The 64038-nt window shown below is 37.8% G+C and overlaps 2 protein-coding genes across 5 annotated transcripts; both read right to left on the reverse strand.

Moving 5' to 3' along the window:
* Positions 1 to 10864: 10864 nt before the first annotated feature.
* On the reverse strand, positions 10865 to 49665 carry ZDHHC21 (zinc finger DHHC-type palmitoyltransferase 21). Of its 4 annotated transcripts, XR_004081364.1 has the most exons (10): positions 49553 to 49665; positions 46314 to 46410; positions 39860 to 40063; positions 38996 to 39094; positions 36153 to 36264; positions 34496 to 34634; positions 26730 to 26846; positions 16014 to 16058; positions 12422 to 12465; positions 11803 to 11892 (listed from the first exon to the last, which is right to left on the reverse strand). XR_004081364.1 is itself a non-coding variant. In XM_005154986.4 (9 exons), the coding sequence occupies exons 3-9, from the start codon at positions 40011 to 40013 to the stop codon at positions 11760 to 11762; spliced, it is 798 nt and encodes a 265-aa protein (XP_005155043.1). In that variant the 5' UTR covers positions 40014 to 40063; positions 46314 to 46410; positions 49553 to 49665; the 3' UTR covers positions 10865 to 11759. The 4 variants fall into 4 exon arrangements, 3 of the variants coding, with proteins under 3 accessions (XP_005155043.1, XP_033928937.1, XP_030910181.1); XM_005154986.4 differs by lacking the exon at positions 16014 to 16058 and having other exon boundaries at positions 10865 to 11892; XM_034073046.1 differs by lacking the exons at positions 16014 to 16058; positions 49553 to 49665 and adding an exon at positions 47074 to 47092 and having other exon boundaries at positions 10865 to 11892.
* Positions 49666 to 56988: 7323 nt separating this feature from the next.
* On the reverse strand, positions 56989 to 59226 carry CER1 (cerberus 1, DAN family BMP antagonist). The gene is made up of 2 exons (XM_005155103.1): positions 58699 to 59226; positions 56989 to 57282 (listed from the first exon to the last, which is right to left on the reverse strand). Exons 1-2 carry the CDS (start codon positions 59224 to 59226, stop codon positions 56989 to 56991), a joined length of 822 nt encoding a protein of 273 aa, XP_005155160.1.
* Between the last annotated feature and the right edge of the window lie 4812 nt (positions 59227 to 64038).

A 64038-nucleotide genomic window follows, 5' to 3' on the forward strand; every position in this document is an offset into this window, starting at 1 on the left:
GTTTTGTACTCAAGTACTACACAGTATAGGCATTCATATTCAAAACCCTTTAAAATTATAACTGAAACTCCACTTAAGATAGGTTTACCAAATCATTTACTAGACCTAACAATGACAAGTAGCCATGCGGACTAATAGAACAGCCTTGTTAGCATTCTCCTAGGTGCAACCCTTCCTCTCTGCCTCCTCTTCAGCCATACATTTTTTACTGCATATCTTTTATGAGAAAGCAAATCTCTTTTCCATCCATTCCCATACTTTTTTTTCTCCTAAAATTTGATTAACCAAAACAATATGCTAAAACCCCAGTAATTTCTTCCTTTCCTCAGAATCAGCCACACATTGCTATAAGAAAATTTGCCATTGTTGAATTTCTCAAACAAAAGAAATGCAATTCTTGAGATAATAATTTCTACTAAGTACTATTCTGTATTATCTGCCTCTCAGCCTAAGTCAAGATCTACTTGGAACAGTAGTGGTTTTGTTCAGACTTCTCCAAAACTGTGAAATTGTTCACATACACCCATACATGTACACTAATTTCAATTGCAATGGGTAATTTTTCCTGTATCTTTTTCTAAGCATTTAGAATAGGACATCTAGAGAGTGACACATCTTAGCTGTAATACCTAACCCCTAGCTTTTCAATTGCCTTTGAGTTCATTTTTCAGAAAACAGTAGCTACATCTTTATGGGAACACTCTATGAAGTCTACAGATACCAATATGGCTTGCATGTACATTTTTCTGCTTTGTAAAGGCATGCAGGTGGGAAATCTGATCAATTGGACATGACTGTGGCTGAAGGTCAACAATGCCATCAATGTGACATTTCCTCCATTTAAGTATCTGCAGTTCTAATAGACTTGAAATGTTTAGCTTTTGTAAAGTCACCTCTCTCACTAATTTGCAGGAAGACTTGGGAAGAGTGGACTCTGTCCCAGCATGATGCACCCATTCATAACTCAGCAATTCCACAGGGAAGCTCCAAGAACAAAAGCATCTGAACTGATGATAGCAGAAAGGATAAAGAGGCTAATTTTCACATGCAGGTTTGCTAACAGTAGCACTCCTCCCTGCATCTCTCTTTACCACTTTGAGCCAGGAATATTTTAACACTGGAAAGAATTCAGAGTCACCTTGGGGCAACAATCCTTTTCATCTCATTCAGGAGAGCTATATCAAACTGGATGTGTATCTTCAGCCCTCCCATGTTTCTAAATGCCTGTCCACACTTTTATGTTTGTTACACGTCAGCTTGCACATCTTTTTGCCAGGTTTTAGGGAGGATTTATCAAGGCTTTTTCTGTAATGGTGCAGTTTTCTTACATACTACAGGGAACAGTAACAAGAGCTAACATCAAGGACAGAATGTTTCTGGTAATATGTTTTCTCCCGGTCGAAAATACGTTTCAGAATTCTTGTTTCAGGTGCCAAAATCAAACTGAGATGGACAAGACACTTCACATTTTAAAATCTCTCTTTGCCAATTCTTAAGGTTTAGGCAGGTTAATTTCAAGCAATTCTGCCACGATGGATTAAATATTTGTTACTTGCTTCCTCACCTGACACTGCTGATTGTGATTCTAATCTAGTCTTCGTATGAAGTAATAACATTCTGCCAGTTTTGGATGTCTCATCACATTTATGGTTATTCTTAATTTCAAATATAAACTGATTTCCACATACAAATAAATTTCTTACCTGAATATTACTGTATTATCTTGCTTTATGTTTGACTGATTAGAGGTAAAATGCTACTCCTTTGATCATTTCAAAGATTAGTGGATACTGATGCACTGTTTTCAACAGCTTTTTCCTTACAAATAACTGAGTGAATATGAATCATTTTTACCAAAAATGCTAGTACCTGAAAATGAATACGAACTTAATGACAAAATTAGCACTGTTTTTACCTATAAATAGTTTTAATATATGAACAGCTTCAATATATTTCATGGTGGCCTGCTGTTAACTTGACAAACCTATTCCATGGCACTAAATACTGGCTTTCATGCCCCATGCAATACCACCAGAGACAGACAGGAAGCATTAATGATAGTGAAGATAAAAGTTTACTGAAACAACAAAAGGATGGTTGCAGTGCTGTTGAAAAGAATTGATTTTGGCAATTTGAGGTCTGTGGGTTGCAAAAATGTACTTTTGCCAAAAGCAGAGATCTGTGTCTAACTTGAGATATCAAAAAATACAGAGCACAGTCACTTTGAGTAAGAAAATACAGTAAAATGGCATTGATTCAGAAATGTGAAAACCACTGTGCTGACAAATTCTTCAAAACCAAATATTTTTCTTGTAAAAAATGTCCAATTTATGTTCTCATTTTCTAACAAAGAAGCCTATCATTTATACTTTCCATCTAAAACTATCAGCACAAAATCAGATGTTCAATAGCATTCTTGTTTCATTGAATAGCTGTAAATAAGGTCCTGAAAAATTCTTTATTTAATTCCTTGACTGCATCTTCTCATACTCACTTATATATTGAGGTTCAGACATATCTTTACCCTGGAAAACTGCAAGTAAAGCTGTATTTATGCAGCAGATACTCAGGAAGAGACTATCCTGCTGAGATGCCAAAGCAGTTCTAAGTTCTCATTTAAAAGGTGTGCAATGCTAACATGGTCACATTCCTTATTCCTTATCTTTTTCTGTGAAGTTATGGAGGCTGTTGAATTGACCTACTGGAGTTCTCCATCTATGTGTTCAGTAGAACATGGCAAAACATGTTAAGATTTCATAGTCTGGATTTTATGTGAATCTTCCAGAAAAGCAGCTCTTTTAGAGGGGATTTTACAATCCTTCAGCTACCAACTCTTGCTTGTATTTTGGTATCTGCCAAGCCACTGCCTAACTGGAAGATGACAGAAATGTGAAGTATTTGAATCTCATTTTACAGTAAGCATTGGTTTCAAGTGACAAAACTAGAGAGTTTTTGAACTTGAAGTTCCTTCTTCCTTTCCCTTCCCTTCTCTTCCCCTACAGTTAAAAGGGAAGTATATTATTCATCATCTTGTTACAATACACTCAAAACCACCTCCTCTTCATGAAACAACTCATTGCTTTTCTAATGGAGTGGGATAAAGGAGAAAATTTATTTTCTCATTTTTCTAACTGCCTTTTGGCAGAATGAGGGCAGAAAGTAAAACTGTTTTATCATTAGCAGAAATATAGTGACCTGTCTTACCTGGAAATAATGTTAGAAAGTCAATTAAACAGTTCAACTTCTTGAATTCATGACTTCTGCCTCAGTGCAGAAGCATTATTACATAAAATACCAAGCTGGAAACGACATGAAAAAGCCTCATCAGACATAAACCTGTGGGACAATAAATCTCTTTTTCTTCTTTGTCACATAACAAAGTTACCTTAAACACTTGTGATTTTCAACATAATTCAAAAGCTTTGCATCTTATTTGTCAGAATATTTTGTGGAAATAAAAAAAAAAGTAAAAATTACCTCACCAAACCACTTAACATTATCCTTAGCATAACTGAGGCAGAGAACACTTGTAGTCGCACTCTGTCATACAGGCAGAAAGAGATGGATCCTGGATGCAATAATAACTTGCTACCTGGACCCTAGAAAAGGATGCTACAGCTGTGAATACTGGGGTTTTCACCTCCAGTATAAGACACCATGGGAGTCAGCACTTGGTGAATGGTAGTTGCAAGCACCCAAGATGTGCTGGACCTACTTTGAGCTGGGAGGAGTACCAAATACCCCCGGGAACTGCTCTAACTGCAATTCTCTGCTTAAAGATATGTACAGTAACCTGCTATGGCCATAATGTAGCAATGGCTGCTGCTGTATATGGCAAACCCTACCCATGCACCCCAGCTGTGTTTGGCTGCATCATTCAAAGGCTTCAGGAAAGGATCTCAGTGTCCTGCAGGCAGGAAGCAAATATGCTGCTCCCCAGGCAGAGACAGCCTGGGGCAGTGGGGATGCATTGCTCTGGACATCCTGAGAGCTGCTGTGACACAGGATGCAGTGGCATGCACAGCAGTGCTCAAGCAAGGGATTGCAGCTTTCACCTTTGGCACTGCACTTGTACCCAACCACTGCTTTGGACACAAGGTGTCTTCACCAAGGAACCAGAGGCCACACAGAGAACTGAAGGCAGATCTCCCGAGTCCCACACTTGCAGTCTAATCCAGTGTGACAGCATCCATTAGCTACCAAAAATTATCGAATCTCACCTTTGCAGGGCTGGAGTAACTGCACTGTGCGCACTTACACTACTTAGAAACAAAAGAGGAGCACATCATCCAAATGGCAGCCAAAAGACTGTGGAAGTAGGGCTTTTGGCTGCAGCTACAAGGAAGTTCCAAATTCATGAAACAAGAGTGAGAGTGTGAAGCATCCTAAGCAGGAAATAGTTTTATATTTGGAGATAAATTATTACTTTGGCTTGAAAGAGTTGTTATTCCTCAGCAGCAGCTGTCCAGTTCATTTTATGTTCAGCTCTGTGTGACTGAAATACAGCTTTTTGGCTTACTGCTTACAAAGCCTATTGCTGCATGTGTCAGATCCTTCGGCAAAGGGAATGTTTTTGAGAGGGGAAGTCTAACAAAAAAACATTGTGAAACTAGAGGACATACAAAGAATATGCTGTGATTGATACAAATTCTCTCCTGGTTTTTCTTTTAAATTAGCTTAGCTGTACTTTTTTCAGACTAACACATCCTCCATCCTTCCTCAAGCCTGTTTACTCAGCTGGATGTCCACAGGGTCCAATTTTCCCTCCAATTGCCCTTGCACATTCATGTAATTGCAGCTCATATGGGTAATTGGTCAGCCTACACCAGTGCTTGTATGCATTTGTTCATCTGCACTACCTGACAGCCTCTTAAAATTAATTTATAGACTCAAAAGTACTGTTGAATACTTTGTTTTGTTCAGTTTATAAAAGAACAAAACACATCAAGAAATATTCCAGGAGCTTTAGGCCTTAAAAATACTGCAGCCTACACATTATTCTAATGGGCAAGTGAGAATAGACTTCTGCTTCCACACACCAAAAAGAAGGCACACATTCACATAAGTCAGTTCTATCTAATCTGTAAATACTAAACTAAATAAATTTTATAGCAGAGATCAACCAGATTCAAAATTATTATGTGGGGAAAAGAGGCCCACTGAAATTTCAGACAAAAGAAACTGAAACTGTTGGCAACAGGCACTACAGCCCTGTCTTGGAAAACAAACAGAACACAGGATTTTACAGGTCAGTTTTACACTGTTGTGGAAGGATCAGTATGGAAATGATTTTTACTACAGTTATTACCAGAATCCGAATCCTAGGCTGAAACAGAAGACGCAAGTCCTGCGCCACAAACTGTCATCATGTAGTTTGTGCTCCTTTATTCATGAAGTGCCACAACTCAGCTATTTTAATAATTTCCTTTCAGGCATAAGCACTGGCTCTTTTCTTCAGCTGACTATTCTTGCAGTCTGTCTTCCCAGGTGTCTAAAATCTTTCTTTCACCCCTTGTAAAGCTGAGACTTTCGCTCATACCATACCCAGCAGTTTCTATTATATTCCTCTCTCCTATACTCTTCTATGGGTATTAATACTTCTGCACTTGTTTTTACATGTTTAAATCCAGTACATAATATGAAAGAGACAAAAGTGTGAAAACTCTCTGTATCAAAATCTGACATAAATTCACTGGTACACAAACCAGATGATTTGCTGATTCAGATCCATTTAACTCTCGCAAAAAGAGTTGCAAGAATGATTATGAATGATCTAATACATTGTATAAAAACATACAAGCCAAAGATTAAGAATAAAAAAAAAAATGGCAATTCATGTAACTTTTAGTTTAGGGTTATATCAGAAGCTCCTGCTCTAGTGTGGGTTACAGAGAACTGTGAAATCTATCTTGGCATAAATGTGCCTGGGTCTCCTGTGCTTGCACCCCTGAGCAGCTTGCTTTAGAAATCTGATTGTCCCTACCTTCCATAACAACAGCATAAAGAAAGAAAAAAAGAGGAGGGGTGGGAGAGTAGGAGGGTTAATTCATCATTATAACATAAATATGTGCATACACATAATTGAATTATATAGGCAAGAAATTTAACCAATACTGTAACTAGTGTTATTATACCAATAGATACACCTAACAGAGAAAGTTTTCAATGTTTCCATCAACACTTATTTGGTCTCTTAAACCCAACCAAGCTCGGATAATAATTTCCTTACTAACTATTCAGTGATTTTTCACAGGTCAGTTTTCAGAAACAATCATTTGGGATTACAGTTTAATCTAGACACAATAAAAAAAATACTGAGCAATGAGAATAATTTATATAAGAATTAGGAAAAAAAGAACAGGTTTGGAAAATACTAGCAAAGTATTTACACAACTTTAAACCAACGTAAACGAAATCCAGAGAAGAAAAAGAAACTTCAGTTTTCTTTTTTAATTTAAAAATAAGATTTCCAGAAAAATACAGAAGAAATCTCAATAGGAATTTAAAAAAAAAGAGAAAAAACAGAAGTATTACGTGACTAAAATAAAGAGAAACAAAAGACAATACATTGTTTTTCAGATATACATACTCTTGCACTTTTATATTTGATTAAGTAAGTTTCCCTGTTTTGATATTATTCATCCATTTACTTCATACGTTACCCATTCAGGCATAATCAGTGCTGGATCTTGTAATTTTCAACAAGTACAGTATAAACATTAAACAGCATTGTTTGAAAACAGTCAAGATAAATTAGCAAAGATCAATCACACGTGTGAAATACAAAATTCAGAATACTAGTTTACAAAACTCAGTATTATTTTGCTACCTGGCCCTTAGATTGAAACTGTTAAGGAGACAGAGTGATAATTTTCTATCTATACACTACACTGTGATCTACAGTGTATGAGTCTCAGGAATGTGCACAGAAATACCTATTCACCCAAAACCACACATAAATTACAATTTAAGTTTCATATTTTCTAACTTGAAAAGCACATGTTCAGCTGTAAATCTCAATTAGTTTTACAGTTATACAGATGATATCTAGATGGGCTTGTTGCAACAACTGACTTTCATCGCTCCACCGCAGCTTGGCAAGACACAAGATTCTTAGCCATTGAGGAAGTAGTAAAAAATCTTTTGATGAACAATGCTTTCTGAAGTATTCAGTCACGCAGTATGCTGCGGATGAACAGACACTGTATTTTAGAAGTATTAGTTCTTCCCAAATGTAATGCATAGTATCACTCACCATCACTCAGTTTTAAAGCTGAAACAACACACTATGCACCCACTACTCATCCAACTTAGCTAATAGCTAACGGAGAGCTACAACATGGCTAGCTGGTATGACTAACAGCAATTTATACTGAGGGCAGAAAGTGAAAATCCTTTCAGAGGGAAATGGTCTGACTGCAAAGGCACAGAGCCTGAAAAGTATATACACTGGGCTTGTGCTATGTATATGCAACCTAAGATTATTTTTCTTGGTCCTGCTGGACAGCGACAATGCTCAGTCAGGTCAGTTCACTAGACTCAAACCTTTAATTCAAAAGACTTTGAACTAAATGTCTTCGAAAGATTCAAAGGCTTTAATATCAGATATTAATCAGATACGAGATTTTGTGGTTAAACAAAAGCTAGTAATTTCTTGAAAGCAAAAACCAGAACAGTACCTTTTCCTTCTGACAGTTAACTTTCAGTTGGTTACAAGATTATGAATAGAAATGTATTTCTTATATACAATGTCAAAAAAAAACCCAACAATTTATTATGCTTGCCCACATAACACAACTGTAGAAATACAGGACTGAATGAGAAATACGATGTACTACCAATAAAGATTCACATTGTTTTACATAAGTCTTATTCTTGGGAAAGTACATGTACACTTAGTTTCTCTTTTAACAACAGTTTAGAAATACTAGTACAGTATTAGTGATGGCAATGTATGTGGAATATGCAACAATTTTTGTCTGAAAAGATCAAAATTCCAACACACAAAGGAAACACTTTCAAAGAATGCAATGATATTTGCAGCTGGGATATTGAGAAGAGCCAGTCAATAATATTCATCTTTGTGATATGGTTGCTCCAACAGAGCTACATTGGTCTCTTATTTGTGACCTCTTGAGTGCGTGATGAAGACAAAGGGTGGAGATAGCCAAGTTAAATAATACACCTAGGTGACAGCATCCTCGAATATATAACAGAAATACTGCAGTAAGTGATGTACTGCTGGCAGGAAGGCTAGACAAATAAGTTAAATAGTGCATTACAAAAAAAAGTGTTTCACGTTAAGAACTTCAGGTTGCCAGAAAATTCATCTTATTGACACACTTAATCTGAATGCAATGTTGACTTTAATAATAGTATTGTAGAAATCCTATCTTTGCCACCTACATTCCTTGCATTGGCACATAATGGTCAATGTACCATTTCCTGCACAAAACTGGACAACTGTAAGACGGACATTGAAAGACATCACATAAGGCACATATGTACACATATGAACACATATGTATTCATTTACTGCATAACTGCCACTCTTCACAATCTCACCTCATTTGGTAAACTCTGGTCATGAATCAGAACAATTCTTTTGGCTTCACCTTCATTTTCTCTGTGCTTCCATGGACATTCCACTCACATTAGCCAATTTTAGATTCAAACCAAGGAAAAAGCTGCCTAGTTCAAAATCTATCCTACCACTTGCTTCTTTGCCAGTTTCTTACTTGTGAATCCTCCTCAGGACTGAGAATGACTGCATATCTCAGGTAGTCTACCATCTGTTCAATGGAACCAGTCCTTGAAACCAACACATCAGAGGGTAGGTTGGTAAAAGTTATTTAATGCACAATCTTTTATTTTAGACATCAAGATTTTCCAGAGGAAATCTCAAATCTCTGGTATTATGAGGAGACAGTGAGGTAGCATTGTTTGGTCCTACCAGGAGCTACCCATTACTGCAAATAAATCAGTTATTTTCCAGTGTTTTCAGGTTATATTTCATTAGTGCTTTGAGATCTCTTTGTACTCCTCAGAAAATAAAATATCATGAAGTTCACAGCTAATATTAACTGTGCCCATTAAAGCATGCGTAGCTTTGATATTACATTAGGATGAAACATGAGTAACAATGACAAGCACTATTTAGTCCTAAGAATGCAATTTCCACCAAAAAAAAGAAAAGAAAAAATCATGAAAGAGAGCCAAAGGAAAATAAGTGAGATTTCAAAGTAAAGATTCAAAGGATTTCAAACTAGATCATAAAAGTCTACCTGATCATTTCCTGCTGGAATAATTCTTTCTGATAATCAGTTTCAGAAACATTAATAAACTAATAACATGGTAAAGTATTTTTTTTATATTTTTATTACTTTTACACTTTCAGAGGCCTGTTATTCAAAGATGTAGCTCACTGCCTCCTAAAAGTGAAGCCTCTTCAAAATCTCCCTTCTCTCCTGCACATACACAGAAATGGGGTAAAAAAATGAAGTAACTGCCTCAATTGCATTACATACTGATTCCCAATGTTAAGGATGAATAGCAGAATGAGTCAAAAAAAAAAACAAAACAAAAAAAAACCCAAGAAACACCAAAAAAACATTTACCCCAAAATCCAACAATCCAAAAACATTTGAGAAACTGTCAATTTGTGAAATCACCATTTTCATTTGAGAATCGGGCCGGGTTTTCATGTGCATGATTTAGCTAAAAGTATGGCTGACACTTCAGCCTCAAGGCTTTTCTTTCTATCACTCCACAGTAAGCTCCTTACCATTCAGAGATGCTTATTTGCGGTTATAACGGGTCGTTCCCGAGGGCGGCCAACAGAGGGAGCCGGGGGAGCGAAAGAGGACGCGCCGCCACGTAAATCGCGGACATCCGTGCTCCGTCCCGTTTGGTACCCCTATGCTCCACAGTGCCGGCAGATGACAAAACTGCTTTTATTTCCCTATGTGTTTCACGAAGACTGAACTAGTGAAATTCCCGGGGGAAAAAAACAACAACAACAAAACCAACCAAACAAAAAACAAACAAACAAAAAAACCCAACAAAAAACCCAATCAAACAAAAAAAAAAACAACCCAACACAAGAGAGAGAATACTGCCATTACTTTATAACGTGTATGCACATTCTTTTTTATTCCAAGCACTACTGCAGCCTTTTCACCCACTTTCCTCAAGCTTCAAGTGATTTTAAAGATGCACCTTTTAGAATTTTCAACAGGTCATTAAAATCTGTTAATTCAGTAAAGGGACACCCAACATTGGCAGTGGCTATGTTAGGACTTTCAAACGAGCTGATGTAAAAATCATTATGAATAATACTCATGACAAATCTAGCCCTTCTTTTTGAATGAACTGTTCATAAACAAGCTGTTCTCTCCAAACTCAACCTACCTGATTTTTTGTCTTTCATATCCTGTTGCATGACTGTCATTTAAGGTGGATCCTAGTCCTGTTAGACAACACAGTAAGCAGCATAACTGAACAAAAATTCACACCAAAGCTGTGAATTTCTCCAAAAATTCACAGAACTTTCAAAAATCATGTCATGCTGATACTTGTAGAGATCCAGAGAGACAGGACGAATTATGTAATTTTTCCAGATACAGCAAAGCTGATCCAGTACTTTGGCAATTGTCATTTTATGAGATGTAACCTTAAGGATGCTTTCTTCAGTTATCTACTTCTGCACTTAAAGGGCCCACAACAAGTTATCTACATTGACATAGTAACCTATTAAATCAGTTAATGTACCTCACTATTCATGTTAGTATCAAATATGTGATGTATAAATATTTTAAAATATTTTCACATATATTTCCAATATACAAACACTTAGACCAATTCCAGCTAATCATAACTAAATATAAAATTTATAACTTTATTGACAATATATCCTTTTTAATGGTACATCATGCAAACTAATTAAATGCACATTTTTAGAAAAGTAATCATTTGAGTATTTGCACCATACAACTTCTTTATTGAATTATTGCAAAGAAATCCTTGTGATATATGGAAAACATGCTTTCTATCTGCATACTTTACCCTGGAACATATCATTGCCTTTGATGACTTAAAGACATGAATATTTTTCACTATGATCATATCTATGCAGAAAGATAACTGTAACATGTTTGATTTCTCTATACAAACACATACATTGACATGTATTTTTATAAATCTCTCTGGGGTTTTGGAACAAATCTGCATCATTTTTAAATGTTACCTTTTATAGTGCAGTGACACAGGATTACTATTGCATGTCACAAATAAATGGCAGTGTCAATGAATTTTAAATACATGTAGCAGAAAAAAATACATAAATATTATCAAGACAGACCTACAGATAAAAATTCAAGGCCAAATAAGACACTTAGTGGGAAAGCTAACAATCAATGTAAACTTCAGTGTTTTCTACCGAAATAAAAAAAAAGCCAGTAGGAAACAAATAGAGTAAGACTGCATTCCAGTCATTTGGTTTTGGTATTAACCTCAAATACAAAACAAATCCCCTTGGAAAGCTAATTTGGAAGTAAATACACCTTACATGAAACATACAACTTGTATTAATCTCAGAACAGAATCAAGACCACTATTAAAATAAAGACTGGAGCACACTGTTGTGCCTACGATTGGTGGGTGGATTTTAATTGACTTGAAGACTGTCATAGTCCTATTATCATAAAACCTGTAATGCACTTCCAGCATGGAGGACCCATCTGTGCCCACCATCCATCTGTTTAGACGTGATTGGCAAAGTGGTAGGGAACGCGCAGTGGTTGCCTCTGCCTGAAAGGAATAAACCACAGGATCTTCCAGTGAGTGCCAAAAACTTCTGAGAAGGTCTGCTGCCATGGCTTTCGGGGCCTTGATCTACAGAAGACAGCATTATTAGTGAAAGACAGCACGCCCACAGTGCACTTCAGTCAGATAAAACAATGCAGGTTGGCTGGGGATCCAATACTGGACTCTGATGAATTGTGTCCCAGCATCATAAATGCAGCTTTTCTTTCATTACGGCACGCAGCTGGGACTTAACTTTGGAGAACAGAAACTATCTGTGTCGTCAATCAACCGAAGGCAACTTTTGAAGCAGAGGAGAACCTCTGAATCAATTAAATGTATGTCAAGCCACAGCAGAAAGTATCTTTTGATCTTTCCTGTTGAAAGAAAATATAGCTCCACTGGCTTTGGAATGGGACTAATGTGAGGCTACTTTGTGTACAACCAATATGGAAAGATTAGTGAACTGCTGCTAGAGATAGGAAGTACAGAGCACAACACCACACAAAAATAATCTTAACAAAGTCCCTTCAATTCCTTTTTTCTTTCACACAGTTAAAAACCCCAGCTACTCCTTCAGCTTTTCAGCAAATAAATGCAGAAATATTATAGCACTTACATGTCTTCACAACAGTTTGACATTTTTTCTATACTTGTAGTGTCCTGTTGAAGAAAACACAATAAAAAAGTATTTATTTGCAATTATTAACTGTTAAAATGTCATTCTGAAAGCAGCTAGGTTACATATTACTCACACACCAGATTAGTTTTAAACAGCTGTGAGATCATACATGCAAATTTACTCAGTCTGTTAAATGTTTTTCACAAACATGATGTGAAACTGTACTGTGTAGTTTTACTGTGACAGCACATAGCAACAGAATGTCAATAAAAATGTACAGCATTATTACATTCAAAATTAACTTAGATATTACAATTAATGGGACATTTAGATGTAATGTTGTAAGACAGACTCTTAACATACTTTTCACAAGCACTTATTCCAGACGTGGAGTAGTCCACTGAGATACCCACAGAAAAATTTAGTAAAATGCACCTGTTAACAGATGTGGCATTTTTGAAACGCAGGAGCTATGAGGAAGTTTTAAAATAGTGATTTTTTTATGAGTATTAAAATGCAAACAGCACCACTAGGAATATATAATCAGTTTCCACAGTCACTATAGGTAAACACCAAATATAAAAATTATTCTCCTAAAACGTAGCAAAAACTAAACAATATGCAGAGTAAATGCATCCCTGAAGCAAGCAGTAAATTAAATTCATAATTTACTGATTAATCAGTCACAAAGTTTTATAATTAAAAAAAAGCTTAGATCACCCCTAAATAAAGCTTTTAAAACTACCAACAATAGTAATTTTTCTCAGTTTTGCACTACATAATTAACAAAAAGCCAGCTATTTTTTTTTTGTTAAATTCCAGTATTATTAGGATTTTCAATGCACATTCAGAACTCATTCTGTTCCAAAATCCTTCATGAGGTCCAAAATACTATAACTGAAATATTTCTCATGGTTCCATCTCCTTTTACAGCAGCTTGACATTTCCCTTTACTGTTCACAGATTTAGGCATGCACATAATGCACCTGTCAGATTACACTAGTATCTGAATGAAACCAAGAACTAGTCTCCATTGTCCCAGCTATACAGAGACACAAGGGCTGTGGTTTAATTAGGCTGCAACTTCATCGTCATCTGGAAACACTACCTAGCAATAAAACCATACTGTGTTCCTCGATTGTTCCTGCCATCAGGGCATCCAATTCAGGGCAGGCACTGCTGGGATTCTGCCACCATCTTTCATAAAGCTTTGAAGAGGAAGGGTGAAATGTGGGTGGGAACAAAAGGAAGAAGCTTCACCAGATACAAATGGCCTCAACTTCCCTTGCCAACTTTTGTCTTTGTAAATCCGCTTCCCAGCTCTGATGAGTTTTAGAAGAGGATCCCTTACCATATGCTAAATGGCAAAAAATCTTAATTGTGCCCATCATCTAGCTAGCTGAATTCCAGATGCGCTATGGCAAACAAGAGAAGTTCCCTCTTCTCGCACATACCTGTGCATCGTGGTGACAATGCATAGGTTTTTCCCTGTTAAGAGTACAGAAGGCACGCTCACAGCAGACTACAGAAACTGTTCTAGCCATACGATTAGGCAGATTTGAACAACCGCTCCATAGTGAGAGAGGATAGGACTGGAGACAGAATAATGTAAATACTGTCTGTTTTTTTGATTCCCACAGATAAACTGCTTCTTTCCACTGCATGGGCTTGTCTAGCATATTCCCCCTCACCTGCCACCAGTGGCAGGGAAGCATTACAGGACACAAGCTATTCTCCTTCCTAGGGCAAGAGTGGGTTTACCTTGGCTAAGGGCACAGTCAAGGGATATTCTGCTTCCTTGGGCTGGCTGTTTTTCTAATTCCTGCCAGAATACCACCTTTTCTGACCACAGAAATCCATACACAGCTTTCTGAATAAAAAGGACTAAGTAAACACAGGTATTGCTTCCACAATGTTTCAGTGAGGCCGTAGTATCATCTTCATGAGATGCACCTTCTGTAACTGCAAAAATATCTCAGCTCTACAAACTATCATCTCTATCAACTCAAAGCTGTCTACCTGATAGTAGAAAATGAAAATAACTTTGGTATGTTTGAAAGCAACAATTGCTAAAGATGCTTGTACAACAGTAACATGCTAGTCCAGACTATAATTGATTTCTAGCTGTCAAAAGATTTATGCTATCATTTCACTAAAGGAACCTTAAAGTAGCTTTGGGTGCAGAAGTAACAGAATAAACAACACCTTAAATCTGTCTTCTTGCCATGCTTCTTCACACTGTTTTATTCATTAACATATCCATACAGCTCTTTAAATAATATATTTGAGATTTTTTGAAGAATTCCCAGATTGAGAATTGAGGATTGTAATTCTTTTTAATTGTTATCATGGCATGTTATCAAGACCTGGAAGATGCTCATGAGGGTTTGTCCCCCTCAAAATGTAACCCATTAAATTGACGATCTAAGTGAAAGCACCAAAACAGGAACTGCAGAACATGACTGCAGAAAAGACTGTCATGCTTCCATACCTTTAAAACACACGGGGGGTATAGAAGTTGGATAGAAAGTCAAAGGAAATCCTTCCTTCTTTCCTTCTCTCTCTCCTTCCCTCTTTCCCTTTCCCAACATCCACTTTAGAATACTTTAAAGGAACCGGGATCGAGCAGTAAACCCTTTGATTCTGGGATACTTTTTCAGAATTATAAAAACTTTATAGCCACATTTTAAAAGCTGGGAACTATGGCTGTGAACCAAATTCCCCTAACAGCTTCCCTCCGCCAACACGACTGCCAAACAGTTGGGGTCATTTGAAATGTACTTGCATTTGAGATTGAACTCATATGAAAGTGAAACTTCACAGCACCCCAGGAAACTTGGTAGCCCCTCTAGAGACAAGAAAGGAAGGAAAGGGAGAGGACCCCAGTTGAGTTTTGGCCCGTTGTTTAAGGCTTACTTCTGAGACAGACAATTTCTATTTCTTTCAGAGACTGGAGGATTAGAATAATCTTATCACTCTTCTGAATGGCAAGGTGTTCCTCTGGTCATTAACATATCTCACAATGGCTTTCAACCAGAATACCACCTCTCTTAATTATGCATTTGATGTATACCCTGGTTTTGTTACAACATCAGTGTTACAGCCTAAGAGGCTTTGGCTGTCTGCATCTACTATCATCTTGGATTACTATTATCACAAATAGAAATCTGCTAAGATTCCCTCCCTATTTCCTAATGCTGATGTTAAAATCTTCTGGAGACCCACCAATCATCCAAAAGTTTAAAATAAACTGCTATGAGCAAACATGGCATATCTATTGAGTCTGAGTAAATAATAAAATAAAATAAAATAAAATAAAATAAAATAAAATAAAATAAAATAAAATAAAATAAAATAAAATAAAATAAAATAAAATAAAATAAAATAAAATAAAATAAAATAAAATAAAATAATAAAATAAAATAAATAAAAATAAAATAAAATGAAATAAAATTCACAATTGCAAACGAGAAAAAAGTGACTAAGCCATAACTGATTGATTTCACATAATGGGTCATGTGGACCCCTGAAGTGATCATCCAGATTGGAAACAACTATTATTCCTACACCTAGTTATTCAGATACATACCTACTGATAAGCATCTTAAAGCAACCAGGAAAAACAAAATTGTACCTTCATGAGAAAAGCAAAAGAAATTGAAGGAATTAAACATAGCAATAATTAAAAACACATCACTTTAAAACAAGAGGAAAAGGGTAGAGGTTTCTGATTCTGCTGAGGGAATGAGGGGTGCCTTTTTGCTTTGAAAACACTGTATGGCTGAAAGAGCAGCTTGTTTAACGGACAACGGCTAAGATGAGGAATGGAAAGAACTATGTAAGAGCACTGACTGCATTCTGCAGGCCAACTTAAGATTCATTTGGAAACAAATGCACCTGCATTAGCTAAAAAGAGGAATATATTTTTCATTGCTATATTTTGAATTAGCATAGCCAACTGCTTGAAAAAACAGGCTTTTTATAAAGATCACATGCACTGTTTAACAAGCTCTGCCATAGGATGGTATTCATCATGAACTAACTTATCATGGAAGAAGCACATGGAAAAAATATTTTCCTCTTATTGATTCATGCTCTCCAAAGGAGAAGCTGCAATTTGTAATTCACAGGACTAACTCCTAAGCACACAGCCACAATCCTGGGTTTGATTTTTCTTCTGTGCTTGCTTAAAGTGACATGTAATCAGTACAGCTCTATTTAATACTTCCAATAGAAGAATGTAAGCATTGTGCCACACTTTCTTAATATAGCATTTTCAAATACTTAGTATATAAGAATCAGCAGGAAAATATGATAAAGTGGAAAGAGGAGAAAAACATACAAACAAAATACTCAAAACTTGCAAGCCTTCCTGGATTTGCAGCCATTGCTTCTATCCTAAAGTGCAAGACAACATTTCATCTAGCTGAATAGTAGGTTTTTTCATTCCTTCTACCTAACATCCTTTAACAGTGTGTATGTAAATGACAGGTAATCAACTGAAGAATATAAAAATACTGAAAATCTCACTTCATATTCCAGAGATTTTCCTTTTTGACATTAATTACTTTTGGATTTCCATTTTGTCATCTTTTAGCACTGTTTCCTTACATCTAGATAGCTCATATGATTAATTTTATCAATTACTATCATGTTCAGCCTGAAAATTACTAGTTCAGTTTTAACCTTAAATCCCTAAATCAGAGAATTGTGTGCAAAATGAAAAAGCTAAACTATATTATTTCTAGGAACACTTCTACACTCCTCTGTGCTCTGATGAATTTAGTTGAATAGATTTTCAATGCTTTGATCAGATACTAGAAAATGATTCAATAAAAAGGAAACCTCTGAGAGTAAATTAGAAACTCACCTACAAACAGATCTCTTTTCTTTGTTCTGTTTCAAATCCTTAGTGTGTCATGTGCAGATAGCTGTATGACAGCAAGGCATGTGACAAAAGATACTATTTTTCTTGATACTTACAAATATCTTAGCACAAAAATATTAAGGGGAAAAAATATTTAGGAAGTTGACCTTCCTCACTCAGAAGCCATTTTAATGGTCTGATGTCTAAATGAGACAAGCAACTTTTAAAGAAAATGTACTCAGCACTCAGAACACTCAAACGTTATTATAGTTACTTATTTTCAATTGGCTAAAGGTACTTCCTTTACTATTTAGAAAAATAACTAAATATACTAAATACTTATTGATAATAAATGTATAAAATAACTAGAATTGTAAAAGGACTTCCTCCTTGAGTGATGACCACAGGATATTTTTTGCATTATATTTTGGCTCTCTGCACAATATAAAATGTCTTTGATTGAATTTTCTAATGTATGTTTTTCCTTAATAATATTGTAAATAATTAATTTCAATAAAAGCATTCCCACTTTACCTAAAACAATGTAATGATTCAAAAAATGCAGATGAGATCTTTTGCCACTCAGTGTGCCTTACACTTGAATTTATCCTTAAATATTAAATAGCTCAGGAAAGAGGTTTTTGAAATTTACTAAAATTGTACTTTAACGGTAAATATGTGTTTAAGGCTGTCAGAATACATTTAATAAAATGTTAAACAAATTGCTAGTCTGATTGTGAAGAATAAGGCAAACAGACAAAAGACTTCACACAGTTAAAAAAATCCCATCCAAAGACCAGGGCATCACGAATTCCTGACAACTTAATGTACACGACTTCATGCAGTCTTCTAATAAAAGATCTACCTACAGGTGGATTACAGGTAGGGAAAGGAAACAGGGAAGGGATAAGAATAATGGGGAAGACACAGACAGGCAGCATTAACATGAACTTATTTTTTGTTACAGCTCTAATTTCAAACTACCAATTGGGTTTAAGGTTTACATACCTTTTGCTCTCCATCTACAATTACTTTATATCTTACACTTTATTATAGCCAGGTGAAGAATATGTTTGCCTGGGAAACTTAATTTCCCTACCAATCCCAATTTCTTCTGCGTTAAACTTAATTATGAGGATTAATAGTTCCTTGATTACATTTGTGCCATGTTTGAAAAAAAAACAAAACAGAAAAAAACCTTTAGTATTTCATTAATCAAAATAGCATTTAATAGATTATCTGATTAAAGATATGATTATGAATAAGTTTAATTATAAGATACTTAAGAGACAAAAAAGCATTTTAGCACAACTAGATCACTTGTGCACTCTCCATATTAAAACAGCAATGGATCAACACTATGAAATATTCAAAGAATTTAAAAGCCTTTGCAATTGCAGTTAAATTTTCCTTATTTTGCATTTCAATCTTTGTAAAAGTTTATCTGATTATACAAAGAATTTTAATTTTTTCACTGGCATTTTTATTCTTTGCACTTCATTTTTGCACTATACTATTAAACTAAATGATACTCCTAAAGAAAACTAATGGCTTGAAAATATTCTTTTGTAATAATTATATCTGAAAAATAATTTTTACAATTTCCATCTTTCAAAAATTTCCTTAAAAGGATCTTCTGTCATTTTGAGAAGAAGCTTTGATCAAAATGAATAATGTTCCTTAGTACATGCTCACTGTAAGTATCAGTCACACTAACTAAAATAGTTAATATATATGAATTAATAAGTTTAAAACATTCACTTGGAAATTGATCTGTTTACAAGTACGACAAAAAATAGCTAGTGAAATATATTTGGTACTTGAAGGTGAAAAGGAGAAACACTGCAACAATAATAAAACATAAGCACTCAACAAATACCAAAACTGTAAAGTGCTTCTACGAGGAAAAACTCTACGTGGTGGGCATTATACTGTGCACAAGACACACTGTTGAATTCCAGCTGTCAAACTATTTTCCCTTACATCCGCCCCAAAGCAAATAATGGGAAATTTCTCTCTACCACATCCACATAGTTGTGATGTATCAAGATATTGGCATATCACTGTACACCATTCAAACAGTTAATTAATAGGAAACCCTGGTAGCATTAATTAAATTAATAAAGTCATTGTCCACTTAGTTTATAATAATGCATCCACTATCTTGTACAAAGACCACATGGTATCTATTAAATTTATGAAAGCCCATCCATTACATAGTTCTGACCCAGAGGAACAAGTAAATTACAAAATAATTTTAACAAAAAGTTTTTCTTTGCGATACTAACCACAAAAATCACATAAAATCATATTAGATAGACATAGTAGTAAAACGAAAACAATTTCTTTAATTCCACATAAATACTTTGTTTGAACATATGGAAAAATGAAAACACAAACTGGTTAGTGTTTGAAATAAAAAACAATCAAAGGTAATCCTTTAAAATTAGGGTTCAGATTAGTCTCTGCAAAGGATGCTGTTTAACTGAAACATCTGGTAGTGTTATGTTGAGAGACGGGCCTTTTTAACTTTGGAAATGAGATTAGTAGATCAGTTATTTGTAAGTGTTCGAGTAATTTCTAATTATTTTATCTGGGTCACAGATAATCTGCTTTTACAGGGCTCCCACAATGACATCAGAGGATCACTGCTGAACTGATTATCCTGTTACCTTCCACCATCCATGAGAAGAGAGGATTTTCCTTTTGTACAGAGGAAGAGAAAGAAGTGGCTGATTGCTTCAGACAGGTGGCAGCCAACAAGATAAAGAATACAGATCTTGACAGGAAGAAAACTTCACATATGGAAAAGGTACCAGCCTTATAAAAGGTCAGCAAACTGAATGCTTCTTCGTAGTGTATGGTGCAATTTAAAACCTCACTATAGATGAACAAATATCAAAATAATCAGAAAAGACATTTTTTTAAAAAGTGTCCCATATAATTTATTACTTGTTCTACAATAATGCCTTGTAGATCAAATATAACTGATATCAGAATCTTACTGTATAAATAGAAAAATTGGCTTTTACCATCATTTAACTGTTGAAGTGATGTGAAAGACATATAGAAGTATTTTCTTAAAGCAAAAATGGAGCATGAGCAAGAATAACGAAAGTGTGAGGACTAGTCTTGAACTAACATACACACAAGCATCCGGACAGTTCCATCTTTTAAAAGGATCTTGAATTGCAGCTCTTTACCTCCTGCAATCATAAACCAGAAGCAACCTGTAGCTGATAAAATATACCTTGTTAAACCTGAATGAATAAATAGGCTAGTTATGCTTTGCTCTTTTTTTTTTTTTTTAAGGTAAATAAGCATCTGTTACATACAAAAATGAGAGAAGACTTCTTAAAAACATTATGTCAAGAAGATATCCAGAAACTTTCTTTCTCAAGACATATCATTTGACTAGCTCCAATTAAACTTTATTATTTGATATGAGGATAACTACAGAAAAAAACTAGAAATAAAACTGAATAAGACAAGTATGTCTAGGTACATAGACATGTCTACTTTCTTCTAGGTTCAGTGCACAATATTATTTTCTACATAAACTTTGCATTTGCCATTGCAATACAATATAATTAATAGCTATTTGCTGTTATTGTACAAGACAGTGGATGCCTTGGATATTTTTTTTTTGTTTAAAATTTAAAAACTTTCTGAAACACAATCTCAAGCAAAATTATAATTTATTTATAAATACTGAGTTTAATATTTATTACAAACCACCAAATAAAAACCCCATCTCTCTACCTTCATGGAGTTTTTCTATACTAGGGCCATCTTGTTGTCCTGTACTGTTTGATGCAAAACAGTACAGGATAATTGTGAGAATACAAGCAGCTAGGAGTAGTCTGAAGTAAAGCGCATCAATAATTTACAAAAAAAAAAAAAATATATATATATATATATTAGTAGGAGAACGTTCAGTTTTTGTCAGGTTCAGCTGACAAAAATATCTTTTGGGTGGGGATTTTTGGGTTGTTTTTTCTTTGGAGGGGGGTTGTTTGTTTGTTTTTTTTTTGTTTGGATTGTTGTTGCTTCCCTTGGTTTTGGGGTTTTGGGTTTTTTCACTTACTGATATATGCTAAGCTTGCTTTTATTTGTCGAGCATTGTCATTAGAAAATATCATGCTACCTGGGATTGTAAGAATACAGGTTAATTTCCATTTAAGGAATATAAAATTTAAATTTTTCCTACAAGCAGTGGCAGGGAGTAGAGGCCTGGTAAAACAAGCACCAAGAATGGAAGATAAGCGGGCCTTCAATATAAATACATTATCATTTTGAAAATTACATTAGACATTGCTTTCTTCATGGGTGAAACTGTTTTCTTCTACCCAGTTCTCTAGAAACATGAAACTTGTAGGAAGTTATGTTACTGTTACACTGAGGTTTTAGGAGTATCTTCTTAGGATCCTACAGTTCCTAAATTAGGATCTTAAATTTCTCCCTATTTCAGAGACTTATGAACCAGAAAGAACTGAAGTACTTCTGTTTCCAAAGTATTCAAATAAAAGTTCTCCAAGAGCAATCTCAGGTACATGCTGGAAGAAGTGTTAAAATTCAGGATGTCAGTGAGTCAAAACAGAGCTTGGGAAAGCAACTGCAGAAGGAGGATGAAAAGAGCTGTGTGCCCCTTTCTGCTAGAAGTGTATTTCACATATGCTAGTTTCAAGGGAGAAAGCACTAATCTCATATACAGAGGCTACCTCAGCTGCTCCCCTCTTCATTGGAACAATTCATGTCAAAAGTTCCTCTAAGGACAGTTTTTGCCAGCCAGCTGTTCTCTCATTGTAGGAAGTCACCTCCCTTGCTCTTTGGCTTCTTGCACCTCCAGATGAGCTATGAACAGCCTTATGCTAATGATACCCTAACAGCGATACCAAAGTAAGAGACGTGGTAAATGCATTCAATTACTACATGTTAGGCAACTTGTTCTCTTAATCACTTTCTCAAGCAGTAAGTACAGTCTTAAGAACATTCTCTGTGCAAGGGCCAAATTTGAGTACACGAGTCACAGAGTTTTCACTTTTACCAGAAATCACATTTTTTTACAAGGATCTTGGTATCTGTCAAACACACATGAAATAGGGTAACAGCAGATTACATGCACCTTTTTCTGAAAGAACTTATACAGTAGATACTGTTATAACCTATGCAAGTCATGCAATTCATAGGCACAGAAATCAGTCAACTCACAACACTGAATTTCTGAAACTGACAGCACACACAGCAGAATGTTTCACCTGTACTTCATAATGTGCTGCTCTGCTCTCCTGTTTTAGCTACTGCTCTGTTCCAGACAAGCATGCTGGAGTACAATCACTATATCCTTCCTATTGTATGTTCACTTGGGCAACATTTTTTGACTTTAGAAAAAAATTATGAAAGAAGATAAAATGCCAGTATTTCCCCTTAAAATCCTATAAACAACTTCTGCTCATTCTTATGTCTCATCAAACTATCACTCAGATCAATTATAGTAAAGAGCAACTCTGCTTATAAAATGCTGTACACTTAGGTCACTTAATGCAAATTAATTCTACACATTCGACTTTATCTATCTTGCTGCAGTAGAAAAAGGATAAACTTCCATAAATATGAAAAAACAGCACAAGTGCTGTGACTAGGGTAGGTATCACAATTCACAATGCATGCTACATTCCAATCATTTACATTTGAGCAGAGCCATTCAGATGTGGAAATCAACCATAAACAACAAAGTAGGAAGCTACCATTCCAGGTCCCAGTTACTTATTACTGGTGATGCTAAAAGAGGACAAACAAGTCTGTGATTTCTTTATCCCAAGTTGCTTCTGTAAGACTGACATTAAGTAGAGCACATTCTATATATGTACTGAAAGACCAAGAAGTGGGGATTTTTTCTTAACATGCATGTCCAATATTCCTGGAAAAAAAATCAGACTTAGCTTTGTATTACTTAGCTGGAAAGGAAACTATTGTCTTGGTATTCAGAAATTCAAATAATAACATCAAGCAGGTTTATCTTTCAGGCAATCGGGATGTTTTGCTACAAAAATGATCAAAGGTTCATAGGTCCTGACATTTATTTTTATTTCCAGAAATACGATATTGGCAGCATTTGAAATATAGGTAAATAATGTTAAATCCCTACAACCCTGAACTTACTGGACCCATTTAGCAACAGTATGTATCAGTGAAAGTTTAGATCACAGAGAAGCAATGCTATCTCTTATTATGCAAAAATCACTTTTATCCAGGAGCTGTGGAACTAATCTTGTCTTGATGTTAAACTGCAAACACGGGCATAGAGCATAAACTAGGAAACTGTTTATTATCTGTTTTCCTGTAAAAGCACAAGAGTTACTCTGCTTCAGCTTTTCTAAAGGCCTATGCTCCTGTCCACTACTCCTGCACACATCTCTGGGCAGCTCTGGCAATCACCGATACTGTTGCTCTCAAGAATAGCTATGGATCAGTCAATATAACATGAGTGTTTTAACTGCATATCTATGCCTTCAAGTGTTTTAAATTAACCTCAAGTCTGCAGAATTATACTTCAACAATCGCATTCTGCTGTTAAATGAATTTTTATCTGTATCTTTTAATAAGCTAGGTTTCATGTCACCATTAATTAATTATTTTAAATACAGCTCATTTCAGTTGCAATTTACTCAGTTTATGCAGGAAGGTTAAATGTTGAACAATAACTCCAGCATAGTACACAGTAGGAATATCACTGTCTCTTAGTGATCACGGTTCACTGCTTCCACAGGACTTGAATGTTTTCCACGCTGTGTGCTCAGCACTGTGGGTGGGTATACCCAGTTTCTTTGTTTCCCTATTCTATGCATCATAGGCATGTCTTTGGGGAGCCTGCAAAGAAACTACTTACTCATCTGCTGCCCTCTCCCCTGCCATTTCCATTGGCTAGCCAAAACTGTTAGTCAGTGCTTATGGAGGAAGCAAATCCCCGCACTACAACGCTGACAATCAAAATCATCTGTACAGAAAGATTTTCTGACATAACTTGCAGACTAAGCACAACCTCACCAAACAGATTTGGTTTTTTTTGATTGAAGTCTGACTAGTTGTTACCAAGTAGAACTCCTCAGAATGACTGCATTGTTTATTCTTGCCAATTCTACATTAATGAAGAAAGGACTGAAAAAGAAGATTATGCTGCTAATATGGAAATGCTTTGAGTGAGGGACGAACTAGATGACCTGTGTTCTTCAATGAGTCAATGCAACAGCATCCATGTGCTGTGAATGAGTTACAGTTTGGAGATCCCAGTAATGGATTTCTACTTCTCCATTAATCCCAAACTTAAAAACTTGTCCATAGGAGGCACAATAGCCCCTCTGCTACAGGTAGGGTGCAGTAGGATGCCCTAATGCAGAAGAGCTGTACTTTCCAGCATCTGCTTCTCACAGTCCATTCATATCCACAGTTATTGTGGTTTATTTGCAAAGTTGGACAAAGAGGACAAAACAGAATATACAGGCATACTGCAGCTCAGCAACCCACAGAATTATGATTTCACCACATAAAAAGAGGCTGGACTTGAAAACATAATTAGCCCACATCTATTCCAGGGTAGTAGCCAGCTTAGTAAGTGTATAGGATGCACTTCACAGTATATAATGCAACTGACATAGAACAAAAGGGCTTTATAGGATTTCATAAGAGTTTGCCGTGGTGGTAGCAGCCTGGCAGTGCTAAGGCTCAGAACAGTGAAAGAACATACTGCCTGCTGCAGAGACAGCACCACTTGTGTTGTGTCAGAACAGAAATGTCCCAAATTTCAGGTGTAGCTGACAGAACAGGATTCAGTCTGAGAGCTTTTATTTCATGTGTACTAAGAGCAGCTGAATAAATGCTGATGGCCACTAACAAAATTTAGTCCAACTTCTGGCAGCACACAGAACAGAATGGTAGACTTAGGGATTGTTCCTTGTTTTCTGCTGCATCATTTATGTGGTTTAGTGTAGTACTGATCCTATGGCTTTTTGTTCCTTCTCAAATACTCATTTAACAGAGACTAAAAAAATTCTGTATTTCAGCATCTGAACTCTAAGGCTCCCTGTGTTTCTGCCTCTTACACTACTGGGAGCGAGGGTGAGCAGAATTCAGATGTGCGCACCACTTCAGCTAGGTACCCAGCAAGGCATAGTATCAGATTAGAAAGAAGTTCTAGCTCTAGAGGACAAAAACACTAAGATTGTGTGCCAGCATTTAAACAGGGAGGTGAGAACCTGTCAGCAAGATCCTGGAACAGAAACTAGGCACACAGTGAAGGGGCACAAAGGCAAATCTGCAGACCTGGGGGATGACAGAAGTGCAGAAAGCAGTCTAGTAGAGCAGCTGGAAGATGGCAAAAGTAACACACAGCATAGCTACAGTCACACAAAGAGCAGAAGGCAGTAAGTTATGTAAAGGTAATACAATAAAGCCGAAGAGCAATGTTATTGTTTTATCTAACAGAAGGAAAAACTATGCAGTGATTTTTGTCTTTTATTCTATACAAAGGAATTACATTATACCATTAGGAGGTTTTCCATTATGCACCTACAAAGGTTAATACTGTGTAAACCCTCATAATCCCAAAATGAGACCTCTGGCAGATCTCAACCAGCTGTAGTGACAAAGATGCTGTCATCTTGTACGTTACTGTCTTTAAAAAAATATTTGCAAGCCAGATCATGCACTCTTTGAGACATATACAGATCCAGCTACCATACTCTCTCCATTCAACACTGCAGTACTTCAAACACTTCCATGGATTCTCAAGATAATTAAGGAATTCACTGTTAGTGACTAACTTCTAATGTACACAACAAGATACCACAGCAACAGACACTTGTTTCTTGTAGATATTTATGACTTTACCAAATCCATTTAACTGGAAAATTTTCCATGCAGAGGATTTTTTTTCTGTACCTTTAAATACAGAATATACATTTGGACTGTAAATTCTACTTGATTCCATTCCACAGTTTGGTGACTGAAGAGATACAAATGTAAGCATACTTATTGAAATACTTAACAGAAAGTCTGTGTTCTTAGAATGTATGATTTAACAGAGACCCTCACTGTCACAAAGTATAATCGACACCAAGGCACATGAAAGTTTAAAATAAAACTGAAAGTCAAAACCCACAAATACATACCTTGTAGACTGCAGAATTCCAGGACTATGTATGGTTTTGTTTTACTAATATAAATGAGGAAATTGCCTTGATAGGTGAACTTCATTAGCTACTTGTTAGATGGCTTCTTAAGACTCCCTTGGAAACAAGAGTTTTGACACACCACATACCAAATAGATGCCTCAGAGTACAAGTGGTTTTCTGCTCTTTTCTTAAAGGCAATATACTTTTCTGCTTTTTTACATTTTATTGAAAATAAAACTAATATATACTTCTAAAAATAGATACTTACAGTGAAAATACCCATAAGCTGAGTGTAAAAGAGTCCACTTATTCCACCTAACATTATTATACCCATGAAGGCAGATATTCTTAGGAGAGCAAGTTCGTGTCTAAATACAAAAACATCCTATAACAAGACAGAAAGAAGAGAGAGACTTTAGCACACAGAAATTAATTGAAGTCTTTGAACTGCGTGGAAATGCTAGATAAAAGCTGTTCCCAAAGTCTTACAACTAAAGGCAAATACTGGATTTTTTGAGCTACATTGCAAATTGATACATTTATGGGCTGAAATTATAAAAACCAATAATCTTTTTGGTTATCTTATTGTTGGGTAGGGCTTGCCAGATTTTCAAAAACCTCATGTGGGTATTTAAGGTTTGGGAATAGAGCACGCTCAAATGGGTTACTTCTGAATCTTTCATCTCAAACTGTGCCAGACTGCTACAAAAAAAGCTCCAAAATATAAGAACAGCATTTAGTTAAATACTCTGATTTATAAGATTCCTATCCCTTGGCTCCAACCCACAGCAAATCTAATTTTAACATCACATCTTTCAGAATAAAAATAACATTACTGGTTTGACTTTTAAAGATGATACCTACAAAATCTAAGTATTTGTATTGGATGAGTCTCACTGTACTGCTATTATCCAACATAAACTTATCTTCATATTTTAAATTTTTGCCTTCAGCGGATTATTTTAACTTTGGATATGGGTGCACAACTAAGTTGCCTCAAGGTATAGGAGAATACAAACTTATTGTATCACCTGCTCTGCTCTCACCCAGCAGAAAATATGAAAAGTGTAAGAAAGTTTTCTAGATCTTTTTCAAAGGTTAAAACACCTTATTTTTGTAATAGGAAAACATTTGCACATGGCAGTTACTGTAGGTGTACTGCAAGTTCACATCTTGTCTTACCCTTCAATAATGAGTTAACACACCCATTCTGTTATTTATAAGTTATGATTATGTTCTCAAGGCTCTTTTGAATGTACACATCTGTTTTCCCACTTAGAAAAGCCAAATCACAGCAGGCAACTATTAAAACTTTTCAAGTATACTTTAAATTACAACCACAACATAAAAGTGAACTGAAAGAGGGAAGAGAACATAAAAAAAAACCCAAACAAACACAATTGAAAAACACTGCTTTTGAACGTCTCTTCTTTAAGTTCAGTGTAATGGTTAAGGGTTTGGGAATACCGGGGTTTAATTAAACAGAAAATAGTTAAAGCAAATTATATTTAGTAAAAAGTCTGATTTTAGATTTAAATTATTTCCATGAACATTCAAAATATAAACCCAGGAAAAAGGTTTATGCAGAAAAAAAGTTTATGCTGTCTACTAAGGCTATGAAGAGAGTTGATGTTTAATGAACAAGAAGAAATCACTAGTTAACCAGATAAAACAAAAAGCAAATTCCATCATCTTTTGGGAACTGGTAAACCAGATCTTGTTAGAGTTGGCCTTTCTTCCTGCCTATAGAAAACATCTGCTTCATTTCAATTTCTTTTTAAACTCTTCTCACCCAGTTAACAAGTTAATTCAAAATTATATTAACTCAAAATAAAAGCATTCATACTAATTTTTGTTCCCCTTTCCACCACCAAGGTAAGACACAAGTTCTAGGTGTAAACCTAGATGTAAACCTAGGTGTAAAATTACAACCTAGGTGTAAAATTCTTTTCATATCACAGAATTAGCTAAGTTCAGAAAGACCCTTAAGATCATCAGGTCCAACCGTCACTTCAGCACTGCCAAGTCCACCACTAACTCATGTCACTAAGTCCCTCAACCACACGTTTTTGAACACGTCCAGGGATGGTGATTCCACCACTTCCCTGGTGTCGAAGTTTAAACCAAGTACCCCAACTCCCGGAGAGTTAGGAAGGAGAATCCAAAGAATGTAGCCCCCACGGATTGAGATAAGAACGGTTTAATTGCTAAGGCATAACACAAAACCCCTACTGCCATTTACTACTACAAATAATAATGATACAGCAAACAGCAAGTGAAAAGAATACAACACCCCACCAGCCACCGACCCATAACTCACTCCACCCTGCCCGGCTGAGCACCGCGTGCTCCCTCCTCCATTTTCCTCTAGAGCTCTACCCCTCCAGCCCTCTCTTTCCCAGTATGCATCCTGGGCATCACGTGCTATGGTATGGAATACCTCATTGCCTAGCCTGGGTCAGGTGTCCTGTCTCTCCTTCCTCCCGGACTCCCCTCCTCCACCTGGCTGGAAAAAACCTTGAACAAAAAACACCCTCAAAACATGCTCAAACCATGACACCTGGAAAGCCTGTTCCAATGCCTGACTATGCTTTTAGTGGAGAAATTGTTCCAATACCCAATCTAAATCTCTCCTGGTACAGATTGAGGCCATTACCTCTAGCCCTATCACCTGCTACTCAGGAGAACAGATCAGCCACCTCTTTGCTCCATCCTCCTTTCAGGTAGCTGTAGAGAGCAATAAGGTGCCCCCTGATTCTTCTCAAGGCTAAACAACTCCAGTTCTCTCAGCTGTTCCTCATCAGACCTGTGCTTCAGATCCTTCACCAGCTTCATTGCCCTTCTCTGGACCTGCTCCAGCACCTCAATATCTCTCTTGTAGTGAGAGACCCAGAACTGAACACAGGATTCATGGTGCAGCCTCACCAGTGCCAAGTACAGGGGGATGATCACTGCTCTGGCCCTGCTGGCCAGCCTGTTTCTGATATAGGCCAGGATGACGGTGGCCTTCTTGGCTGCCTGAGCACATGCTGGCTCATGTGCAGCAGCTGCCAGTCAGCACTTCCAGGCCCTTTTCTGCTGAGCAGCTTTCCAGCCACTCTTCCCTAAGCCTGAGGTGTTACATGAGATCTTGTGGCCCAACTGCACGTGTGGACACAGCACTCTGCCTTGTTGAACAAGGTTTATCTTCACTGTTTATCAAAAAAAGTTTTAACATAATCAAACTCATCAGAAAATGGTGAAATGTAAGAGAACAGTTCCAACAGCAAAGTCACATTTTGAATCTAGCATCACACTCCCCATTAGAAAAAAGTCTGTGGCACAGCTCTCGGCATCCCTCCAACACTCTAATTTAGAAGAGTTCCTTCTCTTAAGCATCACCTTCTTCAGCAAAAACATAACCACATAACCCAAAGCATGAGAAAGGAAAATTCTAGTGTAAAGAAGGGAGACTGCATTTTGCTCTTGGCCCTTCTAACCTACATTAAAACTAGAGGTACAGAAAAGGAAAAATGCTTCATACTGAAGTGAAGACCAAGGAATACTACTTTCTTTCTTTCTTCCTTCTTTCCTGCCTTCCTTCTCTCCTTCCTTTTTCCTTTCGTTCCCTCTTTCCCTTCTACTCTTCTTCCTCCCATCCTAAAAAGTGAAAGCATCTACTGGAAAAGACTGGGAGCTGCTGAAGAGGCAACATCACCAATGTTTTTCCAGCCATTACACAACCCAAGGGGAATAAAAGTCTCTGAGGCAATGATGACCTGGAAATCCATACTGGACCCTCACCTAGTAATCTGTACAGACAGAGCAGCATTTTTTCTACAGAAAAGCTAAGTATACACAGGAATAGAGTGTTTTGGTAATCAGATCTTAGTAACAGAGATCCTTTCACAATTCTGCATGGAAACAGAAATATGTGACTCCACAAAAATAGATAACAGTTAAAAAAAAAAAGGAAAAATAATTCACAGAACACAAGCTACATTCTAATAAGCCCTTTTGCAGAGATATTTATTATTAATAACAACTGATGTTTATGTAAAGCACTTTTTGATTCAGGACCATTTCAGTTCTACTAAATGAGTAATTTTGCAGTTTGATTCATGAATGATTTGGTTTGAAGTGAAAATGGGAATAATACTCTGACTCCAAAAACAATTGTCTACATACACTTCAATCCAAAGTGATAATCCTGAAGTCTTTTCAGACTAGAAAAGATTTTAAGAAAAGGTCACACAATCTTCATGTAAAAATGACACTATCAGTATATTTTTAACAAAATATTATCCTTTCAGTTGTTCCTATATTTTTCTGTACAGAACTTAATTTCTAAACCTAATTTAATATTCATATACTCTCCCTATAATTATACAAAAGGAGAGGAGGGTTAGGTTGTTTTTTCAGAACAGTGAGAAGGAAAATTTTGTTGTGCTTTTTTTTTTTTTTAAATTCTCACATCCTCCAGGTCATGTAATGGCCCTAACAGAGAAAAGGTTTCCTTTAGGTCCTCTTTACAATATAAATGGACTTTGGATAATACATAATTCCAGATTCTAATTAATATTACAGCTACCACATATATTGAAAGAAATAGTACTGTAAATAATCTCACAAAGGCTAATGAATATTTTCCAACACCATTTACTGGAATTGAGAAAGCTGGGTTCCAGACAGAGCAGGCTGATATTGCTACAATGCTTCCTCAATGATCTTTCCTCCCCCTGTACTAACAGAGCCTAGAACCCATTAAAAAACAGTCAATTTGGTAAAACTAAATCAGAACAAAGAGGTTTAGGTTTTCATAGGTCAGTAGTTTTTTGAAAAACTCTTGGTTTTTTTAAAAAATCTTTTGCTTAAAAGATTGAAAGCCTTCTATAAATCAGGTAAAATATACCGCCAGTGCATTTTTTTTGTTTCTACTCAACTAGCCGTGTCTTGAATCTTTGCCAGCACAGCCATAGTAGACAGCAACTACATATGTAGTCATGATAAGACTAGTATTCATTCTTGTCATCTCACTACCCACAACATTTAATGCTTCCTAAAAGATACAAACTTCCTGACCTTGATGTTTTTTACTGAAGATGCAAAATTAAGAATGTTCCAGTTTCAGCCTCTTAAAACCACTAAAGGTAACAGAGGAGCTCATATGCTGGTTTATTCATAGGAGGTATTTTTATTCTGCTAGGATCTCCCCATATACAATTTAATTACCATTTCACTCATTCCTAGCAGTAATTGTACTCCTCCTGCTGGACAAACAGAGGCAATAACCAAAAACCATCTTTCTGACAGTGTATCAATTAGAAGAGCCAAGAATACTATGAAGCAATTTTCTGCTATAAAACCTGAGCTGAAAGATTGTATCACTATTGAAAGGGCTTCCTCTATCAGCTTTAAAGCTACTATATTCAGAGCACTTACTAAAAATGTTTGGGGTTTTCTTACTTAACCCTTTTAAAATAAAACCACAAGTTTATAGTCAGAAGGAAATACTAGCATGCATACTATGATCTTATTTTCATAATGCATTAATCAGTACTGTAATTATTTCACAACAGCCTTAAAAGCAATTTTGACTCTACTGCTTCTGTGTTCTGTACTATTTTATATCCAAAGAAATAAAATTAAGTTGAAGGCACACTGCCAAAAACCTCACATGTATTTTTAATGATCAGGGATAAGCAAATTCCAGATGGCTGTTTAGAAAAAAATATGCAGTTTTTTGAATCTGTGCTAAACACTCACTCCGCTCAATTCAGAAAATGTAGCCTCTTGGTTACGTCCAAAATTTCAACCAAAAGCAGCACTTCCAGGAGAGGTAGAAGTATGTCAGCCTCTGGAATGCTATGGTACTTTCAGTATTAGTTGATATACAAAGACTAAAGAACCTTGCAGCATGCTTACTTAAAAGCCTACCTAATAGTAAGTAAATCTTTTCAGTGATCCTATTCATTTGATATCAAAATTATACAATTCTGACATGTTACTCTGTGACACGAAGTTATATGGCACTGTATCCTTAGAAACACTGTAAAAAAACCACAACTTAATGGGGCTCTGATGACATATTCCCAGCAGATATATTGACTAGACAACTAAATAAATTCAGAGCAGTATCACTGAGAGAGAAGTCTTGGCACTTGAAACCTGTGAACTCTGTGTACAGGAAGCCTTCAGAATACACAAAATGTAAGATCACTCTGTCCAGAAACACAGTAGGTTTACTTAGTTTATAAATCAAAAAAGAAGTTTACAAATTTACTAAAACTAGAAGCAAAGGCATTTACATTTAGTTACCTTTTAAAAACCTAAGAAATTTTACTTAGATGACAGATTTAGTGACTAATAGAGAAACTGCAATTTCGTATCCCTTTTAACTTGGATACAGCTGCAAAAAATCAAAATAGCTCCTTCAAATCTCACAATGCCTGTAAAACAATGTAAATATGAAAAGCCTATCTGCAACAAACTGGAATCATAGTGAAAAATGTGAGTACTCCATTTTAATTGACAAATTTTAAAGGTCTGTCTCAGTTTAGAGGGCAGTGCCTATGGAAAGATGCTCCAAGAAGATAGCAAATTCTTCTCTTTTCCTTATTTTTAGAGTACATTAAGCCATTTAAAGGCAAAGAAGGGAAATACACAGACATGAACAAAAAAAATAAATCCTTTAGAATAAAGATTATTTTAAGAGAGATTTGCAAAAATTCTCAACTTTGGTGCATTCCATGTAATAAGACGTTGGTCTCTATCAACTTGAATATAACACTTTTATGAATTCTGGATGGTCAAAGGAGTACAGTCTTTGACACGTCATCTTCACATATGCCTTCTTAGGAACATCAAATCCACTGCAGATAAGGAAGCAAAGAAGACTGGAAGGCTATGTATGCCCCATTCTTTTCCAGAAATTGAAAGTTGAAAATAAGTTTAATATCCTTATTTCATACCATTTGGAATACAAAATAACATAACAATCTGAAGTTGTTCAACAAAATGGAAAAAGGGGCTTACCTTACCCATAACCAAAAGCCAGTCTCCAGCAGCCTTGAAAGATGGGTGTGACATCACCAGCAGAGAATATGCTGGGGTGTCACATCAACATGGAATAAAAAAAAATCTGCAGCAATTCAGTACTTGGAAAAAATCTCAACAAATTTAGGGTACACTACCAATTTCTGTGATAGTTTTAGACTCTTCACTTAGGACATCTGGAATGTTATCTAATTTTTAGTATATTTTAAACTTTAGAATAAACTAGGTTTATTCTTTAGGGTGCTTGTTTTGTTACAGACCAATACCAATAAAAAGTCTATTTCAGATTCTGGGTAGAAGTTTTTACATTTCTTTATGAGCAAGATCTCATAATATTTGCTGTTCTAGCATTTTCATGCCTTCAACAATTTTAAAGCAAACATCCATAAGTCCATATTCTCCATGTGTTCAACTGCATTTTACTGATGACAAAATGTTGAAATATGATAATGCCACAGAGTTCAAATCAAAAAATAAACCCACAAACTCAATTCTCCCTTAACCCACATAACCTTTTGAAAGCAACACAAAATATTGCTTCAAAACCAATGTAATTTTTACTCCTTTCAGAATTATTGTATGTTTTTCTCATTTTTCTGGCAGTATTAATATTTTTAAATAGAGTCTTACAATAGGTATATGCTTTGCAAAAATTTACTTTGGAGGAAGTAAAAAGATATTTGAATAGACGTAAGGCAGTTATCTTGCTTCTCCCCATTATTCACTAATATATTCTAAAGGAACCTAACTGTTTCTGTCCTCCTTTCCTAGATTTCTGAGAAAACTAATGTTGTGTTTTTAACAAACAGAAACCTTATACCCTTTTGGAAAGATATCTTGTTACTTACTGTAAACCAGTTTGCTCATTTAGCATACATCTGGTTGAACTCTTCACTGTAAATGACTGAGCTAGCAGAAGCATGTGGTAACTATATACCAAAATAAATTACATTACAGCACAAGCTACTTACTCACTTTGTAAAGAAAACAGATTCTTACCCAATTTTCTTTTTTCAGAGGCAAAAAGTAGTAGTAATGGCAGAAATCAAGTATGAGCGTATATGAACTAAGGATCTGAGTGTAGAAACACAGCTGTAAAAACAGCCAATGATTGTCTTCACCAACACAATTATTAATCCTGCAGAGAAATGAAATGTATAAAGACAGAAATATAAAGCCTTTAACAGTAGAGTTATGATATTGTGAATAACAGAAGTTATAAGACAAATATAAGAACTACTGACTAATCACTCCAGTCTTAATAAAAATTTTAGAAATGGCAGTTACTATAAGGAATGCTTTCTTTACATTGCCACTTAAAGTGTAGGTTGTATTACTGAGATCACTGCTTAGAACAGAAGACATATTTCTCTGTATCTTCATACAGCAAAGATACTCCCACAATTCTAAGCAATACTCAAGTAACAAAATTGGGTTTTAAAAGTCTGCAAAATTTCACAGTAATATGTATTATCTTCAGCTACTCAACACACTTGACTGGTTGTGAACTCTACCGAGTCCAAAAACTGGAAATGCAGATGAATGGTCTGGAATAAATATCATCACAAGATACCTCAATGACAAATAAGCATGACTTGGGTAGGAACCTAAAACACAGAAGACAGAACAGGCATCTTTATTCAGAAACTCCTTCTGCAAACTCCAACATAAATGAGTAAAGAAATCACCAGGATTCTAGAAATAATGATATTCAAAATCTTTCAATTCTATATCTATCTGCTTCACAGAAGTTACATTGATGCAAAAACCATGGTCAGGGTGCAATTTCATACAAACATTCTTGGCACAGTACCAAGATAACAAAAGCACTATATTGGCACAGTTTTCTGAAGCAGTAATTGACAAAATGGGTAGTTTGAAAAATTACTAAATCGACATAGAAGGATCCTGATGTCAGTTGTGTCCCTGCAGTTTTTCATTCCTGTCCTATTGCAAACAGTATCTTAGAACTACTGACAGAAATGTTTAATTTTAAGCTACAATCAGTTTAAATAGAGAATTTTACCCAGATTAGTTCCTTTTGAGTGAAACTAGTTAGAGAACACTAAAATAAGCAATTTCACTACAAAATCAGAACAGCTATAACAAGTAGGGCATGGTACGAATCACTAACATTTTCTCCTCAGCCCTGCCATTTGGTAAACTAAAAATCAAAACCTGTCTGAAACCATCAGCATTTTTGTAATACAAAGAACATCCTCTCTTATCTTAAAATTGCAATCTTTTATTTCAATTCAAGAAACACATTGTTTAATGTCCTCCAAAAAGATATTTTTTCCACCATCAGAAACTGAATTGCAACTGCTGAAATACATCTGCAGTGTAGAAATTAATTATGCTGAGATCACTTTTAGCAGTACAAAATCCAGTTACTTAAAAAAAGTATGTTAATTTTTCAAAACTATATGTCATATAGCAATTTGACAATGATAAAATGTTACATGCAGTAGTCCCTACTTTCAGTTTTACTTGCAGATATATGAAAATCCCAAAGCTGTTCTTCCCTACTCTAAATGCCTAAATATGTAAGCACTACCAGGAAAGAAATATGGTAACTGTCATCGTCAAGACCATGAACTTTGAAATGATTCACTAAAACAACAGTAGAGTTTTAAAACAAACATCCTGGTCTTACCATGGACAGTGGTGATCCATTCTCCTCACACAATGTCCACAACGACTGCAATGGTGTGAACGCTTTGGTCTCATCATATGGCATTTGTTACATAATTCCCAATATTCTCGTTCTAGGTGAAAATGTAAAGACATTTTAGAGAGCTTTAGACTCAGTAAAGTACACTCATAATAAATCTGTAAGCTAGTGATTTAGAAAGAAAAATAAAATCTTACTATGATCTGAGAAGGGTAAGCAGCATATGAAAAACTTTTCTCCCACTGTCACCTTAATTAAACTGGAAAATATTATTGCCAATCTGTGTCAATCTTCCCAAAAATCTTCTCTCCTCCTATATGTTTCTAGGGAGTAATTATTACAGCACGAAAGCTGTCACTCAAACAATGAAGACTGTAATTCAATTATTTTCTTACATGCTCATTGTAAAAAAATGTATCTGCTAGGCAAAACCATCATAAAATCTCCCTGCCATTCCAAAACCTCCTGAGGAAATACTGCTACTCAAATTTGCTGAAGCCAGCTAATTAAAATAAAATGCAGAATGAACACTTGAGGAGCATCTTCCATTTCAAAACATTTTCAGACATATACCACGCAACATGCAGTTTTACACAAGGGAAACACAGAACAGAGGATAGACTTGTATTTAAAATTATACGCTATGTTTGGATGCCCAGTGTGAGATTCTGATCTCCAGAGATATTAAATAGCTGAGACTACCAGGAGCTGCTACAACTCAGCTTATTATTTATCTCAAAATGCACCACCCAAATTAGAGGAAGCCTTTGAAAATGACAATTCAAATGATATATTAGCAAGTTCATTTTTACAGGGGAAACAAATCACACCAACACTGTAACACTTCCATTCACAAAAGCATTTATTTTTTGTCTTTAGGAAAATAGGTGCATGACTGAGAATCTTAAAATACTTTGACTGGTTGTTTCTACTTAGATAGAACTTTTTTGATGCAGAGAAATATCTTGAATCCTGGAGGAGGTCAGAAAGGAATAAGCTTACTTTTTGGAGTAGGGTATTTGAAATTTTACATAAAGAAGCACTATCCTAATATAAAATAAATAAGTTAAATTTAGTACTTCTGAGTTACCTGAAGGCAGCTCTAATCTTATCTTTTTTGCAACAAAATAACATTTGGACACTGGAAGTAAAGAAGGCAAACATCTGAGATCATTAAACTAGTAATAATACCAGATGGAAACTGATTTACAATCTGTTCCCATAAAACCAGTGTCACAAAGATGTCACTCCCTAATAGGATATCTACCAGCAAAGTTCAAAAACACTAACTAATTTTTAATACAATTTATACCATGTAAAAATGTATCTTCCTGTCAACCTAGAGAATACCAGAGAACTGAAGTGCTACTTCAGAAAATATAAAATCCTTGATATAGCATACAAATCATCACATCAATGTCACAGTCAAGCCTAATAAGCATTCCATCTTCACAAGTATTTATAAAGCATCACTGCCATATGAAATGAATGGAGCACAAAAAGGCTGGAGGGCTATTCATCAGGATCCCTGAAAAGGGGAAGAAATATTTGCACAAAAGGAATTTGTACTGGTCCTGGTATCTTGCAGGTAAATGAACATTCAGTCATAAATATTGTCTGTAACTGTACTAAGTATCTTCATTCTCCAGCATGGGCTGCAGAACCCATTTTGTTCTTCCTGCAGCAAGAACTCTGACTGCAGAACCCAAGTCTGAGCCACCTTTGCTTTTAGTGGATCAAAGGATCATTTACCAAAAGCAGAAAGAACACTGACATGAGATTTTCTGCAATCAGTATTTTACATCTGAAGCTCAGAGAGATACACCCCTTCCAACTATCTGCTGCTTAGCTTGGACACCTTTTAGCATCAGTGCAAAGGGTAAACTGATCATATTTCCAAACACATTATCCTAGATTCTACTAGCATTAAGAAGAGAGAGTGAAATACAATGTGGCAAATGCCAGGAACAACAACAAAAAAAAAGACTGAAATATTCAACCCTCACTCCATTTCATTCATTTTAATAGACCTATTTGTTAGACCTACTATTTAATAGACCTACTCCATTCAAAACTACTACATAAAAGCTCTCTGCATTAGACAAGTACCTTTATAGCATTCAACAGTTCCTAAAAATATTGGCTTTCTCTGAGCAGAATTATTAAGGTTTCAAATTTCCTTCTATTTCTGGAGCCTCAGATACCATTAAGGAATTGTGAAATAAAATCACAAGGACAGAAGGGAAATCTAACATGTTGCTACCCCATAGCAATGCAATGCAATTAGCATCACATTTGTTTGGGTAACAAACCACACAAACATAAGTCACTGAAAAAAATGATGTAGAAAATACATAAGTAAAATCCTGTACCTTCTACTACCACCCTGGATATCTTACAAATCTACTAGGAAAACAGCTATGAAATTATAATGATTAACCATCTCTAAACATTTTTATTAAATATTATCAAGTTAGAAGTATATGCAATATGTTTGAAAGCCTCAAATGCAAAGAAGATCTTCATGTGGAAAAATTTCCTAGCAGAAGTTCATTAATAACTAAACTTCTGATGGAATACAAGTTTTGAAAAAGAAGCTTTCAAAACTTCTATACAAGTGAAAAGGCCTAGAAAAGTCTATGAAAAGGAAAGTCCTAGGAATTTACAAGTTAAAAACAGCGCCATACCAATTTTAGTATCATTAACAACATAGGCTCCAGCAGAAACTGCTCATAGCTTTCATCAAATCTCACAAAATCAAATTGATTCCTATTATTTTGAGGACACTAAAATAATTCTTATTCAATTATACATAAACAATGTACCTGTAATCGGTATCTTTGGGTTTTCAGGCAGCTTTCCTGGGTCAGCAACTGAGGCTCTTAGTAATGAAGCTATACAAAACAATGAGCAGAAATAATAACCTAAAAAAATAAGTAAGACCTTGTTAGTCTTCTTCAGGTGTACAAAATACCCACTATACACTGCACCAAAAATATAGATGCTCCAGCACTGACTTAGAAATTACTCAGCCTTCTCATTCAATTCCAGGCATATATTTGTTATTATGCAGTCTAAACTATTAAGTACTCCCCAGTCTTAAAAAGGGAAAGGAAAATGTAGCAGTGAACACTGTTTTGACAGCACCAACAGAATGACATTATGACCTTACTACTATATTTAAGAAGTTCCTTCACCGTTGCATTAGCAGAAAAAGCCTACACATGCAAAGGACATTCCCAACAGTCAATCTTCACTTTAAAGTTAGTTCCAGTTATAACCCAAGCCCTTCTCCAGAAAACCCATTACCATAACTCATATTAGCTGACGCACCCAGGTCATTTGTCATTTTTATGACAAAAAAACCAAAACTCTGTTTGCCAGTACTACCACCCCGAATTCTGACAAGCACTAAGAGTTGTTCGCCTGAAATTAGGCCAACAAGTTTTAGCTACAGGATCTGAAAACCATATTAACGCTTTTCCCCAGTTTCCACACAAACGTGTTTTACTGGAACACCTCTGAAATGAAAGTCTCAGCTTCTCAGAACACAAAATTGTAGGATGCACCTCAGTACTTTTATGCTTTACCTCTTGTCTTTTCGTTTTCATCTTTCCCATACATGTTAACTATTACCCAAATATACTATTTTTACTGGTATAAAAAAGAGCTAAGTTAAATTGACTTACACAAAATTGCAAGAACTGAAATATGTCCCTCTTCATAGTGAGGAAAAAGGATGACTTTCGGAATAAATATTGTGTTGTACAGCCAGACAAAGATAATCAGACCCATGCAGCACCAACCCTGAGGGTCAACCACAAAATGAATTCGTCGTCCCATTGAATGCAAACAGGTAATAATCTGTCACGACCCAGGAATCAAAAATTATCCTAGAGGAATAAATTAAAAAAATCATTAAAAAAAAAGAGTAAATTAGCTAGTATCATGCAACCTACATACATTCAAATAGGAAAAAAAAAACCAAAACAAAACAACAACCAAACCTGTCAGCTACTGACTTAAGGAATTAAATGAAAACTTACAGACATTTCACATGCACTGTTAAAGTATCAGGAAGAGAAATAATTTATTATTTCATTAGTTATATCTCACTAAAATGAAACATTTATCAAGATGCAAGTAAAACATGTACCTGGAAAAACTATTAAGTAATAGGTAAAATAAGCAAATGACAGCCAGCTAGCAGCTGCAAAGGATATAAATATTAGACAAATATTCCATCAAAATATAAAGGTTGCAAAGCAAAAAAGAAACACAGAAACACAGAGAATGCCTTATGTTATACAAGGATTCATCCCACCTACCTATTGCAGTCTACCAACTGTATTTCAAGATTATTTTTAAAAGCTTGCATGCTAAAATACTCATAAGCTTCCCTAGGAATCTGTTATGTTCCTTTGCTTAAAAAACCTCCTTCATGGCATTTATAGCAGACCAGCAGGGAAAGAAACCACTCTACCCTCTTTCATGGAGATCAGTAAGAGGTCTTGTAAAATAGCAAATTTTCTCATTATTAGAACATTGAGGTTTCCATTCTGATATTTTAGCATGCTGGGTTATATTTTGTTTTAGACTGAAGAAACTCCACCAAGTCCTACAGTATGAACACTGGAGCTTCATAAACTGACCTTCACAAAAATGCAGCATTAAACTGGAAGCACTATTCAGCAGAATCTTCAAGGGAAGGATTACTACTGTTGCTTTTTTTGTCAGGCTGCTTTCATATATGTGTCTTATTATTGCAACACACAAACGCCAAGCTATTCTAACCCACTAGTTTCCCTTATTTCTGGGCTTCACGATTTATCCATTTGAGCTTCCTCTTCTTGCTCTGAAATTTCATCTTATGTGTCTGTTTCCAGGATTTTCTTACTTAATTCATGTTTCCTCACTTGCATTTTCAATTTCTCTGCTTAACATTACTGACAAGCTTCATTAATGTATTGCTTTCTTCTTTTCCTAGATGTCTAATCAAAATCAGACAAAAATAAGCTATCCGGCATTTTTTCACACTTCTTCTATGCACTATTTACCATAACCCTTTGCTTGTTATCTTCAGGTGCAACAGTGTTTCCATTCAAGTATAGCAGAGTATTAAGTGCTTATTTTTATCCTAAAAATTCATCACACCACTTTTTTTTTTATAAATCCATGTTGCATACTGAATACAGCTACTATGCCATTAAAACTGTTTATAACTTCATGATAATCATAAAAACTGTTCAGGCCTACATCTACTGTTCTTTTTTTTAAATTTTACTATATGTAGCATGCAAGTGCCACAGTCTGTTGTATACACAGTATTAATACACTACAAAATTATGTACAGTCTCTAGACATATAATTGCTTTAGTGTTATGCTCCTGAATTCACCAGCTATTAGTGTTCCTCTGTTATAAGTTAACTTTGGCAACCAGCAGGTTCAGAACTAAAAAAACATATCATATTCTTCTAAGCATGCACTAACGGAGGATCTGTCAAGCAGAGAAGCTGTGGGAGGTGGGCAGACAGTGTAACATCAGGGATGCAGAAAAAGGAGAGAGGCCAGATTCCCTCCAAGACCTTGAAGCTACAGGAGCCCCTGCTGCACAGAGGAGGTACAGGCAGAACCATATCTTGTCAAGATGGGCATGGAGATACCAAGTCAGGTGAAGCCTGTGAGCTTGCAAGCTCTGGCATTAGGAAGACCATTCCTGCTCCCCTTGCAGGTCTGATCTACAAAGCAGGTTCTGAGCGCTGGCAGCAGGCAGAGAGCTCTGTCCAATGAACCCTCTTGAGTTGACATCCTATGGCAGCGTGGCAGGATGGGGCAAGGAACTGTGATTGGAAACTCTCTGCTCCTGGGACAGTGGCACCTCTGCCACCTCCACCAGCAAGGTTTGCTGCTTGCCTGGGGCTTGGCTCCTGGACACCACGGATAGGCTGTTACTGTGGTTAGTAGTAGTCTGGCCTTCAAACTATTATCCTCAGCTGCTCCTCCCTATGGGTATTACAGATACAGCCAAGGGAGGCCAGGAGCGTATCAAACACAGCTACAGTGCTCAGAGGGTGTTGGCCAGTGCATGGTAGACAGGTGATGTATATTTTATCCTGCATGAAGGGGAAGGACTGGTGGAATCTACATATCCCACCAGCAAAACCAAGTCATTATGCAGCTGACAACAACAGGGTCTCAGCCTTTACAATGATGAGACCTTCACTAAGTTCTATGAACTGCCAGGTGATGAAGTCCACTGACCATGTGGGGCAAAAGCATCTTTGCCAACAGGCTAATCAACTTGCTAAAGGAAAGCTTAGACTAGAAATGATGGAAAGAGGTGTGACGTACAATTGAGTGAGGAATAGGCTGGAGAGTATGGAACTCTGTCTGGGGACAAGTGATCAGTTAACAGAAAGTTTGCGGGTCAGAGTTAAGGGGAAATCGGTGATGGGACACATTACTGTGGGGATCTGTTACAGACTGCCTGATCAAGAGGAACCTGTGGATGAAGAACTCTACAGACAAATAGGAAAAGCCTCACGCTCACAGGCCCTTGTTCTCATGGGGGACTTCAACCACCCTGACATCTGTTGGAGGGACGGTACAGCCCGGCACAAGCAATCCAGGAGGTTTCTCGATTGTGTGGAAGACAACTTCCTTCTGCAAGCAATAAAGGAGCCGACGAGGAGAGGTGCCCTGCTTGACCTCATGCTCACAACAGGGAAGGGCTCGTTGGAAATGTGACTCTCCAGGGAAGTCTTGGATGCAGTGATCATGAGATGGTTGAATTTGAGATCCTCAGGACAGTGAGAAGAGTGTGCAGCAAGCTCACTGTCCTGGACTTCAAGAGAGCAGACTTTGGCCTCTTCAGGAACCTGCTTAGCAAGGTTCCATGGGATATAGCCCTAGAGGGCAAGGGGGCCCAAGACTCTTGGTTAACATTCAAGGATCACCTGCTACAAGCTCAGGAGTGTTGCATCCCGACCAGAAGGAAGTGCAGCAGGAGGGCCAGGAGACCTCCTTGGATGGATAAGGAGCTGCTGAGAAAAATCCACAGGAAAAAAGAGGTTTATAAAAGGTGGAAGCAAGGACAGGTGGCCTGGGATGAATACAGGGATGTTGTCCGGGTAGTTAGGAACCAAGTTAGGAAAGCTAAGGCCCAATTGGAGCTAAACTTGGCAAGGGATGTTAAAGATAATAGGAAGGGATTTTATAGGTATGTAGCGGCTAAAAAACAGACTAAGGACAATGTAGGCCCCCTCCGGAAGCTTTCGGGAGAACTGGCTACACAGGACTTGGAGAAGGCTGAGGTTCTGAATGGCTTCTTTGCCTCGGTCTTCACTGGCAAAGGCTCTGACCGCAGCACCCAAGTCTTAGAAGGCGGACGCAGGGACTGTGAAAACCTAGACCTTGGGCCCACTGTACATGAGGATCTGGTTCGAGACCATCTTAAGAACCTGAACGTACACAAGTCCATGGGCCCTGATGAAATCCATCTGCAGGTCCTGAAGGAGCTGGAGAATGAAGTTGCAAAGCCACTGGCCATCATATTTGAAAAATCATGGCAGTCAGGTGAAGTTCCTGACGACTGGAAAAAGGGAAATATAACCCCCATTTTCAAGAAGGGGAAAATGGATGACCCAGGGAATTACAGACCAGTCAGTCTCACCTCTGTGCCTGGCAAAATCTGAGAGCAGATTCTCCTGGAAGGCATGCTAGGGCCCATGAAAAACAACAAGGTGCTTGGTGACAGCCAGCATAACTTCACTAAGGGGAAATCTTGCCTGACCAATTTGGTGGCCTTCTATGATGGGGCTACGGAACTGATGGACAGGGGTGGAGCAGTTGACATCATCTACCTGGACTTCTGCAAAGCTTTCGACACTGTCCCACATGACATCCTTGTCTCTAAACTGGAGTGTCATCAATTTGATAGGTGGACCACTCAGTGGATAAAGAACTGGATGGATGGTCGCCCTCAAAGAGCTGTGGTCAACGGTTCAATGTCCGGCTGGAGATCAGTAACGAGTGGTGTCCCGCAGGGATCAGTGTTGGGACCGGTCTTGTTTAATATTTTTGTCGTTGACATGGACAGTGGGATTGAGTGCGCCCTGAGCAAGTTTGCTGATGACACCAAGCTGTGTGGTTCTGTTGATACGCTAGAGGGAAGGAATGCCATTCAGATGGACCCTGACACACTTGTGAGGTGGGCTGATGCCAACCTCATGAAGTTTAACCATGCCAAGTGCAAGGTCCTACACCTGGGTCGGAGCAATCCCAGGCACAGCTACAGGTTGGGCAAAAAGGAAATTCATGGTAGTCCTGCAGAGAAGGACTTGGGGGTGTTAGTCAATGAGAAAATGAACATGAGCCAGCTTCAGTGTGCACTCACAGCACAGAAAGCCAAACGTATCCTGAGCTGCATCAAAAGGAGCATGACCAGCAGGTCAAAGGAGGTGATCCTGCCCCTCTACTCTGCTCTCGTGAGACCTCACTTGGAGTATTGGGTGCAGTTCTGGTGTCCTCAACATAAAAAGGACATGGAACTGTTGGAACAAGCCCAGAGGAGGGCCACGAGACTGATCAGGAGACTGGAGCACCTCCCATATGAAGACAGGCTGAGAAAGTTGGGGCTGTTCAGCCTGGAGAAGAGAAGGCTGCATGGAGACCTCTTAGCAGCATTCCAGTATCTGAAGGGGGCCTACAGGGATGCTGGAGAGGCACTGTTCATTAGGGACTGTAGTGATAGGACAAAGGGTAACAAGTTAAAACATAAACAGGGGAAGTTTAGACTGGATACAAGCAGCAAGTTCTTTACTGTGAGTGTGATGAGGCACTTGAATGGGTTGCCCAGGGAAGTTGTGAATGCTCCATCCCTGGTGGTGTTCAAGGCCAGGTTGAACAGAGCCTTGGGTGACATGGTTTAGTGTGAGGTGTCCCTGCCCATGGCAGGGGGGTTGGAACTAGATGATCTTAAGGTCCTTTCCAACCCTAACTATTATATGATTCTATGAAGTGGTGGTCAGGGTTTGCAAGCAAAGGATGCGAGGTTATGTGAACAGTAGAGATCTTATAATCAACAAAACAAAGGTGAAGTGGAGCTACATCAAGCATGTGCACACACCTGACACAGGATCACCATTTGGGTATACTGGGATGGAGTTAGGGAAAACAAGGTGCACCTGGAGTTGAATCTGGTGAGGGATATGAAGGTCAAAGGTTTTGTACAGGTACATGAGCAGCATACAGAAGGCTAGGGGAAACACAGGCCTGCTGCTAAATGGGATGAGTACTTGGTGAAACAATGCCAAAATGTCAAAGAATCTTCTTCACCTTGCTCAACAGGTAAGACCTGCTTTCTGAAATTCCAGCCCCCTGAGACTAGTGGCAAAATCTGGATCTATAAAGACTCTAAATGACGAAGAATCAGATTATGAAATCTTTAAACAAATTGGACGTAACACTTCTGTGGGACCTGATGAGATGCCACTATGAGTGCTGAGAGAGCTCTCAACTGTCTGAAAGCTTTAAGCTGGTGGGTGAGGATCCAGAGGACTGAGGAAGGCAAGCATCAACCCAGTTTTCAAGGGCAAAAAGGGAAGATCCAGGCAAATACAGGCCTGTTGGCCTCACCCTGCTCTCTGGGAAGGTGGAGCAAATAATCCTGCAAACTGTTTCCAAACACAGTCAGGACAACAAGGTGATTGGTAGTAGTCAGCATGAATTTATGAAGGGGAAATCATGCAGACTGACAGAAATACAGAGGCAAAAAGAACCGAAGGGAGCTAGAAACACTGCTGACAGCTCAGGAATCTGCTTGTTTTCTATCTCACTAGGGCAGCAGAGATCCTGTGAGTCCACAGTCCTTCCTCAGAAGATAAAATACCAAGTCAACAAACAAAAGAGAGATGAAAGTACTGAAGTACTTGTTTACAAATGACCTAGTAAGCATAATGTGTGAGCAATAAGGCAGAAAAAGAGATTCTGGAGAAAACTACGGAATGCCTGTGATTGAAATATATACCAAATTTTTACAACTCAGTGCCTACCTTTTGCCTGCAAGACATGATTTACTTTTATAATTAAAAAAAAGCAAAGCAAAACAAAACCAAACACCACTACCACACCCAAATCCATACCTTTGATGGAAAGTTCTACAATTAAGTTGGAATTATGCAAAAAAAGGCCCCATTCTCAAGAAAGTGATTTTTTTCACCATCGTCTTCTGTATCTTTTCTGAAAGAGATAGAAAAGAGTGATAAATAATCATCATCCCTTTTTTCAGAGGCTGCGTATAGATTACCTCCTATTCTGTTCTTCGTACCTCATTTCACTGAGTAGAGCTTCCTCTCAAGCCATTCACAAAAATACCCAGATGCTTTGCATCTCACATCAGAACTGACATGCTGATACTATTGTTCCTTGAATTTCAGTTCTAGAACATTCATAATTTCAATATAGATTTAAAAAGATGGGAGTGTTCCTGAAAAAAGGTCCGTATAAAACTGCACTACTGCCAATGTGGTTTAGTTATTTTAAACTATGATGCAGTTGCTTCCTGCATGCATATTATATTTAAAAATCAAGTTTCATATTTTTCAGTATACTTTTGTCAACAATATGGCATATGCAACATTAATATACTGGCTCCCTCCAGTAAAGTGGGATTTTTCCCCCCTCTCCCTCTTGGTTTATATACCATAAATAAATATGTAAGGGAAAGAAGTGGTATAAAGAAAACCTACAACATGCATGTTCTGATGATTAGGTAGAAAGCAGTAGATTACAATTCAACACATGGACAAAGTGAATTTATATTCTTCTCTTTTTAAACATGCTTTTTTAAAAAAATCTGTATTTACTCTTTTAAATACAACATCAAAAGAAAGGAAGACCAACCTCAAATAATTCTGTACTTTAGGATGCATCATTTCTGATAAGAATAACTACAATATGTAGAGAAAAAAGTTTATCAACAGGTTTACAACAAATCAGTTGGAAAGAAACAATTAAGTGATTTATATCCATATACACTCAGCATTCACACATGCAATGCCTGAAGATTTTCCAATAAAATAATTTAGGATAAAATACACAACATTAATGTTGGAGGTTTTGTGGCTTTCTTCCCTTTTACCCTAATTTATATCCATTTTTTCTAAATAAACATCTCAAAATATTTGAAAACAAACAGCAGCTGTGGCTGTGAAAAGTTCTGATTTTCCAAAATATGACTGAGACTGTCCTACATGATCAAGAACTGTTCTTGCCTTTCCAAAAATTAATTTTACTATGCAATGACTGGACAGCATCTTTTCATAAACCTTTCATTTCTGTCCAAATCAATAGTGTCGTAAACTCCATATTTGGTCTCTACAGTCACCTCCAGTATCACTTTTGATGTAACATCCACTGAATAATGAGACCACAGAATGAGTCAGGCAGTAGAAACTCACTTCTGAGAAACAAGAAAGCATTGCACTAACCCGGAATCTTACCATGAAATAGTTTGTTTTAATTGGCTCATTTGATTGCAACCTTCAATAAAAAGTATATAATTTTGCACCAAGACTGTCCCAAAACATTCTGAGAAAATTCTGCTTCATAAATACACTCAATACAAGGACTACTCAATTTCCCATCCTAAGAAGGATGACAACTACTCATGGTGACATCCTGCTCCTTGCATTCTTATGGTTCCTGCTTTGATACATAACTGGAAAACAAGACCCTAGACATTCTGCCTCAGCTCAGCCCTGGACTTCAGTAAGGAAAGTGAGACTTGTGACATCTGACTTCCATAACATTTTTCCCAAACACTTAAACAAGTCCAGAGTGACACAGAGCAATAATATTTAGTATTGTTCAACTAAAACATCGGTGTGTTATCAGTATTGTTCTCAGACTGTAGCCAAAACACAGTACTGCACCAGCTGCTAGGAAGAAAAATAACTCTATCCCAGCCAAAACTAAGGCAACTGTGAAACCAGTTTTAAGACTCCACACAGACTGAACAATACTATCCTCTACAAAATACATTTCTAGGGTGAGAAAAGCACCACTTTCTGAAAAGGCTGCATTCTAAGCAAGTGAAAGAGAAAAGGGAACAGAGAGTAGAAACACAAGACAACACTTGCTGTAGTATTAGCGACAGCCAAGGCAAGGCCACAGCAATCAACAGCCTCCATCAATTTACAATGCACCTGTGGTTTTAGATCTGTGACTTTCTTTAAATCTTAACAATTACTGCCAAAATTTACTGATATAAAACAATATACTTCACCAGAAACAAAACAGACAAACCCCAAACCTTAAACCAAACAACTAAATTACTTTCAACTACATTTTAAAGAAACCACTTACATGATGTTATCAGGTGTCAGCATACAATTACCATTGTGCCTTCTGCAGCTCTAACAAATTAGTATCTGAACAACCAGGTAATACAAGCAGCAGCATTTTTTTGCCATGACTAAAGGTCATGCACATAGCATTGCAGGTATCTATACAATAGATGGTTGCTAGTAGAGCTCTTGGCAATACAGTTGCTAGGTGGCTGTTGACAGGCTGCTGAAGGCTGGCAAAGACGTTCCCACCCAAGGTCTTTCTATAGATAGGCTCTTGCAAGGTATAGCAGTAAACACCTACTGCGTTCAACAGAGCTGCCACATGGGCTTGGCCTGCGGTGTGGCTGAGTGTTAATGTATGCCCGCTATACCCTCACTGATCACAACCCATGAACACTACCTTAACCCACTGCTAAGCAATCATATACTTGTAGGCAAATCACCTATGTTACTTAAGCCTATCAGTGTTTGGATCCTCAGTGGGAAGGACATAAAGATGTACAATCTTGTTTTACTAACTCCTGGAGATGGAAAATAGAAGTATGATATTTGGAGAGGTCAGAGGGCATTGTGCTTCCTTATGCCGTGCTGCCGGAGGACTCATCCCTCCCACTGCCACCCCAAAGGCAGCACTCGTCCTCCTCGCCATTTGGCAGAAGAAGCAGCACTGTGGGTCTTGATGGAAGTGACAGCAGTATTCATTTATCTTACAGGTAAGGATATCGGCAGGAACCCGGCTAAGGGCTTCCCCCCCAGGTGTCTGTGCAGAACCCAGCACTCCTGCTGTTACAGTGAACACAGGTGCAGCAGCACCCAGGGCTGGCCGGCAGGGTCAGCCTGCTGCAGCCCCCCCCCAGTGCCGCAGGGCTCCGGCGCTGCCCCCCGCCCGCCGCACCAAGGGCAGAGCGGCCCCCCCTGCAGCGGCCCGCAGCGCTCGGGCACGGGCACACGGCGGGGCAGGCGGTCACCCCCAACCCCCCTACCCCGCGCCAGCCCCTCCCCCCTCCCCCGCGGCGCGAGGCGGAACCAACCGTTGGACGACGCCGGGCGGGAGAAGGGGGGCGCCGCCGTCACGCGCCCTCCTCTCCCCCGCTCTCCATGGCAACGCACGCGCCCCTCCGCCCCTTCCCGCGGCACAGACACCCTTCCGCTTCCGCCGGGCGAGTCGCGCATGCGCTTACCGACAGCGCGTCCGGCGTGGAGGGGCGTTAGGTAGTCGGGGTCTCATGAGGGGGGCGGAGCCTGAGGGGAGGTGGGGTGAGTTTAGTTGTCCGTGAGGCTGTCTCTGGGCTGTGGGCTGATGCTGGATGTCTGTGCTTATGGCCGTTCCTGTCCGTCGGGATGCTGTGCGAAACCGGCTCTCTTGGTCCGCTTTTGGGTGTGCGGCCGTGTGCTTCCAGTGCAGGGCCGTTCTCGAGCGCAGCCGCTTGTCAAGGTGATTGCTGTCTCCTTTACGTGTCGTATCCTCTTGCAATCCCTGGCAAAACCCAAGTGCTGCCGGCAGGGCCTGTTTCGGTCAGTGGCCTCCTGTTAGGAGAAGCTGGTTCCCTAACTATTGTACTAAGTAGTCTTTGTGGTATGAAATTGCGTAACTTAATAGTACGAAACCATATAACCTTTCTTAAGGCACATTTATATATATATAAAACCATATATATATATATTTATAGCCGTTGATATATATATAAGCATAATCATGGTTAAATCAGAACTGAAAGGCCCAGTTCACTGCAAGAAGGAGAAAGACAGTTCACACCTTAAAGATAAGTACATTTTTCTTTTTTTTCTCAGAATCTTAAAGACATCCATGTAGAAGGGATGCCTATGTGCTACTCATGTAATCTCTAGCATCCCAGCCCCTCCAGCACTTCTGTAAAATCATCCCATTATGCAGCGTCATAGATAAGTAACTATAGCAAGACCAGCTCCAGGCTTGGACTAGGTTCCTTAGGATCTAGGGACACCTAGATCAAGAAAGATGCAGGTGGATGATGGCATTGTAGAATTATAGTTGGTTTTGAAAATAGAAGTATGTGTGTGCAAGAAATCATGTTGTATCTGAATGCTTGAAAGGTGTAAGAATCGTGTGAAAAAAACTGCATGTGGTGTGCTCAGATTTGAATGGGCCACCTCATGAGCATGGATAAAGAATTATTCTTGTAATTCTGTACTTTTAGCACCTCTCCTCATTCAGCATAGGCCAGTTGTGAAACTTTCATGACACTTGCGGCCCCTGGTGCTTACAGAGGGCCCTTACCTGGCCACAGAAGCCAATCTATTTAAAAGATAATTCTGATCCACAAGGGATTAGCAGTGGCTAAAAGCCACAGACAGCTTGTAGCGGGCAGCATTTTCAGTGTTCCCAGCTGGGAGTCATGCCTTGAGCACCCATTGCTGATGCACAAACATGATCTTTTGGCTACCTAAAGGTAACCCCATCTGCCTGAGTGGCATAGTTCCCACTGTAAATTACGGGCTCTTGCCCCAGAGCATTTTTCCTACACAGTGATGGATGAAATGGAGAAATAGTAATATGATCACCACAGAAAACTCTTCTTTATTACTGATAACATTTTGCCTAAAATTTAAATAATAATGTGATTTTTCTGAAAAGATAGTGCCTAGAAAGCCAGGTTAGTATTTAGGTAGTTTTCAAGCTTTTGTGGACTTTGTCCTGATTTATTTTTCAGTGTCCAGAGTCTTATGTTATACAGGGCAATTGTTAACATTTGAAGCTAAAGTTGCTCTGACCTGAAAATACATAATCTTAGCAGGAACTGGAGATTGTCTAGAAGGAGAATGGAGCATGTTCAAGACAGAAGACAGCACTTCCTCCAGAACAACTTACGTATGTCCCTAGGAAAAGGTAGCACCGAAAAGAATAGATACATTAATTGGACTATCAAAAATATGGAGAAAAGAATCCTGGAAAGGTTGTTGTAATAAAAAAAAAAACTACCTCTGCTTCTCTTCAATGACAAATTTCACATCTGAATTTATGGCTATATGTAAAAGATACAGTAAGAGGTGAAAGCTTTTCACTGATTTGAAGAATAAATGTAAATGACAACAAACAGACAAGGAGTGGAAAGGAAATCAAGGATTTGGGAAATAAAGAGGAAAGATTAAGAGGGATAATGTGGTTAATGATTTTTTTTTGGTAGAATGAAGAAGAGTCAGTCAATAATGTGATCGTCTAATGATGTACCAGGTGTTTGCATTTCTGTAGTGGTATGCTGGTAATGGCCAGGCATTAGATCTGTTGTCAGACAGATTGTGTTTTACTTTTCTCTACTCATATATATACAGAGTAAATACAGGTTTCAGAAGAAGGGCAGTAGTCTATTCTGGCTCAGTCATCTTCACAGCAGTTCACATTTGTTAGTATCTCTTCTGGGGAAGCAGAGCACAAGAAGAAAAGCAGGCAATCGTCTGCTGGACTTCCCAATTGAACTTGCAGAGGTTCAGACCACAGAGATTACTTGACACTTTTGACAGAGTATCAAATCCAGATAGATAGAAAAGGAGTCTTTGTGGTGAGCTCCATTCTGAATGAAAACAACATACCTAGGGGAAATAATAACTTTGTATAATGTGGACTTTACTTAAAGTTCAGTATGGATGCCTTACACAAAGATTATTAAATAAAGTCTGCAAAATTAGAAAATACCCACATTCCTCAGTGCTGAATATTGCACAATGGCATAGAATTCCTCTTGGAATTTCTGATGCCTGTGCTGTGTTGTTGCTGTTTATAAATTACCACAGGAGCCACCAGCTGTCATCATATAAATTTTATTGGCACTCTGTAAATATTAAATCAGCATGCTAAAATGAAGCCATGTGCAGTAACAGCTGATGCTCGGTTATGGAGAGCACATGCAGGAGAGAGGTATGCACTGTGACTCCAGTGATTCTTAACTGCTTACAAGCCCTTTGTTTTATGAGACTGTTTTCCAGGATTCATTTTGAGCCCAATTGTGCCCCTTGTACAGAAAGGATACTGAGCACAGATATCTCCTAGGTTGAGAAATCAGCCTTCTCTACAGTGCTCATCTTCCTATGTTCTTCTAAATTGTACAGTCTGCTACTGCCACTTCTTTTCTGCATCACTATTGCATTGTTACATCTTTGTAAATCTTGCTGATGGCCATAGGAGACGTGTTAACTCTAGAATGGGCGCAAAATCCTTTGTGTCATGAAGATCCATGTCATAAAAACGTAAAGACGTCTGTGTTAATGACGTGCTGTGCTGAAACAAAAGCTGTCCTGGCCCAGTTTTGTCAGTCATAAGGTCACATACTGAAGATGAGGCAATAGATATGAGGGAAGGAAAAGAAAATGTCTCTCAGGCTCCATTTTCTGCCTGATCTAATTGCCAGAAAAATCAAAGGCAAGGTATGTTTTATGAACTGTCTGCCTCACTAAATATAAGGAGCTCTGTTCAGATAATGCCCAGTGGGCATTACAGTGGATGTCCTAGTATTAGCTCTTCTAACACCTCTCTCCTTCCCGGAGTTGCTGACTAAAATGCAGTCAGCACACTGCTTGAATGCTTTTGTATCTATTGCAGTAGCTTCAACAGAGGGTTAAGCTGAGATACTGCCCTTTTCATGAAGACAGCTTAGGCACATGCCGGTTCTGTCTGAACACCCCGACTGCAGGCTGCAGCTGCCAGCTGAACTAAATGGCTGGTAATAGCAACATCCTAAACCAGCAGAAGTAAAATGCCTCAGAAAAGGCCTTAGAGAAACATAAAAGCTGTCCCTGACTTTTCCTATTATTATTCATTTTAGCTTTTGTTCCATTTTTAGTTTTCCAAGTTGAAGTGTATTTTATTGGTGCTGTGGAGCCCAAGGCACTGTAAGCAGGATGATTTTTTTCTCAGTTTGGACAATTAACATTTTTATCAATATTCTTGCAGCAGGCCAGCTATAGAGTCTTCTTATCCCCATTCTTTCTTATCTGAGCAGAGGGAGTGTGTGCAGCTGTCAGGGAGAGATTCCAGGGGAGCTGAAGTTGATTGCTGCATACCAGATTTTCAAGGAGTTTGGTTTAGCAAAACAGCAAATACAAAATATTTATAATTCAGTATAAATGTTTCATGTTTCCACTGGCAAGCTGCCTGGTGGAGCACCTGAGGTAGCCTCAACCCCACACCTCTTCACTTGCACCATCCTGCACAGCATGAGCTCCCAGACGTGATGTGATTATGCAGCTGTACAGACTGGCAGGGAGCTTCTCCCTGAGTAGAGAATCTCATCGTCTTGCCATTTCAGCAAGGAGCTAGTACATTTAGAAGGAAGTACCGCAAGAGATTTCACCACCTGTCAGTAAAACATGTTAAAGGTTGTTAGCTGAAGCCATGGAGTTAGCTGTGAATATTTCATAAATGGTGAACAAACTACCAAGCACAACATGAAGTAGTGAGTACAACTTCACAGTCTTTTCCCTGGAATACATAGTTGTACAGAATTTAGTAAGAGTTCTATGTAACTTTACTGTGTGATGTAATTACATTAGGCATTAAAGCCAACTGCATAAAAACCTTATTTAAGAGAATAAATCAAGATTTATTTTGCTTAAGCAGTTATCATAAACAGCACTTCAGTTATTTTCAAGATAAAGCCCATCCATCTGGAAAAGAGGCAGTAAGTCAAACAAAATAGCAGAAGTGTACAAACTCCACTTGGAATTGAGCTGAATTTTCAGAGACCTCTGCAACCATGTTCTTTCAGACAGAGTCTTTCTCTATATGGTAGGTTTGTACAAGAGTGCTCTGAAATTGAAGAGATCACATTAACTGCATCTGTTGTAAGCATGCAGCCTCTGAGTGGACACAACTGAAGTCATGCAGATTTGCTGCTTTAATGGAATTACTACTGGAAGCATCCATATAGTGATGCGGATCACACCCCTCACCTTTCTGACCCACATCATTATACTAGTAGAGGCCATCATAGTTGTGCAGAGAGAGCAAAATCCTGTTAGCCTCTGGGCACAACATATTCCTAATAGGAAAGTTTTTAAAGTCTGAGAAATCTGATCCAATTAACACATTCTTGATTTTGCAGAATACTGTGCTAATTACATGCAACCAGTCATTGCTGGGTTAATTAAACATTCATCAAAAAAACCTACAGCACTAATCTAATTAGCAGTTACTACAGCTGTCACTACCTCTTCTCACCTACTTTTAAGCTGTGAAATTCACAGTAAGAATCTGGTCCTGCAAACTCCTTATATGAATATGTTTCTTTAACTGCAATAATACTTCAGCACACAGAAAGCGCTTTAAAATTTAGGCTGAATACTGTGTAGTCCACAGTATAGTTTCAGTTGTGCTATCCTTATGTGCAAAAGTCACATTTCAGTGAGCCGTGCCAAAATTACAAGACTGGCAGATTTTTCTTTTTAATTGACTTGTCATCTTGCAGGGAGTGTGTGTAGGTCCTGTGTTCAAGTGGTTCCCTGCAAGTATCAAACCTAAAACATATTTGCATTTCAGAAAAAAAGAAAATGCAGGCAAGCATTCTTATATATTCGCACAACTTTAAGACATCAGTGGTTAGAAGCCCCAGAAGATTTAGCTTTTTCAGATAAAAAAAAAAATGGGAATGAAAGAGAGAAAAGTTTGGAACTTTGATGCTTTGTGTGCTTTTATTCCTTAGGCACAATTAAAAATGAACACTTATAATCACAATGACTCACAAAGTTTTAGTAAGGTGCTGAGATTTGGACCTCATGGTAAGGCAGGAAGCTATTTCTTTCCACTTCCATAAGTGTGCTTTAACAAAGCAGTAGTTGTTAAGGCTTAATGTGCAATTGGACATGCCCAGTGAGGAGGTATTTACTGAAAAGAGCATGAGTTTTAAAGAATTACATTCTTCTCTGAAACTATACAGTTGCTAGCTGGTGCTACTTTGCCTATTAGAAAAGCTTTTCTTTCTTTGGTCATAACATGAGCCCATTCATGCTCAATGCAGTCTAACTTGTGAAGGTGGATTTCTGAATCTGAGTGCTGATTCACTGCACTAGCACCCCGCGGATATCGATCAGCATTATAAAGCTAGAATAAATATTAAGTTAAAATAAGTATGCCTTTTATTGCATTCAGTACAGGGATGATAATGCCTTTACTGTTTTTACGTGGAATTACATCATATATGATGCCACAGCATACAAACAGCCATACAAAATTTGCACATCAGTCCTTAGCGTAAAAGGATCAAGAGAAGGCTTTATTCAGTTTTAGTATACAATTTTTATTATTTAAAACCAGGTTTATGTATAATGTAGGATAATTATATACTAATCTTCAGTTCGCTGACTGCAACTGACCTGCAGAAGCAAACAGCTGTTGCAGCAGTTCAGATCCAGTAGCAGAATATCATTCAGATGCAATTTTCAGTAAATATTAAACATGGCTCTTGCACTCCAAAGCCATGCTGAACGTATTTTTTGACAGAATATCAAGACACTTCGATCACAGAGCAGTTCATATACAAGGAATCATTTACCCAAACCTTGACTTGGCCAGCTATTTCAATACTGATTTCCAGTATCCCAAAAAAGAGCTGTGGATAGTTCAAAAACAGGGGCTCAGATCTGAGAGTTTGGCAATAGCAGCGGAGCAGATTTCCAGAGAACTGAATTTCCAGAGAACTAGGTTAGAAATAGGCTGAAGTCTAGTTGCTGGAAGCTGATCACTGCCTGGTGTGCCAGGTTTGTGAGTCAAATTCAGGGAGAAGCAGCTGAGGAGAGCAGGGAAGCCAGAAGTTCAGCTAAAAAAAGCCATGCAGAGCAAATGCAGGCACATAGAAGGAGAGTAAGTGGTTTCTATGGCAAAACAGCCCTTGCAACCATTATCCTAGTGTGTAATTTATGAAGTATATTAGTTTTCCCTGGGAGCTGGACCCCAGCTACAAGCAGTCAGAATGACCTTAACTAGTCACAGCCTTCTATCTGCCTTATGCCCATTTATATTTTACATTCTTCAGCCACTATCTTGATTGAAAGCTGACCTGTTTTTGCAAGGAAGAAACTAAAGCCTTATCTGTGTTGCCAATAAAGCTATGTTGGCAGTCCCTGGAAGCAAAGGGAATGTAAACCAGCTAATACATCTTGGTTTTGCACAGATAAATCTTGCTCATTCTTCAGCTGTTGTTTACTGGCATCCTAGAAACAGTGATAAGAAGGGTGGAAAATTTTTTAAAGGTTCCCCTTGTTAAAGTAAGAACTGTACACATAAGCCCAGTAATCTCATCTCCATTTCTTTAACAGCTGCAAGGAAACATCTGTTATATGTTAGGTGAAGTTATTGTTGAAGCAGAGAAACAGTTCAGGCAGTTTAATATTTTTGTGTATCAGTGTGATGAAAGCTTTAGTTTTGTTGTTGGGTTTGGGTTTTTTTTTTCTCCATTTACAAATTCTTATGATCAAGTTGTTAAGAGGTACTTTGCACAGATTAATAGTGCTGATGTACATTTGCATGCAAGTCTGATCGTAGAGATCCAGTTGCAGGGCCTTTAATCTTCTGAGTCTCACATTTACACTCTTCCACAATCATGACTTCTTTGACCACTGGAACAGAACCAGCGCAGTTGAGATCCAGGCGCTTCATGGAGAACTTGCTGGGCAAGCAATGAGAACAAAATGTATGAAGATGATCTTCTGAACCAGGAGCATGGAAGGAACTACATTTTCCAAAGCACAGATTATTCTGCACCATCACCTTCTCACAGCTCTCATGAGTAACACCCTGAAACAGAAAGCAGATTTAAGTTTCTGGTACATGAACTTTGCTAGTAGGCATGAAGGCAACACTCTCCCCTCGTATCACCTCCCTATACCCTCTAAATACTATTATTTTTTCTTCTCAGAACACTTACTTTATTTTTTTTTCTGTCAAGCAAGCAACAAAACATAAGAGCTTTTAAAAAGAAATTATAGCCCTCTTATGAACAGTTCTTAGATTGAACAACAAAGTCAAAGTCAGCTTCAGTCAGAGCCTTTGTGAGTTTATGGAGGAAATTCAATAGGTGGCTTAGTCATATTTTTCTTTTAACTATTCCTTGAGTTCTACCTTTCTGATGTGGTTAAGCAGTCTTACCCATATAGCAGGACTTAAAATATAATTTTGGCTCAGTCTTATGTATGAATCACAAGCTAGATTCAGCTGTAATCATGAAGATTTGTCTTCAAATCTCATGGAAGATACAATGTGCTTTAGCAGTATTTGGGGTTTTTTTTAATTGAAATCTTGAAAGTGCAATGGAAGTTCTGTAATCTCTTGGGTTTGCAAGAATAACAGTTCCTTGTATCAGGAGGGCCTATGTCAACTCTCAAGCCTTAAAAAGCTAGACTGAAGTGAGCCCTTTTATACTGACATAACTGCAGCCATCCTAGAGAATTCTTGCCATGTTACATGACACAAGTAAAATAGTACAGGTTTCCAGGCCACATCTATATTTAATAACTTACATTTATATTTTGTCAGCTAGTGAGCTGAATTTAGTGAAGGATGTGAAAAAACGTAGTCCTTGATGGGCTGTGAGTACAGGAACACTGAGAATAGACATTGCCTTACAAGTAACACAGCTTTTATATCTATATATTTGCTTGTCTTTGTATTACAGTATGACAGAATGGCTTCATCTGTCCATGAGACAATTACCAGTTCTCTAGCATCCTTAGCACAGAACTAGATGTATGCATCAGTCTTACAATTAATACACCAGAAAGAAATCCTTGCTTAGGTCTAGGCAAACAGCTTCCCCTGTAAATACTTGCTCTGGAACCCTGTATATTTGCATATGCGTATCTGAATATACATATTTTTATATAGGTAATCAATGTATAAAAGCTGTTTAGATGTATATTCATTGAATAGATAATTACTAACCACTGTCCTGCTTGCTCAGACTGGGTCAGAACATAAGAATGAATAACTGAAAATTTAATGTGTGGCTTTCCAGTGCTGCAATTTAGCAATTTGCCTCATCATACTAAAGCTTTTCCAGACTTTTTCACAAGTGTTTTTCAGGCACTTACTGTGTGTGAATGTTCTAAAGCAGCCCCATGACTTAGCAAATGAGATAACCCATGAATCTTTAGTTTCTGATTACAAGGGGCATGGGAAAGAACAAGTTTATTGATCTTGGACACCCCATCTTACCTGGGAAAAAGGCAGGGTTCTGCAGTTTTGTTGGTGCATTTCATTGGTCTTGATTGGCAGGACAACCTCTTCAGATGCTGAATTTTTCTTTAACATGAAGTGATCCCAGAATTTCTTGGCATCTCTTCTATAGGAAGGTTCAGCCTCCCTCTTGCTGGAAAAAGGGGGTGGAGAGAGGTTTTCCAGAGAAGAGATCTCTCTGGGTGCTGCCCAGGTTCTCAGGCCTTGCTCTACATGGAGTTTTGTATCAGGAAGGATGAATCTGGACATTTTTTTGTCCTTTTGCTTCTCAGTTTTAAATGCTGTCTGTGGAATTGCTACAAAAAAGCTTGGTTCTCCTGGGGTTTCCTCGACACCTACAGGGTTTTCTCCTGCCAGCTCATGAAAATTCTGACTTTCAAGCAGTGTTTTGTCCAGATAGAGGAGGTGCTGAAATGTCCTTCTGATTTTCTTTTGTGGTGAATCTCCATCTGGCTCTGTGGCTCCAACACACGAGAGCACTAACAGCTGAAAGAGAAGCAGTGACATGACCCCCTAAAGTGCAAGCCTGTAGACCTGCAGCTATTAGAGTGTGCTAGCTTTATACAAGAGCCTGGTGTCAATTTGTGGATGCTGTCTGTGTGCAAAGGAGGGGAGGTCTCAGGGGAGACCTGGTGTGGCTAATTGCATTCATTTACTGTAGATTACAATTATGATAGTGGAGTTTGTGCTAATGAAACTCTGCTTTCAATCTGGATTATGTGTATTAGAAGTTCCTATCTAAAATCTCGTAACCCAGGATGGCGTGAGGGACAGAAGGAGTCAACAGGAGGAAATGTTTGGATAAGCTGTCTAGTTTAGGCCTAGGAATTAAGGAAACGTTTGAGGTTGTGTATTAGCACGTTCAGTGTGGTCTTCATTGTTTATTTTGACTTTCCATTCCACAAAGCCAGAGCCTGTCAAAACTGGGAATGTTATTTCATCACAACAGGAAAAGGCAAGCTGATTAAACTTTGTTAAAACATAAAGCTGGATCTGGAGACATCAAATTAGACTGTGTTTTCAAAAGTTGAGTCTAATTCATCTCTGACCCAAGGGCTGCAGCAGCACTACTGCACACTGGCAGACTGGTACACACCCACAGGAATCTGGCGCTTGCTTCACTTCCATCACAGCAGGTTTGCAGCTGCTGGATGCAGGCATAACACTAACCTAGAATAAAAGGTCCTGGGGCGAATAAACACTGCGCCCCACGTTCTCAAATATTAGTTAACACTGCTACATCTCTTTTGGATGCCAAAGCCACTACAGGCATCCTATAAAGTTGGTAAGCAAACTGGGGATTTGAGCAAAACTTGTTGAAACTGACATATTTTGTGATTCTAGACATCAGTGACTCAACAGAAGTATTTGAAGACTGCCAGACCCCAAACTGGAGGTGTCTTTCACAAAATTACCATGCAATATATAAGGACAAAGAGAAATCTGGCAGAACATACAGAGGAAAGTGTTGGGAGGAGGAAAAGACATTTTTGGTCAACATCGCAAACACTGATCCTCACCTGAAAATACTAAAAGGAAATTCTGCTTCAGATAATTTGTTATTTAGGTACTCTAATCTCTACAGACTCCTGTTTCTTTCAGAAAGAATCTACTGATAGACTCTAAATTTTGTAGCTAATCTCTTCATTATTCGTGACAATTTAGGTGGTCTGTATTAGGTGTATGGGGTTATTTGACTTTCATTTCCAGCAAATTAGTTTATTGCACAATAATTAAAGTAGACTAATTTCTTAACAACATGCTTGTGGGGCACTTAGAACATTAGCAAGAAGTTGGAGGAGCTCTAAAGCTTTTCTGTACTTCATAATTCACTTGAGTTAAAATTTGCTGTAATCCTGATGTCCACCCTAGGACAAGAGTGCATGGAGCTCCAGCAAGAATGGGTTTCCCACACCACTTTTAGAGTGTATTTGCTACTTGACCTGAATGGGATGATCTTATTAAGGGAAATGCAGCCATGAAGCACAAGCTTTATTACTCCCATCATTTCAGCTGAAGGCAGTTTAACTCTGACACTGGTCTGGTGCCTTCCTGAAGTCTCAGGTGTGCCCTGGGAGGGCAGATTCTGTCACAGCTGTCAGGAGTGAAATCATGAAAAATACTGGCATCTGCAGGAAGATCAGTCCTTGCATCATATTTACACAAGCATGTACAGTATTGAGGTGCAGCAACAGTGAGTCAACAGGGTTGATTTGGTAAGTAATTAGCTTGGTAGGTAATTAAGCAATCTAGAAGTGCCGTTTAAATCCCCATTTTATCTTTATTGGGCAACAAGTTAAACTGAAGTAATTCACCTTTGGAACTAAAATTTCTTGTACCTGGTGCTTTTTGGTAGTAGTTATGCAAAATTATTCAGCAAGAACAAGGACATTGCATTTTCAGTTTTACTTCTTTTTTCCTTTTTATTTTAGTTGCTGAGAGAGTTACAAGACTTGGCTGATAGTCAGACCTATGTATTATATTGTATCATATTGTATTATATAGATACAGACAGGCCTGATGTTTGACAGTGCCTTTGAAACACAAGATTTGACTGTTTGAAGCAACATGTTTTTTCAGCTCACCTAAAAATGTCTCTGTCAGTGAACAGATAAAAATTAAGTAAATAATAGTACTGGAATGATTGGGCTGCCAGACACTTCTATCTAACTTAAACTGGTCTGGGTTTTATTGATGTAGTGCAGATACAACCAAGGAATGTATAAAAAACTGTAGTATTGACATATATGCATAGATGTTAAGCTGCTAGTGTTACATTTGCAGTGCAATGGCACTGAAAATAACCTGTGCAGGATCTGTTCATGGTATGTACTGTTCTATACTATAACGTACAGAAAGAAAAAAGCCCTGCCTTAGAGGGCTTCGGATATAAAAGCAGAAAATATTTTTTACAAAGGGTAGGAAAGAAGGCTGAAACAAAGCAGTATCAGCAAGTCACTCCAGAAGCCGCTATGTCACACAGAGGCAGAAAACAGAGCTCTCTTCTTGTCTGGGTCAAGCCAGTTCTGGTTCCTGGGTTTTGTTGGGTGGTTTTACTGGGAGCTGTTAAGAGACAAAAGGAGCATACTCAGCTCTGGTTTTGCCAGGCCAATCTGATACTGCTCCTTCATGCCTACGATAGTAAGCTGTGGCTGCTTTCTGAGAACAAGTTGGTAAGAAATGGAACCTGGTACATCTTGGCACAGTTTTTTCTGTATTTACATATTGTCGAAATATGTTTTGGAGTCAGCGGCCTGTATAACCGTGTACCGCTAGCAGATTTCAGCCTCTCAGCTCAGGCAGGAGCCAGCCTGCATTATGGGAAGGCATCCCTGTTCAGGCAGCAAGTTTGAAGAATTATTCTGAAGTTAAAAATAGTAAGTATTTAGAAGTCTCTTTGTGGTGTCATCAACTGCATAGAGTAATAGTTGACAATACAGATTGGACCGGACACATAACCATTATGCTGCAAATACAGCTAATCTCATATTTCTACAAAAAGCAGTGCAGTGTCTTTTATAAAAACTTGTTTTCCTGCCTGATTACCCTTTCATATAAGCATAGCACATGTTTTCACTGTATTTTGGTGGTTGAATCTTGTGGCTAAATGCAGTGGTGTCTTTCAAGCAGGCTTTGATTTGCCTTCATAGTAGCAATTTATTTGGGACATTCTGTTTTCACTAGAAATAGACACCGTGAATATTTGCCCATGTTTCTAAAACTGTGAGATCTATAGATGACAAGGCCTATGCAAATGCAAAGTAGTTTTCATTTGTTTCTGAGTTGGAGTTTATTCAGTCATTATGGACATAAACTGAGTAATTAGGTACACTGCCCGTTGATGTCTAAAAATAATTCTTGGGCAGTGCTTGAATTACTTGCCTTCTGTTGAGCTAAATAGTCTCATCATAGCATGATTGATGATTAAATAATTAAAACGTATTTTATATATTACAGCCCAATTCAATATCCTATCATTTTCAAAACACATCCCATGTAGACAGACTTGTATCCAGATATATCTTTTACAGAACCCATATGAAGACCTCAGAACTAATGAATTGGCACTGTGCAGTTTATTCTTCAATTATTGTACTTATCAAAGAAAGCCATCTGTAGTCTTTGTTTTACTGAGTTTCGGGGAAACAGATCACATACAGGCCTCATGGGAAAGTTATAATTATGAAACCAAAAGGCTTTGTGTAAGGCATGATAACAGACTAAATCTGTTTAGTTTTGTACCTTCAACCTCAGATAATGTACAGCATTAATTCTTCCCTTTGCTATTCAATTTCAAGTCCTTTGTTGCATTGTTTCTTTCTCGCTCATTTATAACTTCCTGTTCACATTTGCTTTCTCTTTTCTCTGTGCTGTGGTAACAGAACTGAGAACAGTCTTAAATTTCAAGCTGGTGTCAAAATGGAGATGCTCACACTTGAAAATGTTCACCTGTGTGTCCAGCAGGGCTAGGATAAATGTCCTTTCATGTGCATTGGCCAATGTTTTCATGGCTGTTGGTACATACACATGGCACAATGGATGGTTTTCTTTATATTGTACTTCTCAGACTGGTATATTTTGGGTAGGTGTCTACCTCCTGAGGTATCTCCTGAATGGTACTGGCACATACATGCTGCCTGTTGAGATTGTATCCAATTCTGAACCCAGCCTGAGGAGCTATGTTGAGTATGTGTATGTGCTTGATTACTTCAGGTTGTTAAGCTGTGGGACAGTGAGCCAGGGGAGAAAGAGTCTGAGCAAAGAGACATTTCAGTCTTCAGGGAGATGCATCTTTCTTAGATTGCCATGAATAATTTGAAGAGAGCAGTGGTGATTCACTGAAGAGTGTGACACCACCAAGGAAATGTTTGTAACATAATACAGGGAGGAAGATGAAGATGAGGTTTCTTTTATTAAGTAAAAGTATATTTAGACTTATCTGAACATTTCACCTGTGTGAATAAAATTGTATTTTTTTGCTTATTGTAGTTATATCCAGTAGTTCAGATACCAGCTTCCTATTCATTAGGACTACTTCTGACTAAACCATTCTATGATTCTATGATTTTCTCAATGCTATAAAAATAAATGAACAAACCCTATTGTGTTCTTGTCTTCTGACCTTCTATGATTTGTGTACAGCTGTAGATGATAGTAGTTAAGCAATGGAATTAAAGTAAGAGTTCTCGTTATTACAAGCTGCATAGCTTCCTAAAGGGTAATAAGAAAGAACTGACATCTGCATCTCTTCTGATTACTGGTTACTGAGGGAAAATTACATTTAATCACATTCTCCTTTAAATCAAGGATCATATCAGA

The sequence above is a fragment of the Melopsittacus undulatus genome, chromosome Z (genome assembly GCF_012275295.1).
Source record: "Melopsittacus undulatus isolate bMelUnd1 chromosome Z, bMelUnd1.mat.Z, whole genome shotgun sequence".
NCBI lineage: Eukaryota > Metazoa > Chordata > Aves > Psittaciformes > Psittaculidae > Melopsittacus > Melopsittacus undulatus.

Coding starts and splice junctions, on each gene's coding strand:
- ZDHHC21 (XM_005154986.4), bottom strand. CDS start 40,013: ATGGGACGACGAATTCATTTTGTGGTTGACCCTCAGGGTTGGTGCTGC. Junction 36,265..38,995: donor CCCAAAGATACCGATTACAG/GTACATTGTTTA, acceptor ATTTTCACCTAG/AACGAGAATATTGGGAATTA. Junction 34,635..36,152: donor ATGGATCACCACTGTCCATG/GTAAGACCAGGA, acceptor ATTTCTCTGCAG/GATTAATAATTGTGTTGGTG.
- CER1 (XM_005155103.1), bottom strand. CDS start 59,226: ATGTCACTGCTTCTCTTTCAGCTGTTAGTGCTCTCGTGTGTTGGAGCC. Junction 57,283..58,698: donor GAACCCTGCCTTTTTCCCAG/GTAAGATGGGGT, acceptor TTTCTGTTTCAG/GGTGTTACTCATGAGAGCTG.